The sequence below is a fragment of the Amblyomma maculatum genome, chromosome 2 (genome assembly GCF_055883805.1).
Source record: "Amblyomma maculatum isolate TAMU_Amacu chromosome 2, ASM5588380v1, whole genome shotgun sequence".
NCBI classification, from domain to species: Eukaryota; Metazoa; Arthropoda; class Arachnida; order Ixodida; family Ixodidae; genus Amblyomma; species Amblyomma maculatum.
Window position 1 is genome coordinate 173,210,316 of NC_139345.1, and position 72,089 is coordinate 173,282,404.

At 47.5% G+C, this 72,089-nt stretch overlaps 1 pseudogene; it reads left to right on the top strand.

Moving 5' to 3' along the window:
* The first annotated feature begins 9,676 nt into the window (after positions 1–9,676).
* On the top strand, positions 9,677–14,648 carry LOC146200452 (uncharacterized; annotated as a pseudogene).
* Positions 14,649–72,089: the final 57,441 nt, after the last annotated feature.

Here is a 72,089-nt window from a genome sequence, read left to right on the forward strand (position 1 = left end):
CTCTCAGATGTTACGTACGAGGTTATCCCAGACGGAACTGTACCGAGTTCTAGTCGTCAGTGCTCATCTGATTTAGTGCATGTGCTTCGCATGAAGCCGTATTTCACCCGCTGAAAGTCGTATTTACCATCCGGATCAGTTTTTGCTGCGAGCTTGCTGTTTTTTTTTCGCAGAGGGGATGGGGGGAATAAAGCCACCTCACGGTTTGAGGTAGCGCTTGAAAGACGAAGAAGTTGGAGACTCTCGCGCGCTCCGGCTAGCCAGGACTGGGGGGGGGGGGGGGGGCTGTGTCTGTGTTGCCGTTTCCCGTAAACCTCAGTCTTGAGTGTGTGTCTCTGCCCCTGTTGCCGATTCCCATAAACCCCTGTCTTCGTGACAATATGTATACTTACATAAAAAGAAACTGATAAGTCGATGTCGAACACAAAATGGCAACAAGCTCAGGAGAAATGAACATAGGGAAGACATCAAAGTTAGGATTATAGATCCGTAATGTAACTTTTATGAAATAAAGGGGGAATACTAAATTTATTTTAAGGGTAATGTATAGATCGCAGACAGCAGTTGCTGTGATATCATTATATTAGATGCATTTACCCATCGGGGCATTCCTCCGTGTGTGATCCAAGTCCACTTGTAAAAGCTTAAGAATAGAACACGGGTTTTGCCATGTGACTAAAAGCCATATCTGGTTCTTGCCATTATTATAGCTACTCGGACCTGCAATATAGTGCAGAAGACGTCGCCAGAAGAGCTGGCACACGGGCAGCCTGCCATTGCGCATGGAGCGCATTTTACGTTTGGGTCCTTGATCGGTCTGGAACACTGAGAAAGGGGTGTGCGACCCAGTGCAGAGTACAACATGCCTTATGAGAGGACATCTTTGTGCACTAGAAGTGCACGATTATACTACGCAAACAACGTACACAAAGGCACATGAAGATCCTCGTGGAGTTCAACTGAGGTCCAGCCGATCGGTACCCTACGTGCGGCGCGAAGTAGGGAGAAGGCTGGAGGGTAGACCTCAATTATGTGCACCCGCTGCCCACAGCGCTGAGTAAAAGAAAGTCTGCCCTTGCAGGTTTCAGGCTCCAGACATAATCCGGGGTTTCTATGGTTGAAGACGGCCAACAAATCCTCCGGGAGGACGGCCGGGTCAACACCAGACAGCCGAAAGTGCGGGTACCGCCTGGAGGGAACCCAGACCTTAATTGAGGCATTTGTGACCACAATGCGGCAATGGCTGCCCACAAGGGCTCATGATTTCTCGGCTTCATGGAAGAAACTACAAGGCACGGTGTGTGTGCCTGAGGTTAAGGGCGTCAATGCGCTCAGATTTGGAGTCTAGTGATGCCTTCACCAGCATTGCAACCTGCTGTCCCACTTGAGTCGTAGCAGCCGCAGACTTAAGACAATCTGATGAGGCTCTTGGAGCAGACGAGAGTTCTGATATTCGTGGTGCCTTGGAATGTCCTGATTATCGTCCAAGGATCTGGGAATTGTCTCACGAGGAGGTGCCACGGAATTTAGAGCGTTCTACAAAGTTGCCAAGAAGGCTCGAAAATCATTAGGTCCAGTCTTCAGCGGATTAGCTTCGCAAGCAGATGTCCTAGTAGAAAGCTCCTCGCGCATTGTTGGCCTTAGTGCCGCGGAGGCAATGAAAAACCGACATCTGGAGGACTATGAACCGCCGACAGTTGCTTTTTAACTGCGGTGAACATAATTACATATACCGCCGCTGCCCGTACTGAGGGCTCGGCCTGCGAGGATTCAGCCGGGCACTCGGCTCACTCGTAACTGTGAACAACCCTGATATCAAGAAATATCTTTGACGCTCTTCATCACGGATGCAAACCTACGGTCGTGCACAATATCGCTCGCACTCACGACGCCACCCTCCCACGCCTCCGCATGGCTCTCGCCGTGATAGCTTGTCTCATTTTGATTGTCGAGAATACTAAGAAGCCTGGAGGTGGCGTTGCTGGATTCGGTCGAAAGAAAGAGCTCCATGTGCGTTAACATCTTACACCATGAATAATCCCACGCTTTGAAGCGAAAACAGTTTTGTGGCATCTACCAATGTCGGCATTGTGTTCTGATGAAGAAGAATATAGGAATTGCAATGAGAGACGACGACGCTGATGTCCGCCTCTAAGTCGCTCGTCATCCCCGCAATCCCGTCGCTCCCGCTCTCCTGTTTCTCACTGCAGCTCATCACCCTCCTACACCGGCCCATTAGCGGGAAACTAGGACATGAAGCTCCCGAAGGATGCAGAAAACCATTTCGAATTAATGAAACCACCAGTTAACCGAGCTAAATTGATCTAACGCGCTTTAAAAACACAACGGAAACAATAAAGGAGACCTTATATAATGTCCCGGTTAGCAGCCCGTAAGAAGACTTAAATGCTCCCGCGTTTTTTTCTCGTTCAGATCCCTGAACGAGGTAAGCGGGAAGTCGCTACCAGTTGTTGCCTTCTTTTTGAGCATAAGAATCGAATCGCAGAAGATAGATGTTAGAAAATTACCGTACGCTAGCAGTTTGATTATCTTGTAACTTGCCAAGAATCACTCTACGGTATGGCAGCAGTTACGGCGCACTGCATCAGTGAGCTAGTGCATAGTTTCTCACGCGGCAGTAGTTTTGAGCCTGGCGCTTCGTCTTCGTCTTCACGTTTTAGAGCACTGCACTTCGGCGCCCGTCCCTGCGTTTCGCATCGTCGGCGCCATCGGCCTCGTAGCAAGCTCCGCCCCTCTCTCAGCAACGCAGTGCAGCCCACGCGCGTGTTCTCCAATTGCTGCGCGCTCCCCCCCCCCCCCTTCTTCCTGCGTGGCGGCGACGGTCCTCTCCGGTTGCCGAAGCACAGGCTCGATATCAGCTGATAATATTAATAATAATATTGCTTTCTTTTTTTCATCCAAACTGATGAAGTAAGGTAGGGAGAAAAAGCTGGAAGGCAAACTTAACTAGCTCCCTCCCCCCTTGTAAAATGAACAAAGATTTCTTGAAAGCTCGCAATGCAGCGCAGTGTGCACGCAACATGCAATAAACTACAAAAAAAGGAGATGGCCTCATAAAATACAGGGATCATAACATGTTCAATAAAGATGTAAACATAGAGCAGTACAACAGTTTACATAAATTTGGTGGGAATCGGCAATGATACGACAAAGGTGCAATAATACACAGGGGGATGACAGAGTTAATCAAGACTCCGGTTAACAAAACAATCACGCAAATTAGCTTTAAATATGGTGTGCAGCTGCATATCACAGATCTTTCAGTAGTTTAACTCCTCGGAAAATTTGCGTTGCATGGTTTGTTCCCCATAAGTAGTCCTTCAAAGAAACACTTTCCAATTTTCAAGTTGGAGTGTTGTGTATACCACCACATGTTCAGTTAAAGAGGCTAGACAGGAAAGGAAGTTAGTTTTGCTCTTGCTTTTCTCCTAAAATCTACACACAAGCGGTACATATCCATGTTGAGCATGATAATTATGTTGTATTTGCAAAAACAATGGGGCAAAAGGTTCATAGTATGAAGAGTTTGCTATGCTTCTATTTTTTTTTCTGTAAATTATGTATTTTCTGAGATGAGATGTGATGAGTTTTACGGCACATATGCGACTCAGGCCATCATGCGCCAAGAGCAAGGTTTGAAATTAAACAGTTAAGAGATTTTACAGTTGGTTTAAAAGCTTTGCTACTTTAAGGAATAAAAAAACGTGGGAAAAATTAATGAGTGACTTTTCTCCTATTAGTAAGCTTAGGTGCAGTGGGGTGTGTTCTGTATAAATTAATGGGAAGGGTTTCTGCCGTCTTCAAGTTTTGTACATGTAATTAAAATGTGGTTAGTTGTGAAACTTCTCCGCAGAGTTCGCATGTAGGTACATCTCGTTTTGTGAGTATGAAGTTTTTAAATGAGTGTGACTGATTCGGAGGCGACATAACACTACTTTGATGAAACGCCCTTGGTGAGCACATGATTTCCATTCCTCTCACTGGCTTCACTAAGTGTAATTTGTTGCTTACTTCCTTGTCCCATGAATCCTGCCATTTCTCTTTCAGCTTTCCTTGTATGAATTTTAGAATATCTTTATGCGGCATGCTTACCTTTTCAATGTTAGCGTTCCTAGCTGCTGAGGCACATACATCAGCACGCTCATTACCACTGATGCTACATGACTGGGCACCCAGCAGATCTTCACTTCTCGTCCCTTGTGTTGTTACTGTTTTTATGCAAAGTATTATTTTTCCTATCAAGGGTTGCGTTGCATTTCTGGAGTGTAGCAACTTTCGGCAGTAAACATTGATGCGCACTGAGGTAACCTGACTGTTTTTTCGTGTTTGTCTTGTGCTACACCAATACCGAAATAGAAAGCTGTTTTAGATCCGTCTGTACAGAATGTTTCATAATTTTCATATTTTTCATCCAAGGCCAGGAACTCTTGTATTATGTGTTCAGGTGGAGTCTGCGTTTTACGAAATTGTATTACTGTAAGGTGACATACAGAAGGCAAACGATAGCAAGAGTGTAAGGGTTCCTAGCGGCAAGCAATATTTGGAATAAAATATTCATTTCTTGGCATTTCTGTTCATAACGAAGGATTAGTGGCTTTATTGCATGGGGCTTGTTGTTAAACAGTGTTCTAGATATGCATTTTGTGACAATCGGGTAACACAGATGTTTTGGTAGGGATCTAATTCTGCTTTATTGCTTATGCGAAAGCGTTTGACTGCGTAGATCACAGCAGATTGTGGCAAGCTCTCCAAGCGATGGGAGTTCCCATTCACCCAATCTGTCTCCTCAGCAACCTGTATCAAGGGCAAGAAGCCACAGTCAGAACTGGGCATGGTCTTACCGATTGGTTTCTGATTTAGAAAGGAGTGAGACAAGGCTACATACTGTCGCCCTGCCTCTTTAACCTATAAGCTGAGTGCATCATGAAGAACGCCGGCCTGGACGAGTATTCAGCTGGAGTGAAGATTGCTGGAAAACGTATCAACAACCTTAGATATGCGGATGATACCACTTTAATGACAGAAAGTGAAAATGAACTCAAGAGACTTCTGATGCGCGTACAAGAAAAGAGTGAGACGTTTGGGCTTAAACTGAACATTAAAAATACAAAGATCATGGCGTCTGCCCTATCAAGTCCTGGAGCATCAAGGGACAAGAAGTGGAAGCTGTGACAGAGTTTCTCTTTTTAGGCTCCAAGATTACCCCGGAAGGAGACTGCAGCCATGAAATTAGGAGACGCCTGCTTCTGGGAAAGAGAGCCATGGCTACCCTTGACCGCCTAGTAAAGAGCAGAGACATTAGTCTGCCAACCAAGATCTAACTCGTGCTATGGTGTTTCCAGTTGTGATGTATGGATGTGAGAGCTGGACTGTGAAGACGGCGAATGCCGAAGAATTGACGCGTTTGAATTGTGGTGCTGGCGGCGACTCTTGAGAGTTTCTTGGACTGCCAGAACATCACATCAGTCAATATTGTCGACCATAAACCCTGACTGCTCATTGGAGGGTCAAATTCTAAACTTAAAGCTCAGCTACTTTGGTCATCTGATGAGAAGAGAGGAGTCACTGGAGAAAGATTTGATTTTGGGAAAGGTTGATGGTCACCGAAGAAGGGGTAGGCAGCGAAGCGATGGTTAAATGGCATCCTCGAGCGGCTGCAGATGAAGTTATGTGATGTTAGGAAGATAGTGAGAGACCGGAAAGCGTGGCGTGATATGGTCAATAGGGTCACGAAGAGTCGGACACGACTGAACGACTGAACTGAACTGAATTGTTAGCACGTAAGTACACAGAAGCATTGTGCTTCTGTCTTCGAGGTGTTTCATTGGTTTCGACATGGAGGTTATTTATAGGAGATGTTCTGTACGCACCTGTCGAGAGTCGTAGACCGAGGTTTTGCACTGGGTCAAAACGTTTTAGGTAGGACGGTCTTGCTGACCCACACACCACGCGCCCATAATCTAAGGAAGAACGTACTACAGAGTGATAGATGCGCATAAGGCAGATTCTGTCGGAGCCCCAGTGCTTTCGTGACATCCTCGGAAATGAGCGCGTTCATGCGCTTGCCCGAGAACTAAGCTTCCGGGCGCCGGTGGATGTCCTACCCAAACCTTCACTGTACATCCCCATCGAACCGCTTGACCACAATACAATTGTTGACTACTATCGTCGTTGCCGTGCCACGTACCCGCCACCACATCACACGCTTTCTCACATCGACAGCACGTACTGGCGACAACTCCAGACACATTCGTTTCCATCTCCTCAATTTGCCCACATATTTCAACCCGCGGAATTCTCGCCATACTGCACTACATGCAACGCCAACCCACCCACCCTCTACAATTACTTATGGGAATGCCCACATCTCATCCGCGTTCCTCCCGTCAAACACCCCACCCCCTCCTCTTGGGAGGCTGCCCTTCTAGCCATGCAACCTGCAGATCAATTGCGGCTGGTCGAGCGAGTTAAGCTAGAAGAAACAGCCAGAGGGCTCCTGGACTAAGAGGTCCTCCTGAAAGTGTTTACATTTGTTTAAATAACGTTTTTTCCTCCTCCTCCGCCTGCTCCTCCTCCTCCTGAGGACTGTGTGATAGCTATGTGTGCTGCTGTAATAATGCAAGCCATACACCTTTCATTCAGATCATCTATGGTGAGGTCATCTGAAAAACTTTTTCAATGTTGACTTTTGATTTAAATAGTTCCCAGTCAGCAAGGTGAATTTTACACCTGCGTGGCTCGTTTAGGGTCACAGATGCATGTGAAGATGTTAAGCTAACCAAAACAGGCAGATGATCGCTTTAGTGGGTGTTGTCAAGGACGTCCGATGTAAAATCCGTAAAAACTGATGGTGAGCTAAACGAAAACTCTAAGCAGCTCCTTTTTCCCGTGCTTCGGGAGCAGTATGTGAACTTTCTTGTGTTTAGCAGGCAGGTATCATTGCATAAAATAAAATCTAAAGTTTTGCCTCTCCTCGCTTCCCCAGAAAGTGGAATGAGCATTAAAATCCCTCACTAAAATATATGGTTCTGGTACTTGTTCTAAAAGTTCTTCTAAATCATGAAGTGTGACCGTTAGTCATGGCGCAAGGTATATGGAACATATTGTTATTGTTTTAAAATCAATTACAGTGACTGCAACGGCTTCAAACGTGGTTTTTAAATCAATCTTCCGCGTTGCAATATTACTCTGAAGCACGATAGTCAGAGAGCTTACTTGAATGTTCCCTGTCACACCGGAAGACTTTGCAGTTTTTAGAATGTGTTGTAGTTTTTGTTGTGGTCCTAAGTTTGTCTCCTGTAGGCACAGTGCTACAGGGGCAATTGAATTTAAAATGTCTTTTACGTCTGTGTAGTTTTTTAAAAGTCCTCAGAGTTCCAATGAACTAAAAACGCCATAATTATAAGCTTCAAGAAGTAAGGTAAAAGCCTAGTGTAGTGGGTCTTTTGAACCCGTTATTGGGATTTTCTTTTTTTTCAAGGGCGGCTTGCCGCCCCTGAAGGGGAGGTGGACTGGTGCCCATCGCCTGGCTAGAGACGCTGAAGGTCCGCAAAGCCGCGGGCCGCCCCTCCAGCGGAGGTGGACTGGTGTCCATCGCCTGGCTAGAGGCGCTGGAGGTCCGCGAAGCCGCTTGTGTGTGGGTTTGAGGCCTTTCTCGGTGTGGGGAAGCCTTGGGGTGTGTTGATTCAAAAAGGCCTGCGGGCCTTTTTTTCATAGATGGCAGGGCAGCTGGCGCTCCGTCTGCCTGGGGCGGTGATGGCCCTGCCTGAGCAGAGGCCTTATCCTCGTGTGGTGTGCCGCCCTTGCGCATCACATCGGATAAGTCCGAAAAGTCTGTTCTCGCTGTGAACGAAAAAGTAGTCTTTTGTACTCGTTTTCATGACTGTGGATACGTTAAGTTCTCTTTTGTTTTGACAGTTATGATTTCTGTTTGTCTTTTCCATGAAGACAACTTTGTATTTTCTCTAAGTTCTTGTAGGTTGTGGTAATCCACACCAAACAACAATAGTTCAAATAGGACAAATATATAAAGGCGCAAGTAAGATGCTTCACCTTTGGCGGCAGAAAGTGTCTGTTCCTATAAGTTACTCCTACAACACTTGAAAGTTTGGACACCATGTAATTTATGGGGTCGTTCTATGTTGGCTGTTGTGAATATGTCACCCCAAGGATCTTGAAGGCGTTAGCTATCTCTATGTTACTATTTTTCAGCATGATATTGCGATCAGCGTATATAATTTTGGGCAGAAACATATTGCCTTTTTTTATTGAGGTTATTTATCTAGCCCGTTACATATTAACCATAATCCTAGATGAACCGGCAATGGCACCGATCTTTTCATTCTTTCTTTCCTTATTTCCTTCACCCCTCTGACTATATAATACCCCTTGATCCGAAAATAAAACGGCATTCTTTGGCCTGGCTACGCTGTCTGATGCATCACCTGGGAGCGGCGTGCCCATTGACCACGCCTTCATAACATTTGTTTAACCGGTTTAATAGTTATTCCATTTTGCGTCTGCACTTCCACGGTTAGTTATATCTATAAGAATTCAAAGTTTACCTCATCGATAACAGGCTGCAGAAAAAGTGATTTATCATTACTAACAGTGACAAACTTTAAAGCGTTGGTATTAACAAAGCGCAAGGGCATTTCCACAAAATATTTGTTAAATTCATTCCAGGCAGCCCCCTGACAGCTCCTCGTTATTTGCAGCGATGTTCAATACAGGAAAATTCTGAAAATATTTACTCAACACTATATTTATTTTTTTCCAACGCTACCTGTGTTCTTTTTAGAACATGCAGAAAAATTATCTCTCAGTTAGTTCGCTTTCGCTTGTCTTATTTCAGCTGTTAGTTCCGATAAGATTTAAGCCGTTTGAGCACATCAAGTTCACGTTATTTTAAAAAATTCTGGTATAGTTTTTTTTTTCACCTTTATCCTTCCAAGTATATCCGGAGTAAAGCAAGGTTTTCAAATTTCGCTTGAGCGTCTTAATTATTTTACTGGAAAGCATTCTTTATGCATCATCACAGACTTATTTATAAATGAGGCGTATGCCGCCTCGGCATCATTACTTTGCAGTACATCCTCACGGTGAATGCATCCCAAGCCGAAACGCTGAGCCACGTTGTCTTGACTAGCTAGTGGCGGCAGCGGTGTCAGTCAGTCGCTGCTATCTCTTCGCAACGCAACGCTCCTATGGGCCCACGCTCTCTCTCTGGCGACACCTCCTCCCCCCCCCCCCCCCCCGCTCGTGTTCTACGGTTGCTGCGTACGCCCTTGCCGCCATCCTTTTCCGCTGGGTGTACACCATCCCCCACCACCCATCACCCCGCTTGCCGAAGCGCCGACTCGAACTTAATTGCTCTCTTCGCTCCTCCTCCAATGCCACCTCTGTGCGGTGGCAATCAGAGAGCCAGATCGGTGGCGGCTGATCTCGATGTGTGCCCCGCTCGAGCCGAAATAGCCGCCGCCGTCCGCCTCTGCGAACCAGCAGCCTATTATCTGCCAGTTCTTTCTGAGCCATGAGTGCGACAACCGGTGTAAGTCCTTCGTCCGAACTGCCAGAGCAGAGGCCCAGCGCCGTCGCCGCCAGAATTCGCAGGTGCGCGTCGCCCAAGTAGAAGCTTACCTTCGCCGCCATCGACATGATCCAGGAGTGCGCGTCGCTGAAGCAGAGGCTAAGCGCCGCCGCCGAGAAGACCCTTCCGTTCGCGCCGTCGAAGCGGAGGATCATCGCCGCCGCCGAGAGCAACCAGCAGTAAGCGACGCTGAAGCAGAAGCTAGGCTTTCCTAGGCTTTCCTAGGCAGAAGCTTTCCTAGCAGAAGCTAGGAAAGATAATAAGAAGTCCATGTCACAAGGTGGTGCACGCTGGCTTAAAGAAGAATAAAAAAAAACAGAAGGTAGCAACCAGGCCTGCAAATGAAACAAAAACAGGAACCAGAACCGGAAAAGAAGAACAGCAGCAAAACAACAGACATACAAAAATGACAGCGAACGTCCGGAGAGAGAGGCAGACATACAAAACCAAAAACATGAGAAAAACGGGAGACTGAGGTAGAATAGTAATCAGGACAGTTTCGGACAAAAGAAATAAAAAATCGGGTGGGCAAGATAAAATTGCAATTCCCTACGGCATTGTAATCGTTGAACCTCGAATCCACAGAGAAAGAAAACTGAATTAAGGAGCAGAAGAATTAACCAAAATTGAGAAAGTGCTACCGCCAAAGGCGCGAAGTAGAGGATGAGAAAGAAATGTAGGACTTAGACAAAACAAAAGAGAAAAAAAAACAATAAATCTAATCTGATGCGGAAGATGTCCGTCACTATACCAGATTATATTAAACGCAAATTCTCAGTAAAAGAAACGATGGAGGAAAATACATAAAAAACAACAACTCCACTATACCGGACTCGTCCGACAACTCGTCCGAGGAAAAAAATATAATTACTCCACTCATTTCATATCAGTATGCACGCTACCCATGCGGACCTGGCTCTGTAGGCAAGAAGTCACGTGCAGATCCAGAAAAACTGAAAGGCATGCCTACAGCACTCTGCTCAACACAGGAGCACGAAGCCCTCTCCTGTGCAGAGTGTGGCAGGGGGTCTGCAGGACCCTCTGACGAGACCCTCGTCCCCCCCCCCCCCCCTGTCAGGCTCAAGCGCAGGATCAGCAGGTCATCTGCTGATGCTTGTAAAAACAAAGATAGAGAGTTGGCGGCATCGAAGGGCACGCCAGGACGAAATACACATGGGCACGTTTAGCATGATCCAGTAGGCTGATTTAATTGACCTGGGCACTACAGCCATATGCGCCTTCATGCAAGCAAGTGGGCGTGTCCGAATCAGACAGGCTGAAATAAAGAGCATTCTTCCTCCTCTGTACAGAGCGTGGTTGGCAGGACACTCCGATGAGTTCATCTCCAGACTCAAGTACATAATCTAAAGGAAATCCACTGGTGATTGTAAAGCCACGGATGGACTGTTGACAGAGGCAGCGTGCACGCCACAACAAGAAGCAGGTCGAAAATGCACCCAGGTATTAAGGCAGCCAGGAAAAAAAAAAGAGAAAGAAAGGGCACCTGCGGAGAAAAACAATGGACTCACAGAAAATATTAGAGAGAAAAGAAAAGGAAATCGCCGCAAATGATTACGTGCATAATGTTGAATATTCCTGATGCCGCCTCCGCTACTGCGGGTCTTCACGGCAAGACATCTGGGCCATCCCACTGACTCCGGGGGAGGGACGTATACGGACTGGAATTGCCTATTCTTCCCCGCGTGGTACGGATGTGTGCGCGTGTGTTGTGGGGTGTGGTCGGTGAGTGGCGCGCGGGAGGAGCGCTCCCATCAAGTGGAAGAGAGAGACTCAGTTTCCGGAGCAGTGCGGTTGTTGATTGAGACGCTCCCCAACCAGTGTCATAGTCAGTGTAGTTTGGACAATTAAAAGTCATGTTGTTGTTGTTTTAAAAGTTCTCCCTAACGTCATTGAATAACGAACCTATAATTGCAAAGCAAGTTTAAAAAGATATACAATGGATTAGCGCAGAAATAGAGAAAAAAAAACATAACCTTTCAGAAGAGATATGTGGGAAAAAAAACCTGCGGCATATAATTTAAAGAATGCGAAATATCATGCAAATAGTTCACATTAAAGAAGAATGTCAGCGACAGTAGTCAGGTATAGTACTGCTTATGCGTTGAACTACTTCAATTAATATTGCACAAGGGAGAGGATTCCTAGGAAGCGTCGGCTATTGAGACGTTTAATATCTGATGAGCAAAAAGAGTTTAGGCGAGAAACAAAGGAATCAGTAAGGAATCGGTCTTGGAAGTAGTAACGGACGTCATTACACATCTTGCCACAGAAACAAAGTGAAGAGGAGGATAGACGTACCTTTTTTTAGAATAAAAAGCAAATCTGCAACGCCCTGTAACTACAGTTGTAATCGCATTACGGGGTGTACACTTTCATGGTATATTGAGTGCATCAGATATCTATTTAAATAATTCTGTGCCACATTATTTTCGCGCCAATATGTGCTCCACAAAACAAGGAAAGAAAGATGTAAGCGTGAACGGACATAACGTCTTGAAAGGGTACAAGGGTGTAAACGGCCGTACTGGCCTGCGCTACCAGTTGCTTGGTCAGCCACCTCATTGCCATAAACGCCAGAGTGGCCCCGGATATGGAATAACATGAATGGAGCAAGAGACGATAAGCGCGACAGGTTATTTTTAATGGGAATAATTGTGGGTTTAAACGAATTTACTGAAGAGATCATAATAGAGCAGCAAGGTTCGTCTTAGGGAGGGACGGGCGAGGGGATAGTTGTAAAGCAATGAAAGACGAATTGTAGTGGGAACCACTCGCTTCTCGTAGAAGAACGTTGAGGCTAAAATTGGTGTACTTAATAATTCACGGAAAAACGGGGATTGCTTTTAAAGTTATTTAAAAGAGCCGTTTTACATTTCTAAACGACATGACCACTCTTTCAAAATTAGAGAGTATACCGTACCAGGACGAACCACTTTGCAAATTCAATTTTCGTTAAAACAGTGCAAGAGTGGAACCGGCTTTCCGAAATACAAGTGTGTTCTGCAAGCGAAGATGTATTTTTTGCCAACCTGTAACCCCCCTGCTATAACGCCTTCGGGCAGTGCGGGGTAACTCTTGAATAAAAAGAATAAAGATGCCAGAAAGCAGAGACAGAGAAGCTGTATTGGAGTTAATAGGCGTAGTGAGACAGTTATTAGGTGCATAATCAACAGCACAATTATAAGCTAAAAGTTCCTCTTCATACGCACTGGAAGGTATCTCCAAAGAAAGGCGATGAACAGATAATATATTCTGGGCTGAGTTAAGCACTACAAAAGCTGCGCCCGCGGAGTGAAGTGTGAACGACCCATCACTATAGATATGTAGTGCGCGTTGAGGAAAACAGAACATGGTTTCCTGTTAGGTGAGCTTAATAAAATGAAATCTAATTAAGGTTCATTGAGGGAGGATCAGTTCAGAGATTGAACAATGGCTGTATTTCAGAAGGGTTGTATGTAACGTTGACATGTAATATAGGTTGCCGGAGCTTGAATTAGGCACATAACTGGTCGAGATGAATAGGCAATGGAACATTTGCGAGAACACTAGGTGCAGCCGTTCGCGTTGTTCCGTAGCCGCCAGTAAGAGCGAGGACTGGTATCCGTTTAGTGATAGGACGCGATGTCTTAGTGAAGAAAGAGGACAGTGATACCACCATGCTGGGTCAGCATATGTGATCGAGGGGAGAATGACTTGGTGATAAATTTGACGCAAATGAAAAGGTGGAACACGGAATAGTAATATAAACCAATTAAGGCACTTAGTGGTAGAGGCCAAAGTTTGTTTGCAAGAACCTTACACGGGAATTAAAGGTAGGCTAGGTACGAATCAAAAACGACCCCCCCTAACGTGAAGTTGGCTCGCGCCTAAGGCTGTGAGATCCAAGACGGATGGTGGGTTTACGCTCATGTAATGCTGGTAGTCCATCATGAAATAAAGCATAAGAACACTTTTGTGCGTTTAACTGAACACGATTTGCGGTGCACCGTTGCTGAAAATGAAGACCCTGCCGTTCGCCCCACCGAAGCGCAGGCTCATCGTCTCTGCCGAGAGCAACCAGGAGTAAGCGGGGCTGAAGCAGAAGCTCTCGCCGCCGCCGAGAGGACTCTGCTGTTCGCGCTGTCGAAGCGCAGACTCATCACCTCCGCCGAGAGCAACCAGGTAGGTGTAAGCGAGGCGGAACCAGAAGCTCTCGCCGCCGCCGCCGAGAGGACCCTGCCGTTCACGCCACCAAACCGCAGGCTCATCGCCTCCGCCGAGAGCAACCAGCAGTAAGCGAGGCTGAAGCAGAAGCTCTCGCCTCCGCCGAGAGGACCCTGCCGTTCGCGTCGTAGAAGCGCAGGCTCATCGCCTCTGCCGAGAGCAACCAGGAGTAAGCGAGGATGAAGCAGAAGCTCTCGCCGCCGCCGACAGGACCCTGCTGTTTGCGCCGCCGAAGCGCGGGCTCATCGCCTCCGCCGAGAGCAACCAGGAGTCAGCGAGGCTGAAGCAGAAGCTCTCGCCGCCGCCGAGAGGACCCTGCCGTTCGCGCCGCCGAAGCGCGGGCTTATCGCCTCCGCCGAGAGCAACCAGGAGTAAGCGAGGCCGAACCAGAAGCTAGGCGTAGCCTCTGAGAGGACCCTGCCATTCGCGCCGCTGAAGGGGAGGCTCATCACCGCCGCCGAGGGGAAACCACCAGTTAGCGAGGCTGAAGCTGTCGTTCCCGCGGCTGAGAACGAGGCCAAACGCAAAGGCTCGCAAACACTAAGGGTGCAACAAATGTTTTCCGGCGGCAGTTTAGATACATTCCGTTTTGAAGTGTGTGCCAAGTGTGTGCTCGGCTATGGTTTCAAAATGATGTGAAACCGCTTCCGGATACGTACCTTGAGAGCCTCCTGTGGGAATTTCCTAACTCGGACTTGTGTCAATGCATATTTTCTACGTGCATGCAATCTGTGCGGAAGGGTGATATACCTCATCTTTCAACAACCAACGGTTACAAATTTCCCTCGAGGCCAGCGCTCCTCCCACAACTTAAAGCGATGAGTGTGAGACTTATATCTCCGTGAATCCCATTCATGCATGTGCGCCGACTGATGCACGGCGGAGGCCAATACGGCATTAAGGGTGTCGTTGTGAACGTTTCCGTTCACGTGGACCAGGTGGTTACATCGTTGCCTCGTGCCATCAAACAAGACCGCGCCCTCAATGTGCATCTGAAGCGGCATATCCTAGCGAAGACGACGTACTTGGCGGGGCAGAAAATGTGATTTGGTTTTGTGGCTCAAGGTGCTTTGCGATAGCACACAACATCAAGCGCTACAACATCAAGTGGGACCTTGCCCGTTTGGGTGATATCATCGAAGTGGACAAGGAGGATGAAACTGAGTTGCTCCCGGAATGCGCGGACCTGAACGATCTCCTCCAGACGGCCACAGCCATGACAAGTTTCTCGTCATCGCTCTCGGGGAAGGAAAGAAGCCCCTCAGTATTCTCTACGACAAACATCCAGAGGAGCTCTCATTCCCGCAGATTTACATCGGTGAACCACGCCGCGTGGACGCCAGTGCCAAACAAACCGTCTTCACGCACGCCATGAGCGAGATCGGCAGCTTCGACCGTCAAGGTGCCAACCCACAACACAACACGTACTGTACATGGCCACGAAAGTGTTTAGGCACCGAGCAGCCAGCGACATGTCTGTGGCCTTGCGCAACGTCAGAGGGGTGGAAACCCTAACGAAGCAACAGTTTCTCGGCAAGGCTTTTGTGCAGGAAGCGGTAGATCATGGCATGGCTTTTATGGATGACATACCCAATACCGTGCAGTACTGGGCGAGGAGCAAGAAAGGCCTCTTTGCCATGATCGGCTAATTGGGTACGCCTACGGCGTTCCTCACACTGTCCCCCTCGGAAATGCACTGGCCCGAGCTGTTAGTGTTGCTTCAGCGCCTGCGTGTCTAATCTGATAAGATTGCAGTTGGCGTAGAGAAAATTAACAATATTTATCGTGCCCAGCTGGCAAATGACGATCCCGTAGTCGATGGCGTCTACTTCGACAGCCTGGTATGCGTCATTCTAAACATTCTCCGGAATACACGGATATCCCCCTTCAGGTCATACGTAGTGGTCGACTACTTTGACGCATCGGAATTCAGCACCGCGTTCGGCAAACGAGCACATTCTCTGGCTTGATATTACCCCCCATAAGGAACTCTCCATGCACATGCCCCTAACTCTGGAAATGGCCACAACTCTGCTTTCGCTGGAGACTATTTGCTTGAAGCGGGAGCGCACGCAGGTGCACCAACACACCCACACCTGATACAAGCGCAACAGCACCAAGTGCCGCTTTAACGCCCCCTTCATGCCCACTGATGAAACCCATGGCCGTAGTATCTTTCCCGAGTGTGGAGAGTCAGGCTCGGAAGAACCACATAGAGAACCTCTCAATCAAGACCCAAGCCATGCACCAGGCCTTGGAAACGACCAACTTTGATTCACTAGTGCAGTTCTGGTAACATCCCGGCATCACGTGCAGGGAGGAGTACATTTCGGTTCTCCCACCATGTACACCTCGTCCCACCGTCATGCCACCCTCTACCGTGCAGCAAAAGTGGGTTCATTACTTTAATCCATGGGTGGCGTCCGTTTTGGATTGAAACATGGATTTTAAGATCGTGCTCGACACTTACGCGTGCGGCGCCTACGTGGCAGACTATATAATAAGGCCAAGCGAGGTATGTCTAATCTGAACCATAAGCAGATCAATCAAGGTTCGTGTACAGACAACATAAATACCCAAGAAAGTAGCAGGGGGGACAGCGGCCGATGTAGCTCAGTTGGAAGAGCACCGGACGCGTTATTCGGAGGTCGTGGGTTCGGATCCCACCATCGGCACGTTGTTTTTTCTTCTACTTTGTGTTTAATTATCTTTCCCCTAAACAGATTACACTACTAATTTCTGTGATTATCCAAGTAAACATTAAAAAAAAAGACATAAAGTACCATCCCCAACGCTTTCCTTGGCCTCGCCGACTGTTGGCTTCTTTCCTTCAATCTGAACCGTGAAGTGCAAGAAATTCTAAAGAATAAGCGGGACATTGATTACACGCAGGCACTGAACACTTGGGCGTGAAGATGTTTAATGCGATCGAGCTCTCAACACAGGAGGCTGCCTGGTGTACGCTCAAGCAGGACATGCAGGATGCCAGTCGCAGCATTGTCTTTGTAAACACTACCTGGCCTGAGGAAAGGACGCGCATCCAGAAGTCTAAGGCTCAATTAGAGGAGGAATGCTTGCACGTATCTAGCACGGACGTTTGGAAAAAGACTCTGATCGAGCGCTATGAAGACCGTGCGCATGAAATGGAACCCATCACTCTGGCAAAGTTCACTACAGACTACAACATCTACGCCTGCAAGAAGAGATTTCATCGAGTGATACTTCGCTACCACCGTTACTCCATCGACGATCCAGTTAACTTCAAGAGAGAACGTCTCCTCCTCTTCTTTACGTTTAATAAGGAGCTGGATTTCATAGACCAAATTTGTTTCAAGCGGCTATGCAAGGAAATAATTGACGTCATTCTGGAGCATAAAGCACGCTAAAAGAGTGATGTAAATATTGATGACCTCAGTGCTTTTCGTATTCCCTGATACGACCCAATAAGGAGGAACGGGAGACGGCTTCCCAGATTTCCGATGTGAGAGTGGACCCAGCAGCCATGGAGATGAGACTCTGATCTCCTAGACATTGGTGCAGTCGAGTCAATGTCCCGTCGTGTTCACGGGTCAAGATGTCATGAGCAGAGATCAGTGCCTGGACATCATGCGAAAGACAAATGTAGAGCAGTGGGAGATCTTCCGAGGGGTCGTACACCGACTGACAGCTCCGGACTCCATCACTGCAAATATATTTCACAGGAGTGGCTGGATGCGGCAAAACATTTGTACTCGCCTGATCATGCACCTCTTCCACAGGTACTGAAATGCTGCTGGCTCATACAATTAAACGCATATGTGTCCTGCGCTACAAAAGGAAAGGCGGCGGTAGCAGAAGGTGGAGTAACTGGGCACGCAGTGTTCAAGCTTAGGCTCAAGACAGACGGTGGACTCCGGGACATGAGTTGAAGACCTTCCGCTATGCTTTCAGGAACGTCAGATGCGTAATTATCGACAAAGCAAGATATCTGCTGACATACTTCACAGAATCGACTCGCGGCTCCACTCCAGCACCTGCAAGCATCTGCAACCCTTCGGAGGGATGGACGTCATTCTCTACGGGGACCTGCGTCAGCTTCCCCCCCCCCCCCATTCGTGCAGCAGAGGTGTTCAAACGCGTCAGAACAGACTATGTGTTTAACACAGAAATCGCGGGGCACCACCTCGTCTACTTTGCACTCATGAGGGTGGTACGCCAAAACAATCTCAGGCTCTCCACGTTGCTTTCGAAAATTGGAGATGGTGTTGAATAAGACCCCGAGGACGCCACCGACGGACCTCTGCAACTTTCGCCCTATTTCTCTAACGCCAACACTGTGCAAGCTGACAGAAAACGTTTTAGCCACACGATTGTCCTCGTGGCTGGAGCACCGCGGTTTCTACCACCCCGCACAAATTGGCTTCCGTCCATCCATAGGCGCTGAAGATGGGCGGGCTGTTTTGGGCTCGCAAGTTCTGTTGTCAACCCGCTGCCGCAATGTGCGTACCATTCTCGCGATGAATATCTAAAAGGCATATAATAACATTAGGCAAGCCGCCATTTTGAATTATATTGACACGTTGCATTTCCCTCTTAAGGTACGCAGTTTCGTATAACCCTTCCTTGAAAACAGAAGATTTGCAATACGGCTTAATGACAATTCTATCGGATCATTTGCCCCTGTTCGCTATGTACCCCAGGGCTCGTTACTGTCGCCAACGCTGTTTAACATTGCCTTCATTCCCTTTGCATGGCGCTTACATAATGTCCCTGAAGTCTTTTTGCTCTATGCTCATGATATTAGTGTGTGTAGTACAAACCATGTCCTGTTTACTCAAGAGGCAGCCTCGCAGTCAGCCTTAGTTATTACTGCCAACTACGTTAAATCTGTCGGCCTAGAGCTTTGCAAAAGAAAAACTATGTTCACGTCGGTCGCCAACCGCTGCGGTCGCCGTAAACTCGCGGCGACGCCGATCTGTCTCCAACTATCGGAATCCCCCTTCATGAAAGTTAGACAATAAAAATTCTGGGATGGTCTATTATCAGTCGGGAACTAAAACCGCCTGGCTTTCTCAAGCTAAAAGGCAGGCGATGCAGATCTTGAGCCTAATAAGACGTATTGCTCCTAAATCCGGTGGCGCTCGCTCCCACCGCACAGCATTTGGTGACAGCGGTTCTGCAGCCACGCCTCATTATCAAGTACAGTTTCAGCACTTGACAAGAGCTCTTGGGATCGTCTAGAAGCAATAAATAGAGAAGCTATGAGAAGCATCACTTGTCACCTCCGCATCACACAGGTCGTGGCAGTACAAGAGAACGCTCAGCTCAACACAATAAATGAACTGGTGCAGCAGCGGCGTGATGCTCGTAGCCTTAAGACGACCCTTTTGCACTCACCGCAAGCACTCCAGGGCTATGCTACATCGCAGGTGTTGGTGCTTGGTGCCACCACGGACCCTGAGCCCCCATACCGAAGCTGTAATCCGTACCGTGGCGATAGGTTGAGAGGTGAAGGGAAGAAACCTTGAACGGTGGCGGTCGAGGCCATGGTCAAGCCTCGGCCGATGGGCTCCTCGCCTGTCCACCAGGCGAGGGGCTCCGGGACCTACCTCTGCGTATAAGGGTGAACCAGAGGCGACATATATTAGGACCCCTTAAAACAACCCATACTGCATGGAAAAACTACCTTTAAAAAAACCTGATCGACCCCCGAAAAGGAGTCGCACCGAAGTGACGCAAAAAATCAGTACACCAACTGAGAACTTTCCAAAATTTCTTGTCTTGCACTCTGTAACCGAATCTCAACCAGTAAATGAACTGTCAGTCTTTCTGACTGCCAACTCTCTGAAGGCCATCATTGGGGCAAACTACAAAGCGAAAAAACTAGGATCTGGTGACCTGCTAATAGAGGTATCAGACAAAAGTCAATCTGACAACCTTCTTATAACAAAAACGTTTGCTCACCTTGACGTTCAGGTATCACCCCACCGCAGTCTTAACAGCTGCCAGGGAGTTGGGCTTCGAAGGCGCGGGCTCCTTTTCCAAGCCACGAGCCCTGGTAAGCCGAGCACCAGGCCGGGCCGTAGCTTGTACCCATTTGAGAAAACCGGTGGGTGTCCAGCCGGCAATGGGAGTCGAACCCACTACCTCCCGTAGCCGAGGCGGGTTCGACCTCCTAAACGAAACAGAATCAGATCTCCTTGAGGGCCTACAGAACCAAGGTGTAACAGCAGTACGAAGAATAACAATCAGGCGAAAGAACGAAGAAATAAAAACGAAACATATTGTTCTCACCTTCAACCAGAGCACACTTCCTGAATTTGTCAATGTGGAATTTATCCGATGCAAAGTTAGCCCGTACAAACCAAGCCCCCGCAGGTGCTTCAAGTGTCAGCGGTACGGGCATGGTAGCCAGACATGTCGAGGACGCCTTACCTGTGCAAAATGCAGCGCGCATGACCATGCAACCGATAAATGCAGTGCAACTGACTACAAATGTGTGAACTGTGAGGGCACCCACCCTGCATACTCACGGTCCTGTGCAGCCTTTCAGGCCGAAAAAGAAGTAATCAATATACAGATAACTGAGAAAATAACATACGGAGAGGCCCGAAAAAACACAGAATGCTTTCCTCCGCTCCCTATGCTAACGCAGCCCGCAGAGGGGCCAGGCCGCGTCTAGTAACGGTGGGCACGCAGTGCAATGCTGCTGACGTGCTCCCACCACGGCTCCTCACAAAGCAGCCACCGGTTGCACCAATCTTTGCAATCCCGGAGGTCACTTTCCCCCAGACGTCCGGGACACCGAAGACTTCTGAGAGGGACTTTGTTCCTCTTGAAAAACCTCCTGCCTCCATGCCTTCACCAGAGGCGATGGAGGTGAGCACGGACTCCGCAGCGTCAGCGGCGCCTAGGGAGTCCGCCAATGAGAGGCGGGGCCTGCTGGACCGTCTCAAATCAAAAAAACATACACCAGTTAAGCCCCCTGATAAGGGCGGCGAGTCCTAACCCTACTCTATATCCCCTCCACACCTACCATAATGGATACCGAGAGTATCATTTATTGGAACTGTCGAGGACTCCTAAAAAATCTGGATGACGTATATGAAATCCTCGCCGAACACCAACCAAACATAGTTTGTCTGCAAGAAACGCATCTGAAACCAACAGACACAAGTTTTCTCAAGCAGTATCGTATATTCAGGAAAGATAGGCAAGGCAGTACTCACCCCTCCGGTGGCGTTGCCATTATTACACAAAAGTCAATCGCTTGTCGAAACATCTCGATTAACACAGACTTAGAGGCAGTGGCAATACAAGCCTTAATATTCGGTAAAATAACAACGGTATGTTCGCTGTATATTCCGCCAGATCATAGGCTATGCAGAAAAATTTTGAAAAGCTGATTGACCAACTCCCAGAACCATGGCTGCTGGTCGGAGACTTTAATGCCCACCACCCATTATGGGGATGTACAAGAACGGACTTCCGAGGTGCACAAATTGAAAAGTTCTTGTTGTCCTCAGGATCATGTTTACTCAACTCAAAACAGCCAACATACTACAGCTCAGCTCATAATACGTACACAGCCATTGACTTAGCCATTGGCTCTCCGATGCTCTTGGCAGCTACAGAGTGGGTTGTTATTGACAATCTATACGGAAGCGACCATTTTCCCATCTCTGTGAAGTACACAGGCAATAAAAATGTAAATGCATCTAGTCCCAGGAAATTTAAAGAATATGCGGCCAACTGGGAGATGTTCAGGGAACACTCAGCTCTGCCCTGTTCATCAGTTACTGGCTTAGGTGTTGACGAATCGCAACTCTTGATCACGCTGCACATTATAGATGCTGCAGAAAAACACATTCCACAAACATCAAGTAAGCCACGAAACAAACGAAGGCCGTGGTGGAATGCAGAATGTAAAACTGCCCGTGAAACACAAAACAAGGCATGGTCGAAGTTACGCCGATACCCCACGGCTGAAAACCTAATAGAATTTAAGCGCGCAAAGGCAAATGGCAAACGTGTTCGACGCATCTCCAAGCGAGAAAGCTGGTCATCATTCCTTTCTTCTGTGAACTCTTATTCTGATTCTCACAAAGTATACAACAGAATAAGAGCACTCAAAGGAAATAACACTCTCCCAACACCCCTTGTCAGCACTAGTGGTGACTCTCTTGAACACCAAGCAGACACACTAGGGCAACACTTCGAATATGTATTCAGCTCAGCGCACTATACAGATTCTTTTTTGCGGCACAAGGTAACTGAGGAGAGGAAGCCTATATGTGATAAAAGACCGTGCACAGGAGGGTACAATAGCCCTTTCACCATGCAGGAGCTGAAGATTGCACTTGGCACATGTGGGAACACAGCACCAGGTCCTGACAGGGTCACATATGGAATGCTCAAACACCTGCATACGGGCACGCTTGAAACCCTACTTTGCCTGTATAATAAAATATGGGCCACAGGACGCTTTCCTAAAGCATGGAAGGAAGCGTTCATCATCCCAATATTAAAACCCGGAAAAGAACCCACACTTGCTGCTAGTTATCGGCCTATCGCACTAACCAGCTGTCTATGCAAGCTTTTTGAGAAAATGGTAAATCGTCGCCTTCTTCATTTCCTTGAATACAATGGTCTTCTTCATCAAAACCAAGCTGGTTTTAGAGCTGGGCGATCAACAGCTGATCAGCTCATTGCCTTTGAGTCTTATGCAAGGGATGCTTTTGTACATAAACAACATTGTTTATCTGTCTTTTTCGATCTTGAAAACGCATATGATACCACTTGGCGCTATGGTATCATCCGCGACCTCTTCTCTCTTGGCATCACAGGAAACATGTTGAACACAATTCGAAGTTACTTGTCTGAACGGACCTTCAAAGTTCGTGTTGGCAATGCATATTCAAAGCAGTACATTCAGGAAAATGGTGTCCCTCAAGGTGTTCTCAGTTGCACACTTTTCCTAGTCAAAATGAACTCTTTAAAAAGCGTTTTGCCCAAAACTATTTATTGTTCTGTATATGTTGATGACGTCCAGATAAGCGTCAAATCTTGCAACTTGGCCATCTGTGAACGACATATTCAGCTAGGTGTAAACAAATTGTCCAGGTGGGCTGATGACAATGGGTTTAAATTTAACTCTGGAAAGAGTGTTTGTGTACTTTTCTCTAAGCAGCGTGGCATCAGGCCTGACCTCAACATTACACTGAATGGTCAGAGCCTTGCCTTTAAAAAAGAACATAAATTTCTTGGCGTAGTTGTTGACGAAAAACTTTCCTTCATTCCCCACATAAAACAGTTGCGACTTAAGTGTCTGAAAGCAATGAATTTGCTAAAAATTCTCTCTCACCGGTCATGGGGCACAGACCGCGACTGCCTTCTAAACCTTCTGAATAGTGTAGTTCTATCACGCATTGACTATTGCTCGATGGTTTATGAGTCAGCATCATCCTCTGCGCTAAAATTGCTCGATCCCGTGCACCACTTCGGCCTTCGCCTCGCTACGGGCGCTTTCCGAACTAGCCCAATTGCTAGCCTCTATGTCGAGGCGAACCGATGGTCACTGCAACGACGGAGACAATTTACTTCTCTAACTTATGCTATGAAGGTACTATGCCAACTGGACCATCCATGTCGTCGGCTCCTGCTTGACAAAACTGGCACAGCACTTTTCTCAAAAAAAAACCAGCTGTAACACCACCATATCCAATCAGAGTTGCCACGCATATTGAATATCTGAATGTTTCGGTTACCAGTCTTCATACAACTTCCATAAAAGACCTAATTGCTCCTTGGAAAATGCACGGTGTTAATTGTGACCTGTCGTTTCTTGAAGTGGGCAAACATGCATCCCCTATTGCCATACAGCAGCACTTCATGTCACTTCAGGAGAAGTACACTTGTGATGAATATTACACTGATGCTTCGAAGTCTGCTCAAGTCTCCTGTGCAGCACATGGACCACAGTTTTCACAGTCAAAAACCCTGAACAGTTATACTAGTATATTTACCGCTGAATGCCATGGTATCATTTTAGCTGTGAGACACATTATAGAAAATAAAATACAGACATCAGTCATCTACACAGACTCCTTCAGTGTTGTAACGTCCCTATCCTTTTGGAAATTGCATAATAAGAATCCAGTCCTGAACTCTCTTTATAACACCCTTATGTTTGCCCATGAACTAGAAATTAAAATTACACTGTGTTGGGTGCCAGGCCACCGCTGTATACCGGGTAATGAGGCAGCTGATAGGCTAGCTGCGTCAGCTGCCCTTCGAAATGGCACAGACATTGATAAGATAACTTATCATGACCTCAAACCACACATAAAAAAACATGATTCGACAACAATGGCAAGAGGAATGGGACGCAGCATCAGAAAATAAACTACACACAATAAAGCCAAGGATAGGCAGATACACCACAGAAAAACAAGACAGATTTAAAGAAGTAGCCCTGTGCAGGCTGAGAATTGGTCACACATACATAACCCATACATATCTTCTAACCAACTCTCCAGCACCGCACTGCTCGAGATGTGGTGATCGGCTGACTGTTATTCATGTTTTAATCATATGTGTACAACTGGAGCAAGAAAGAAGACGTCATTTTCCCTCCTTGTTCACTCATCAAATACCTGCACACCCATCGATTTTTATTGGCGACAACTCAATGTTTCCTTTAAAACAGGTGCTTAAATTTTTATCACAAGTAGGCTTTTTACATGAAATTTCTTGTCGACGTGGGTCTCAGCCCGCTCCTCCTTGAGAGGACGGATGAGATCCTTTAAAACATCTACTTATAAATTGCACATCCATTATATATCGCAAATGAATTTTAGGCCCTATACACCATTGTTTTTAGCAATTTTACTGAGCGAATACATTTTTAGGCCCTATACACCACTGTTTTTTATTCCTTCATGAAAAATCACAACTATTCCATTATATAAACTTGAGTACACCGGTAACCTTGAGTCTGGCGCTCTTTGGCCTGAGTCGCCCTTGCGCCATTAAAATCCATCATCATCATCATCTATGCTACATCGCACACCATATTGCCGCCGCCATTGCCAGTTCTTCCTGCATAGAATTTTTTGCAGCCGAGCGAAAAAAAACCTACTGACCTTCATAGATCAACCACATCTTATGCGGCATCGTCCCTTCGTGAAAGGATCGCAGAGCAAGACACCTAGCTGCCCCAAGGCTCGATATTTGTCTATGTAGATGTGAGCATTAACGGATGTGAAACAACTGCAATTCATTGTCCTTGTAAGCCGGCGCTTAATCGCACATACAGATATCAATTTGCAGAGGCTCCTCCTCCTTTCTGTGCTGAGCTGGTTGCCGTCCAAGACGCCCTTCCCTCTCTATCCGTCCCAATCTTGCTTCCTACAGCAAAACTGTGATCCGCACTGACGCCCTACAAGCACTACGTCTGCTCCGACGCGTCAGTCGCTGCCCAGACATCTGCCAGAATATACGTCTGGCGGCTCGCATCTCGCTGAGTGGGTCCCACGTGACCAACTCAGTTCGCAAACCTCTGCAGATTCTGCAACCCGCCAGGGGACTCTACCTTCATCAATGGCACACTTCTTCACTATAGATGATGCCACTCTGCTTCTCACAAGAAAGGAGCACCGCCACTACGCATAGCGCATGCGTAGTGAGGCGCACAGCTAAGTGATGACGTCACAGGCTGAGCTGCGTAGAGGCCGGTGATGTGACGGCGCGCGGTTCGGAGCACAGCGCAAGCATAGTGAGGCGCATAGCTAAGTGACAGGTCAAGTGACGCGCTGCGCGGAGACCGCCGAGGCGACGGCAGGCGGCGCACAAGTGCGACTCAGCGCAGCTGGTTACCATGGTTACAGCGCATGCGCATAAGCAACTAGAGCGGACAATCTTAAATGCGCTTCTGAATAGCCTAGTGGAGCTTTCGCTGCATGTTTTTTTAAACCATAGTGGTAACTAGATTGCAGAGATACGTAAGCATCCTGATCACTAATTTTATTATAATTTCGTTTCCACTGCTTTTATTTTCTCGAATATCCTTTTCACAAGTCACCTTATCACTAATTTGCTTATCGCTATTTTCTTATTAACCATTTCATTAAATATAATTTGTTCGCCGCTAAACATCTTATCAAACATGTTTTCATTACAGACACATGTTATCCTTTGGTATCGGCGACACAACATTGTCTATAAAGGCTTGCGCCTAAAGGTAATGAACTCTAAATCCTACGCTTCTTAGAAGCCCTTCAGTGTATGTTCCGCACAGAGGTGCATGCGGCGAAAAGAGCGCATTAACAGACACCGTTACGTATGCTGAAGTTACGTTTCCAGAGGACCGGTTACCACCAATAGATACAACAGATCAGTGGTCACGAGCAGAGCCTTATGCAGACAGCTGATGGCAGGTTACCATCGCTTGGAGTTAGCCGTCCCAGAGCTGCCTGCGGTATTGGCATCTCAGAAGACATTTCCACGTGACGCTGCAGGCACTTTATAATAAAGCCCACCAGACCTCCTTCTGCACGAAAAAGACATGAACTAGTGAAACGACATACACAAAGGCGCTATACCTCCCTGATCAGCATTTTTGTTAGAGCTATCTAAATATTAAAGGGACCAACAGCCCAAGCGTCTACATTTTCGTAAAATACTGTGTTACTGAAGCAACCATAAATACGCGCAAGCGGCGTATCAACGGGAATGGACGTTTTTCCAAGTTTTTTGAATAACATTTTTTCCCACAGTTACAAAACAATACCCTACCAACAGAGACACGCGGTTAGTATTTCTTGTTTCCCCTCACCACGGGTTAAGGGATGATCACCGAACTACGGGCACTAAAGCCGAGGCGGCGCAAGGTTTGCGAGCTAGTTATTCCTCATGCGCTAAAGCATTGCGTGTCATCAACCAAGCACACGTGACCTATGCCCGAATACCTAATTGCCTAATTTTCTTTGTTTATAGCATTAGTCTTCTTCATTTATCTTTCCCGTATTGCGTAGAGCTACTCTAAATTAGTGCTAGATCGAGTTACTGTATTTTCTTGCCATCCAAACGTAGAGGCAGCAGCGCGCTACTGCCCTTTTGGACAATGTTATTTACACAACTTTACCTAACGCATTTTTCTTTAGCACCGTTTTATCATAAGCCACCATTACAGGCAGCGAATACCTGTCGAAAGCGGTATAATTTGTGGAAACGCCAAGGCGAGCCAGCGAGAAACGCCTGTCAATGCTGAAGAGGCGAAGAGAAGACATCGTGTCGCTGCCACAGCGGCACGTAGAGGCGCCTCATGGCAAACCGACCAGTCCCAGCTGCGAGCGAGAGGAACACCATGATTTCAGGTAAGGAATGCACATGCTCAAAGCGGCGGGTGCGTCCACAGGCGCGTCACTGCGCGGCGACGTGCTCCTAGCTGACTCCCGAGTAGGTAGCCTATATACTGCGCCGACGGCGGCACAACATACAACATGTAGACTCCAGAGTCCCTACTCTCTGCATTTCTACCAACCTGTCAGAGTGCTCCAGTGACATTTGTCGCCTATAGTGTGCACCATCCACGCATCTTACGTGATGGGAATCCGGCCGCGCGGTGAGAAATCCTGTTTACAGCGGCTTGCTTTCATTGGGGGTCGCGGAAACTCACACAACTGCAACCCCGACAATGTACGCAGTGGCTCGCGTAAAATTGCGATAATGCAAATTTTATTCGCCGTCATTTTCTAACTGCGAACTGCCGGTCACGAAAAAACGTAGCGCTCAAATGCCTCCACATCACTTGACATCGCTCTGAGCCCCGGTTCTTCGCGCACAAGCGATTCTTGAAGCTTCTTGACGCTTAGAGTCCCGGCACTACCAAAGTACTGGGGTGGTATTGCGAGTCTGTTGTCCAGAATTCTTCAGCGAGTGAGGATTGAAGAACTAAAATACAACACACCATTCGAATCCCCAATCTATGCACTACAAATACAGCGAGATGCGTTTTTTCACGCAGTCATGTAGTCACACCATGAAAAAGGAACCGGCGGGTCGGAGACGTCGTGCTTTTATGTAAACCTACTTGGCTGGAGTGGTTCACCTTTGTCCTAAATAAAATTTTGCAGCCAGAAAAACGTTTGCGAATATTTTCCTTTGAGCCTCTTAATATTTGGGCATCGAAGGGGAACCGATTATGGACTCCCCAGGACTAACGCCAGCAAAAATAAACGGAGCCATGATCACGTCACTGCATAGAACGTTAACCACAAACAAAAGGCTGGCGAGAAGCGATAACCGATACCTTGCATAAAAGTTTAAAAAATTTGATGCCGTCTTTATTTATTTATTTTATTTATTTACAATATACTGCAGGCCCTTTGGTGGGCCCAAGCAAGAGTGGCAACAATAATATTACATTATATATAAAGAAAAAATTATACACAGCTAGAACACAATAATGGTGCCTATAACCAAGGGCACCCTCATATGTTTACTATTTGCGATGCCACACAACCAAGGATAGAAGGCGTGGCAAGAACATCCATGTCGGAATGTCCCACGACCTGCCATTTAATTGTCGTGGAAGAAGTCGTTATTGCTGCCATGAAGGCAGCGCTCTAAGCCACAAGAATTGTGACCGACTTCAAACATGCAATACAACTATATCAGAGAAAGTTACCTAGCATTGCTGAATATACCCCTCCGCTTAGACCCTACTGATCTAGGAGACGTCGACGAGATTTGAGTGCTAGCACACGCAAGAAACCCCTGCAACGGGGCAGCCCGCATTTCATTTTTTCTTTATTTTTCTTTCTTTTTTGTTCTTTCGTGATGTACATTCAAACAATCTAGCAGAAGCCGGCTGAGGTGTGGACATCGCATCGGACCTGGAGCCCTTGAGAGAGCTCTTCACCTCATACCAAATTTACACGATACGCTGCAGACCCACGAGAACATATTCGGACACCTCACTGTACACAGCGTAACATGTGCTGTAGAGAAAACTTCAAAATGACACATTCCTACATTATAATTTTTATTTCAAACATTAGCTCGACATCTCGCTTCTGCGGTAAAATAACATTATTAAAGGAAATAATTGTTGATTGTTGGGCCCAACAACCTTCCAAAGAACTGATGAATGATCCCTCCTTTGAGGAGGAATGAAGTAAAGGCCAGCGACAAACCGGACATCCAATCTTGGGGCGTAAAGAGCCTTTTTAGGCCGAGATCTTCATCGTCTTAGAGACACATGGTGACCACTTCTTACCCTCACCTTTTCTTTTTACAATAAACGTGACTTGACTGGCCTGTGACCTCGAATCATCTGATTTATGGAAACGGCGTAACCACATGTCACAGTGGTAGCCATCACTTCCACTTTCACTGTTTTCATCAATCAGATGAGTGCGATAACGGCATTTGCCATTGTTTGCACGGTAATCTGTTTACTCGCCATATAAGAAGCAATTTGTTAACGTTTTTCGTTTTTTATAAATGCTATGAAGAAATAAGTAATGGTTTATTGTTTGAAGAAAAGGAATTCGTGTTCAAGACAAAAAAATCAAGGAGAAGCTACAGTTTCTCGCTTTGGCGGTCTGATTGGTAAATAAAAGCCATAAAAATTCGCGGCTTTTAGTAAAAGGGTTGATTCCACAGTTAGTGCCTTCATTTTATGCGTTGTGTGAAACCAGGGTACTGTGTGGTGGTCCCGAATTTGCGGAGAAACCTGGTCGAAGACACTGTAATCAGAATTCTTTTATTTTTCTTCAGGAAAAAAAATAGCACATTGCCATGAAGTACATTCGGTTGGGTAAATCAACTTTAATTGTCGGATGAATCATGTAACAAATGAGACGCGCTGCCTTTGGTCGCTATAACAACAAAATGAGGCCACACTTCGTGCCGCCTCGCGTGAGCCGAATGTCCTGATGTGATGCTCTTCGCGCAACGGGCTCCGGTTGCCCCGCAGCAAAGTGTCCCTGGCAGGCGAATACACAACGCACCCTCCATATACCGTTCAAAAAGCTGTCTCCTTTGCTGAGCGTGTACAAAGAACAACCCAAACAACAGAAACGGTGATCGCTTCAGTTAATTACACCAAGAAAGCTACAACTGCGGTACTATCGGCAGCACTTAATGATTGGTGGATTTTTTTCCTTTTACCGGTAACGCACACGGTAAATTTGTGACCCAGCCCAGGCTGTCAAACCAGAAGTACCACATGGCTAACACCACCACCATATCCCTGCCAAGCAATCGGCATCTGAGCTGCCGCTGCGTTCACCGCAGCCCCGCAAAATTAGTAGAGTTCCTACCGTGCTTTAATTCTAATGTTATGGCACTTCAAGAGACCTATGTACGTGCAGAGGAGCTGACACTACCCAGTTTTGTTTGATATAGCAGGCACGCCACCTTTGCCGACAAGGCATGCCGTTCTGCCCCTTGTTGGACACGTTGCACCCTCATGGTCATTAACGCACCAGAATATACATCCAGAACAACCTCTAGCAAGGAGTAATGTTTCGGACCACGTAATCACATCTCTATTGTGGGTAGTCATAATTGTGTGTGTTTCCGAGAATGATAGCGGTATTGCCAGTGTATAGGTGCGACCCAACATGCTTTCGGGCCCACTTTTTTTGTTATAACAGGGCTAGTAGAACGCAATGGTCACGCCTCGGTAATATGTGGCTATTTTTATACACACCATACCCATAGGGCACACAAGCACCGCAGAGTAGCACTGCGGGCGCTACGGTGGTGCCATCCTTTGATTGGTCCCAAGCCGCCTCTTTCGCGCTGCGACGGCACGTTGAATAACGGCGGGCGCTCAAAGCGGCCGCAGTTCCGTGGAGTGAGGAGTTAAGCTAGCGTTGTTCGAGGCTTTGGATGGCTCGCTGGTGGTTGCACTTATTTCAGAGTGTTAGACCACGTGACTTACGAGCTTGCGAGGTTCACAAAGCGAGCATTACAAGTATTTGTGTGTACTGATGTGCGCTGTGTAAACTCGTAAAGGACTAGATTGTTTTCATTTCCTCAGGGGCTTAAAGGGAAGATAGAAGTAGGATCGACGGAAAGCAACGCAGAACTTATATACCGGCCAGGTAAACTGCCGGACAGTTTTGACCTATAATTCGTTTTGAAGATTGTATTTGTGCGCGCGCATACTGTTCTAGTTGATGTAGAGTCGAGTGAAGATGGTTTTTGGTAGCGATATCTCACGGATCTCAAGTCAAGACTCCTAGCGCATTTCTTTATATTGCCACACTGCTGCCCATCTTCTGGCGCCACCAAGTGGCCGAATGTCTTGGCGCATGGCTGAGCGTCGTCCTCGTCTGTCTCGGGCTTCGCTGTCTGGGGCTTCGCGATCGAACTCTGCTGGTGTGCTGGTGCGTTGTGCTGTCTTCTCCTGACTGCTGGATCCTGTCCTGTCTGCAAGCCTGACCGTTCTCTCCGGTGAGGCCATTTCACGTCGGGGGATTGGTCAGTAGTTGTTTTAAACCGGTATTAGGGTTCATGTACAAGTAGGCCTATAATGTCTGTAGCTTCCCCAGGTTGCGGGTCGGCATCCTCGTTTGCCAGTATGCCGGCCCAAAGCTTGTAGTTGGAATCTTTTGGAAGGAATGGAATAAGCATAATACCGGTGGCATTTGTACCAGTTGAGGATGGAACCGTGAAGTTAAAGAATCAAAAAAAAAATCCAGGAGCAGGTAAAGGCGGTCACCCCCTCCCCTACCTAGAGATCTCTCAGGTACTCCGTTTGGCAGGAGAGGTATCCTCTGTAAATCCTCGAATATACAGTGTGTGTCGGCCATGCTGCGATGCACATCGTTTGCATCAGGGCCAGTAAAGCCTTTTATACCTCAACAGCTGTCATGTGCGAAAGGCACTACACGCGGCGTGGATTCGTCGGTCTCTCCGCAAGGAATGATCGAGGAATTTAATGAGGCTGCCATTGGCATCTTACCACTATTCCGTTGCAGCAGGGATGCTGGTGGCTCCATGGTTGCCGACAAAATCGATGATAGCGACGTTTGCCGGGCCAACTGTCCAACAAAGATTAAGGTATGGCCCATTGTGTACCGTGTAGTTCCCCTGCAGCCTCGCCCTTTGCAGTGCAAAAACAGCTGGCGATTCGGACACAGCACAAGGGATGCAAATCCGCAACACGCTGCAGATTGTGCGGAGACAACCATTCATCTGACATGTGCACGTCTGCTGTGGTAATTTGTACATTATGTCACGCATACCACCCTGCTGATGATGATGCATGCCCGAAACGAGCAGATGAGCAAACTATTTTCGACACTATCCAGCATAAAAAGTGTTCTACAGGAGATGCCTATGCATAGCTAGACCATAAGAGGAATTTCTATGCAGCTTGTGCAAAAACACTAGCTTCGGATGTGGAAACAGGCATGAAGAATTCGCTTGTCTCAGCTGTAGAGAAATCACTTGCAGGTTTTTTCGAGCGTATGTTGACCACTTTTACAGAAGCTGCGTCACAGATCATAGCTACAAACATTGGTTCTACCGAAATTGCAGCTTTGCAAGTTGGCAACCCTTGGTATAGCTGAATGCCATGCTCCTATGGTTGCTAGGGCCTCTGTTGATGGAGATTCTACCCAGACGACGCCTACTCGTTTTTCTTCAATGAACGTACAGGGTCAGGGTCCTGTGGATACCCACGTGTCCACCATTTACCCATTGGATGCAGAGATGACATGTTCATCCCAGAAGCGCCGCGCTTCTTCCTCTCCCTACAAATCCGCCAATTCTAACACTAAAAGTAAAACGTTCCCCTAGATTTCAGAGTAACACTGATGTTTTAAACGAGGCTGTTACAGTCTCCCGGATTCTACAATAATCATGACGGGGTTAAACGTGCTACAGTGGAATTGTCGTTCAGTTGCATCTTCTTTTCACGATTTACAGAATCTTATCTCAAATTTCAACTCAGACATAATTTTATTACAAGAAACTCAGCTTTTGTCTAATCGGCCATTTTCTCAAATATTTTAGAACTTTTAAATCAGATCACACTAGGGGCCCGGGTGGCGGCTTGCTAGCATTAATTTCGTCAAAAACACTTCATCGGGCGAAGGTGTCACAAAACATTCTACGACAAGACTGCAAACTGCTTGCAGTTGATACCGCAATTCCACAGTATGCTCCGCTCACTATTGCAAATGTCTACTTCCCAACAGGTGTCCGTACAACAGATTAAGTGATCTATTCAGTTCAGCCAACAGACTGCTTATTGCTGGCGATTTTAATTCACACTATGTTATTTGGGGTTACCGTTCAGATATATGTGGGCAGCGGCTTTGGAACTGGATGTCTATAAATGATGTGCGTTGCTGTAATAGTCCAGACATAACCTACATGCGAGCAGCAGCAAATGGATTAAGGGTCTCATCATGGGCTATGGTGGATTGTGGTACATCTAGCGACCACTTCCCAGTTACGTTTAATATAGTATCTGCTCTCCTTAGAGTAATTACTTGTGAACAAATATTTGTCAACCATGAACTCTTTAAAAAGTTTGTGAATTCCTCTTTTTCCTCCATAGCATCATCTGAGCAATCTGAACGTGCTCAACAAGCACTCTCTTCTCCGTTACATGCCACTGAACGTTCAGTGTTGACTGTGGAATCGTCTGTCCCTAACAAAATGCCGTGCCAATGGTGGAAGAAAGAATGTGAAAAAGCATTCCGTCGTAAAAAAGCTGCATGGAAGAGCCTTTCCCATAATCAGTATCCCCGAAATTGGATAAATTATAAATTTTATGCGGCTTCATTTAAAAAAAAAACTATTCGTATAGCAAAGGCTGAGTATAATGCTAATATGAATATTTATCTCTCCAATCCAATTAATCGGAAGGTATTGTATAGGTTCATGGAATGCAACCAAAGTTCATCGCCACCACATGTAACCAAGTCAGAGGTGTTATCACCCAGTGAAGCAAAAGACAAACTTGAACAAAGTGCGAATGCTCTTGCTATTCGCTTTCAAGCGCAAACGATGGTTCCGTTACTTCTACCGGGTGCAGCGGTGGCGTAGCGGTAGAACATCCGCCTCGCATGCAAGAGGACCGGGGTTCAAATCCCGGTGCCGCGCAATTCTCCACCGGATGAAAGAAAAAAAAAAATCCGCGTGTTGATGGAATTGCATAAACAGGTTTGGGGTGCGACCTGATGCCGGTGAACACCTCCGGCAATGCACTCCCTCACCAGAACAGGAGTTGGCCACCCTGGTGCAGTAATTGGCCGCAACCTCCTATGATAAGCTCCATAAAACCCCGGCCCTCAGTCACCAGCGGCTGCCGAACAACTGACCACGGCGGCGGTCAGACCTGTGACGCAGCAGGGGGTGCTAAGAAAGTCTGGCTCCGCTGGACAGGCCGCCATTGGAAACTGACCCTGGCAACGTTTAATGCTAGAACCCTAGCTAGTGAAGCTAGCTTAGCAGTGCTGTTAGAGGAACTAGAGGGCATGCAATGGGATGTCATAGGGCTTAGTGAGGTTAGGAGGCCGAATGAGGCATATACTGTGCTGAAAGATGGGCATGTACTGTGTTATCGAGGCTTACCAGAGAGGCGACAACTAGGAGTAGGTTTCCTTGTCAATAAGTATATAGCGGGTAATATAGATGAATTCTATAGTATTAATGAGAGGGTTGCAGGCATCGTAATTCGGCTTAATAAGCGGTATAAACTGAAGGTTGTACAGGCCTATGCACCTACATGTAGTTATGATGACCAGGCAGTTGAAAGCTTCTACGAAGATGTAGAATCGGCAATGCGAAAAGTAAAGACGCAGTATACTGTACTAATGGGCGATTTCAATGCCAAGGTAGGGAAAAAACAGGCAGGAGACAAGGTAGTAGGTGACTATGGCATTGGTTCTAGGAATAGCAGGGGGGAGTTACTAGTTGAGTTTGCAGAGCGCAATAACTTACGAATCATGAATACCTTCTTCAGCAAACGGAAGAACCGGAAATGGACATGGAAAAGTCCTAACGGAGAGACTAAAAATGAAATCGACTTCATAATGTGTTCAACCCCCGCCATTATGCAGGATGTAGAGGTAATCGGGAAAGTGCGATGCAGTGACCACAGGATGGTGAGGTCCCGAATTAGCCTAAATCTGAAGAAGGAACGCAACAGATTAGTAAGAAAGAAACCCATCAACGAATTAGCGGTGAGGGGGAGGGCAGAAGAGTTCAGGATCTCGCTACAGAATAGGTTTTCAGCTCTAACTGAGGATGGCGACATTACCCTAGAGGCAAGGAACAATAATTTCAGAGATATCATTACTGAGTGCGCGGTAGAAGTAGGCGGTAGGATAGTTAGAGAGGATACCGGTAAGCTGTCTAAGGAGACGAAAGATTTGATTAAGAAACGCCAGAGTATGAAAGCTTCCAATCCAACAGACCAGATCGAATTGGCCGAGATATCAAAGCTAATCAGTAAGCGCAAGGTGGCTGATATTAGGAAGTATAACATGGAGAAAATTGAGCATGCTGTAAAGAACGGGGGAAGCCTTAAAGCGGTAAAGAAGAAATTGGGCATAGGCAAAAACCAGATGCATGCGATAAGGGACAAGGCGGGCAACGTCATCACTAATATGGAAAAGATAGTCAAAGTAGCCGAGGAGTTCTATACAGATCTCTACAGTAGCCAAAGTAGTCAGGACCGTAATGAGATTGGCGGTAGGGAAAAACAGTCAGACATTCCACCAGTGACGAAGGACGAGGTCAAGAAAGCACTAGAAACTATGAAAAGGGGGAAATCAGCTGGAGAGGATCAGATAACTACAGATTTGCTGAAGGACGGGGGGGATATCGTGCTAGAAAACCTGGCCACCCTGTATACGCAGTGCCTGGTGTCATCGACGGTACCGGAACCATGGAAGAATGCAAACATTATCCTCATTCACAAGAAAGGGGACTCTAAGGACCTTAAAAATTACAGACCAATCAGCTTACTGTCTGTTACGTATAAGGTATTTACTAAGGTAATCGCTAATAGAATCAGGACAACCTTAGACTGCAATCAAGCAAAGGATCAAGCAGGGTTTCGGAAACGGTACTCTACTATCGATCATATCCATACCATCAATCAGGTGATAGAAAAATGCTCGGAATATAACCAGCCCTTATACATAGCATTCATTGATTACGAAAAAGCATTTGACTCAGTTGAAACCTCGGCGGTGATGCAGGCATTGCGAAATCAGGGGGTAGACGAGCCATACGTGAAAGTGCTGGAAGATATATATAGCGGCTGCACAGCAACCATAGTTCTGCATAAGGAAAGTAACAAAATTCCCATAAAGAGAGGTGTTAGGCAAGGAGACACAATCTCCCCAGTACTATTCACAGCTTGTTTAGAGGAAGTATTCAGAGACTTGGAATGGGAGCAGTTAGGGATAAGGGTAGACGGAGAATACCTCAGTAATCTGCGATTCACAGCTTGTTTAGAGGAAGTATTCAGAGACTTGGAATGGGAGCAGTTAGGGATAAGGGTAGACGGAGAATACCTCAGTAATCTGCGATTTGCTGATGACATTGCCTTGCTAAGCAACTCGGGGGATGAACTGCAAATAATGATTGATGACCTAGACAGGAAAAGTAGAAAGGTAGGCTTGAAAATCAATATGCAGAAGACTAAGGTAATGTTCAACAGCCTCGGGAAAGAACAGCAGTTTACGTTAGGTAGCGAAATACTGGAAGTAGTAGGCGAATATGTCTACTTAGGACAGGTAGTAACCGCAGACCCGGACCACGAAAAGGAAATAACAAGAAGAATACGATTGGGATGGAGCGCATTTGGCAAGCACTCGCAGATTATGACTAGCAGCTTACCGGTATCGCTCAAGAGGAAAGTATACAACAGTTGCATCTTGCCTGTACTCACCTATGGGGCTGAAACGTGGAGGCTAACCAAGAGAGTTCTACTTAAGTTGAGGACAACCCAGAGGGCTATGGAACGAAAAATGGTAGGGGTAACATTAAGAGATAGAAAGCGTGCAGAGTGGGTCAGAGAAATAACTCAAGTTACCGACATTCTAGTAGAAATTAAGAAGAAGAAATGGACATGGGCAGGACATGTAGTGCGAAGAGAGGATAACCGATGGTCGCTGAGGGTAACAAACTGGATTCCAAGGGAAGGAAAGCGTAGCAGGGGGCGGCAGAAAGTTAGGTGGGCAGATGAGATTAAGAAGTTCGCAGGGGTCAAGTGGATGCAGCTAGCACAGAACCGGGTTAAGTGGAGAAATATGGGAGAGGCCTTCGCCCTGCAGTGGGTATAATCAGGCTGATGATGATGATGATGATGATGATGATTTCCTTGCAGTTGTGCCATCAGAATTGCACTGTATAGAGGCTGCTCTGAAACCTGTAGCTCCTGGGTGTGACAGTATTACAGTCGCTATACTGAAAGCTTTAGTGCAAGATTACAGTTCAGAAGTGTTGAATATTGTCAATTTTTCCCTGGAAACTGCTTGGTTACCTGAAAACTATTATTATACTAATCCTCAAAGATCCGAAAAAGCTTTTAATTTGGATAATATGGGGCCGATTTTTCTCATTTTAAATCTAGTGAAACTTGTTGAACGCATAGTCCACCTGCGCCTCACAAACCATGTGATGACCCTGAATGCATTTAGTGATGCATAAATTGGGTTTCGTTAAGGGTGCTCAATTTGGACGGCTCATACAGATTTGGAAAGTAGAATTAGGTTAGCAATGAAGAAGGACGTGTCGGCATTGGTCATTTTGGATATCGCCAAACCATATGACAGTGTAGAACACTCTATACTGTTGAATAAGGTAAACGAAATTTGGCCACCTTTTTATATTTTTGCATGGCTAAATGAATTCTTAAGCAATAGGACATTTTTCTGCACTAGAGGTTCTATAACTTCTTAAACTTATTGTCAAACTAGAAGCGTGCCTCAAGGATCGGTGCTATCTCCATTGCTATTTAATATATTAATGAGGGATATTCCTGTTCATCCAAATATAAAAGTGTACACGTACGCGGATGATATTGCCTTTTTCTCTTCTGCACGAGGTGTTCATTCTTTATACCAGTTATTGCAAGACTACTTGAATGCCCTTGAAGTTTGGCTGGGTAAAGTAAAATTAATTCTTAACGTGAAGAAATCCTCAGTACTCGTTTCCCCACGGGCACAACCTCTTTATATCTCCCTTGCGTACTGCGGTTCACAAATCCCACAGGTTGAATCCTCAAAGTACTTGGGTGTATTATACCACTCCCATTTAGACTGGCAGCCTCGTATCAAAAGTAATTGCCTGAAAGGTGAGCGAGCCCTTGGTCGCCTGATTCGAATTAGCCATAAAATATTCGGTATGCGTAGAGGTACTCTTTTGTTTCTCTACAAAACTTATTTAACACCAATTCTGGAGTTCGGCTGTATTCTTTACTCGGGAAGTTCTAAACACAAACTACGACCGTTGTTGCTTCTGTCCATGTTTAGGCAACAGCGCAAAAGGACAGAGACGAGTGGAAGGAGGTACACGACGACGGCGCCGTCGTTGTGTACCTCCTTCCACTCGTCTCTGTCCTTTTGCGCTTTCGCTTAAACATGGATGATCACCAACTAGCCCAAACCTCCGTTCTACAGTTGCTACTGGACAGGCACGCTTTACGACTATTTTTGGGGTTGCCGAAATCAGTTTCATATGCAGTCCTCTATTTAAAGGCCCGTGTACGAGCAAACTCTCGATTTGAACTCCTCACTGTGCGAACCTTTTTACGAGCACTGGAATCCCTGTTTGCAGTGGCTTCTCCCATTTTTATTACACATCAAGCTCAGTTTCTAGATTATCATTGGCCACAATATAAGCAAAAACAATTTGTACTTACTCAGTCCTTGCTGTCCAAAACTGCAGTTTCGCTTACGTCAGTAAGACGTGTTGGCAATGTTCAAGCTACTTCCGCAGTGTGTTTTGACCAGTCGTTGCCATCTAATGCAAAACACTTGCCTACCACTGTTATAAAACGGCACCTTGAAGATTAGCTATTACAGCATCCACGACACGCATCTATTTTCACAGATGGCTCACAACGGAATGAAAAAGCAGCAATAGCGATTTATTCGCAAGCACTTGGTTGGAGTTTTCATCTACCTATCGCTGATTACACACCAATATTTAATGCTTAACTGTTTGCAACTGGTTTAGCCCTTCAAAACGTTCCCGGTAATGTTACTCACGTAATCATAATCTCTGACTGTCTGTCAGTCTTAGCAGCATCAGAGAGCCCGAAAATGCGTCCTTTGAAACACACCCAGATGCTTTTCCTTTCCTTACATTTACAGGAAGTACGTTTTGAGTGGGTTCCGGGACACCGCGGCATCGCTTCTAATACAATGGCGGATTATTTAGCAAATTCAGCCCTCAATGCGCCTGTTGCCGATGTTGAACACAATATTATTTTGCTAAATATATACCGTTTTGAACGGTTTCAAACGTTTAATTCCTTGCGTTATGAGCCGCTCCCTGCGACTAGGGATTTTAACCATTTAAATTTTTTTTTTGGAATGTCCGATGTTGTACCTCGAGGCAACGTGAGGTCTTCATGACGCTCATGCGTTGTAGCATTCCTTCCCTCAATATTTATGTCGCTCTGAATTCACGCCGTCGAATCTTTGTGCGCCATGTGATGACGTGGAAACAATTGAACATTACATCCTCTCCTGCCGCAGGTATGCTACTCAGAGAAGAAATTATTTAGAAATACCTCTTGCTCGCCTAGGATTGCCATTTACAGTTCCTGTCCTCCTCCCCTTTGGTCCAACCGTCAAAGGATATGCCCTAAACCCGGCATGTGAGTCACTTCATAATTATAATATTGCTACTGGAAGATTTGTTTGTTAGCGCAAATCTGTCTGAATTGAAGTTTTTTTTTCTTTTTATTATTATTTATGTTATTTTACAATTTTAATCCTTTTAACGTTGTTCTCTATGACTTTCGCCACAAAATTTCTGAAATATTTCAGCAAAACTAACTCCTAATTATTAGTTTATCTATCATCGACATTATCAATTATATTATGTCAATCCCGAACTGTGGGTATGTTGCCATTATAACGAGAGAGAAGGACCAGCTCGGTTGTTCTTCTGTTTGCTACGTGTGTTGGTGACATTTGGTGGATTGTGCAGGATTATATCCCATGTACGTTGCCTCCGAAGACAGACGTCAGTGACACTGCCCATTGACGCTCGGACGCTACTCCCGTCCATAAAGCGAGCCGTCGCCTCCGAGGCCTACAACCCGAGTTCGAACCAGTGACCACCCCGCTGCGAGCCGTGACATCTATAACGGGCAGACAGACAAGTCAGCATTCCAGGAACGCCCCACCGTACGTTCTTCTCGCACCTCGATCACCGCCATCATTCCACGGTGACCGGTTCGAGGATGTCGAAGACTGGTTGGTCAGTTTTGACCGTGTGGCCGCATTCAACCAATGGGCGACAAGCGGAAGCTAATGAAAGTGTACTTCGCGCTGCAGGACTCGGCCAAGACGTGGTTTCAGAACCACGAGGCGTCTTTTGTCAACTGCGCAGTCTTTCGCCGTGCGTTGCTCAGAACATTCAGCTCGGGTGCTCACAAAGAAAACGCAGAGATTGCAATTCGTTCGAGGTCTCAGCAGTCAAATAAGAGCGCGGCCATGTTTGTCGAGGACATGACGCGGCATTTTAATTGGGCCGACTCTTATGCCCGAGGCAACGAAAGTACGCCACCTCATGCGCGGGGTGAAGGAACAGTTGTTCGCTGGCCTCATTCGCGACCCTCCAAGAACTGTCGCAGATTTCGCGAGAGACGCTACCAGCATGGAACGGTCACTGTAGGAACTTTGTACCCAATACGGCGATCAGGCAAGCGTAGCGGCCACAGCCTACTGCGCCTCCGTGCCAGCAGCCAGGGATGAGGCATTGCGGGAGCTTGTTAGGAGCATTCCCCGCGAAGAGCTGCAGAACCTCGGCTTGGATGCACCACTTGCAGTGAATTATTCTACCGGGAACGTCATTCGTGATGACATCCGGCGAGTGGTGCAGCCACCACCAGCACCACAACCGGAGCCATGCATTATGACGTATAGTCATGTCCTATGATGACCTGCCCCCTAGCCACATTCATTCCGCCCCGTTGCCGGACCACCGCCTCGCTACCGGCGCCCCGTCGAGCAGCAACAAGGTCTGCGCCCTGTCGAGCCGCAGCAAGACCAGCATCCCGCTATCATCAAGGCGCACTTGTGGCGCACGCCCAATAGACGGGTGCTCTGTTATCACTGCGGCGAGCCTGGCCACATTTTTCGCAATTGTCCATACTGGAGAACAGGTTTAAGAGCATTTCCATCAAACGCGCCTCGACCTCGCTATGGCGAAAGACCACAGGAGATTGAGGAAACCCTGGCTGCTAACGAGATACACCCGACGTTACCGCAACGGCAGTCGCGATCGTCATCCCCGAGGCGTTTTGCGTCACCCAGTCTATACTCCTCCTCTGGGCAATTTAGAGGCACGACCCCTCGTCGGGAAAACTAAACACGGCGACCTCCAGCGGTGAGGCCGCCGCTACGTTCAGATTAAACAGGTTCCACCCGACGATTTGAAGTGACGGCCCGAGCGGCGACGACCCGATACGATGAACTTACCGACGTGGTACGGACGCATTGTTTCCGGGAAAATTTTTGTAACCGCCGACAGTTGTGATGTGACGGCACTTGTGGATACCGGCTCCGATTTTTCTGTCATGAGCAGCCAGCTAGCAGCGGCACTCTGTAAGCTTCTGCTGCCTTGGTCTGGGCCAATGATGCGCACTACCGATGGGCATGTGATGACGCCGATTGGCATGTGCACTTGCCGCATAGAGATCTGCGGTTTTACTTTCACTGGCACCTTTCCCGTATTACAAGCATGCTGCAAAGATCTGATTCTAGGCATGGATTTTCTTCAAGAGTATGGTGCTGTCATAGATTTTCGGGCGCAGCTCATGGTATCATTTTCGACCAAGCAAGCCGTTGATAGCAACACTGACTTCCGGAAAACGATGTTGTGTGTCTCTGACGACCACATAATCCCTCCGCTGGCGAGCAAGTTCTTCACAGTCGAATGTGATCACAGCACCGGGACGCATGGCATTGCCGAAGCTAACATGTCACTGCTTCTCACTCGACAAGTTTGTGTAGCTCGGAGCCTTCTCCAACTTGTCCGTGGGTAAGCCGAAGTGCTAATGACAAGCTTCGCGTGTGAACCCCAATATTTGACGGCGAACACGACGGACGCTTATTTTGAAGACCTTGGAGAATGTACAGGCCAGTACGCTTTATCCAACACATCAGACCTCGACAATGCGACGTCTGTCCATTCAGACCGATGTGAACCCACACCTCTTGCCCAGGCAGAAACGCTGCATAGAGAATCTTGTCAATTCGTTCCGCGATCATTTTGCATCAACATCCAAGGTCCGACAGACGCCACTAACGAAGCACCGAATTATAGTTACCGACGACCAACGTCCACTTATATCCGCTACAACCTGCGACACCGAGAGGTGACACACACCCGGCGACCAGGTCTGGGTATGCAGCCCAATACGGTTGCGAAGGCACTCTGAAAAGCTTCTGCGCCGTTACTTTGGACCCTACGAGGTGCTCCGCCGCCTCAGCGCGGTGAACTACGAGGTGCTACCACAAGACACTGTCCGCTCCTCTCGGCACCCGAAGTCTGAAATAGTTCACGTCACCAGAATGAAGCCATATTACAATCGCTCAACCGTTTTAGGGTCCAAATCAGAGCCAGAGACTCCCGTTTAACTTGCCCCGCTTTTCTGTTGTTCCCCTACGCTTGCTGCATGGGGTTGATGCCTCTTGGAAGTGGGGCAATGCCACACTGCTTCATTTCATTTCATTTCATTTTTATTTCTTAAACACCCCTTTTGGAGGGGCGTTACAAGTGGTACAAGTTTTGGATAAGATGGTACAAAGACATGTGTTATGATGATAAATAGCTGTAGGCTTTTCGTGCGAAGATTTTTGGACAGGTTGTTGTTACAATCTCTTCGGGAAGGCCATTCCAGTCCGCAGCAGCGCGTGAAAAAAATGAGTTTGCGAAGGTGACGGTTTGTGCACGTGGACGGCTGATCTGGAGATAGTGGAGAGTGTGGTGAGATATGCGTGCCGGTGGGACCATATAGGGTGTAGTTTGTAGATGGCTGTAAAACAACTTGTGAAATAGTGAAAGACTGGCTATGCGGCGGCGTATCTCGAGTGGCTGTAAACATGAAAGGGCGCCACCAAGTGGCCGAATGGCTTAGCGCGTGGCTGAGCGTCGTCGTCGTCTGTCTCGGGCTTCACTTCATTAAAAAGGGCCAGCTCGGTTGTTCTTCTGTTTTCTACATTTGTTGGTGACAATATTAGTATATATTGCACCATTTTAATCGCAAGCGATTTAGCCAGCGTTATGTTTGCTGCTACATGTTCGCAACCCAATAAATGTGACGTACAATCCCGACCATGCTCCCTATTATGTTTGGGAGCTAAATGCCTAAGAATGATGTGCCACATGTAAACACGCCGTCAACACGCATTATGTTGGTCAAATTTCTCCTTTTTTTTCTAGATCGGTATCTGTCGCAGTCGGCGCATTGTTTATAGACATGCGAGGATCGGTAATGTGAAGCAACATTTTTCAGCACTTTGGATAATTTTCTTCAAAGTATTTCTTTGTATCACAATTAGCTTCAGTAATCACTTTGGCGTTTTATCTTTCCTTAGTACCACTCTGATGACAAAGAGCTCGAGAGAAATCGACAGGATGGACGCCGCCTTTTAGATGTAGTACTTGTACTGGCTTGTATTATTTCTTCGATTTCCAGTGATTCGAAACAATATAACACTTGTTTTTTTTATTATTCATTCAGCTCAACAGAAGCCGAGTAAACTCCCTTCGAGACGGCCTACTAAGTGTACGTCTGCTGGAGAGGAAGACAGAAACTCCTCCTCAGCTGCTGCTGCAGAGGCTGGCTAAGCGAGCCTTATGGTTCTGACGACCATTATGGCAGATACACTGTGGCTGAAGTCAACTTGCTGTGGAGTGCTTTGTCTGAACTGTTATATCCCACTCCACACATCAACTTTACCAGTATTCCTTGCTCGTTATTTCATGATCGACACCTCTTTTTTTGTTTTCATTTTTGTTCCGAATGCTACTTCACACTGCTGACATCAAAAATTTTCCTTTAAATTTGTCACATAAATTGCGCTTTGCATCTCTTTTAACGCGTTGCTTTCATATCTAATCTATAAAAGTTACAACCGACTGTACATACTCGATATATATGTCCTTCTGGTTTGGTAATTTATATTAGTTTGCTATTTTTTCCATGTTTGACTGCAGCCAGCATTACAATTTTCATTGTACGTGAAAAGAAAATCCAGCGGAATTACAACGCGTTCATAGGAGGAGTACGGGGGCGGCGTTGGACGCACACAATAGAATTTCAAGAAACAGAAACTTTCAGTGGGGTTTCCAGCTTCGTCCGGAGTACTTCTTTTCGTTATTAATGCGTCGGTTTGACTGCTTTTTTTTTTTTTCACGTACCATGCATCAACTAGATCAACAAGCTACGTTTTTTTCAAATTCTCATCTTCTGTTTTGCTGTCTTTACTGTCTATTAGGGTGAGATTGGTAAACTTCGTTACATACTTGTCTGCAGCAGCAATAAATCTCAATCTTTAGGTGTCTTGCATTTATTTTTACCACAGTCTTACTGTGCATTGCATGCGAGTGAATGTACGGACTCCCGGCGAATGGGAGTTCATGAGAAAAACGAAACAAGTGAAAAGCTTGTGCTATCAACAACTAGAGAAGTCTGTTTTCGCGGGCGCCGAGAAATAATAAAAGGAGCTGCCATACGGCTACAAAGGAAAGCTTTGACCAACACCTTTCCCACTTCGAGTTATAGATCAATTCGCTTTCGCCCTACCGTCTGCTCTGCTAACCGTCCTGGTTAGCTCAGTCGGTAGAGCGACTGCCCCGGAAAGGCGGTGGTGCCGGGTTCGATTCCCGGATCAGGACGAATTTTTCTTTAACTACGAAGTTTCTGAGAAAGCTGTTAGCTTTCCTTTGTAGCCGTATGGCTGCGCTTGGGTGGATGCAATGAGTAATTACTCCCTTATTACAAATCTACTCCACCTTGGGGGATTCCCCTAAATATTTGACCAACACCTTTCCCACTTCGAGTTATAGATCAATTCGCTTTCGCCCTACCGTCTGCTCTGCTAACCGTCCTGGTTAGCTCAGTCGGTAGAGCGACTGCCCCGGAAAGGCGGTGGTGCCGGGTTCGATTCCCGGATCAGGACGAATTTTTCTTTAACTACGAAGTTTCTGAGAAAGCTGTTAGCTTTCCTTTGTAGCCGTATGGCTGCGCTTGGGTGGATGCAATGAGTAATTACTCCCTTATTACAAATCTACTCCACCTTGGGGGATTCCCCTAAATATTTGACCAATAAAAGGAGCTGTGGCAGCGTTCGTACAATTACCTATTCGACAACTGGATTTTAAAATGGCTATTAAGAGTGGAATTACCCGCAGTGCGATACTGATTAAAAAACATTTCAAGTGAAAGTACTCTGAAGCGCCGAAATCAAGAACAGCGCCGTTACGTATGCTAGCGCAGCTGATCCCGTGTGCTTCAATATGGCGGCGTCGGCGAGGTTGCCTCCACGGCGGGCGCTGATACGAGGCACCCTAGCGGGCGCCAATCAACATCACCTTCTCTGGGCAGCGCAGTATACCTTAACAGGCATAGCGAATAGCTCACCTGTAAACTTGTTAGTTTGTTTGGTTTGTGGGGTTTAACTATGGTGGCTAGAATAGCTTAATGTCCCAAAGCGACTCAGGCTATGAGAGACGCCGTAGTGGAGGACTCCGGAGATTTCGACCACCTGGGGTTCTTTATCTTCGACTTTGTCGTTCGGTCGTCTGCACGCGGAGCCAACGCGCTTTGCGCAAGCCCGCGTTCTTTCGCGCTCGCGTTTGTTGAATACTGCTTGCGCGAGTGCACCCTGACCGCAGACTCAACTATCTTTGCGCGCGCTTTTGGTGCTCGCGCTTGGATTTCCGTAGTAAAAGAAAACTGTCTTGAGATCGCGCGCGCTCCTCCTTCTCGCTCTTGCTTTACCGGATAGAGAAAAATCTCGCGTTCGGACGAAGTTGTACTTGAAATGACTGTACAGGGATGTACACTATTCGGTACTGTTTCAAGAGTATTGCCGACAGCAGGGCCTATTTTCGCAGCGCTTAATGTTTAAAAAAAATGCGAACTGTTGGTCACCCTTCTGCCTAGGGGCACTTTTTCCTGTTTGCTAGAGGCCGCTGTGAAGGATTTGATGCACGCGCGCCCCAGTTATTTAGGCAATTGTTTGCGAAACCAATTCTACTCTAGGTTTCGAGCCTTCAGCGTAGCGCAGCGGTAGCTACGTCTTACCCAGCGACGCTGTAACGTCACACCCCACGTGACACGGGTGAGAGCTGGACTACCAACTCAAGCGTTCGGCGTAGCGCGGCGGTAGCCACGTCTTACCCACTTAACGCTGTCACGTCACACCTTACGTGACATAAAAGCGAGGAATGGGCTCCAAACTCAAGCGGTCGGCGTGGCGCGGTTGGTGCCGCGGCTCAGTTGGCAGGAGCAGCCAACGTGAGTCTCTCACATGGGACGGTTATGTCACAACCAGCCTGCTAGGAACCTGGCATTCACGTTACTCCTATGGGCCACTAAGGCACGTTCATACGGCTTGGTTAAAACAGGTATTTATATGTGGGCTAAGGAAGACGAAAAAGAGAAGAGCGCTCGGTCACTCGCAGCTAATGCTTTCGCTCAATATTTGGTTCAGCAGCGTTGAACTCTTGTCATTTTTTTTTTGTTAACGAATAAGCACGTATTCGAAGTGAAAATTAAACAGCTACTCCAAACAAATCTTCGGCACGAATGCGTTTCGCTTTTTCACATTTTAGCATCGTACCTGCTCGGCTTCTAGTGGTTGATTCCGCGCACCCCTTATACATTACGCACATTACGTAAACTTCACCGCAAATTCACTTCTTGGGATACTCTACGTACAAATACCCGCCTCATCTCAGTAACTCCTGATTCAGCACTTTCTACTTTCATGCAAGTTCTAAATCAGCACACTGTGTCTTCAACCATCAACAAAGACCAACCAAATTTTGACCTTCACCTCCTTAATCCCTGGCCACGGCGCAAGCAAATTGACGTACACGCCAGTCAGCATCCGTCCAATAATAATGCCATAGGATAACTTCATAAGCAAACCGCTAAAGCCTGTCGGTATTCTAAGCACCTTCTACACAAACGTTGGTGTTCTCACATAAGTACTCCGATCGGAAACCGCCACCTATGGCGTGTTTATCATTCCATGGAACAAAAACCCTCAGCTAAAGACTACGCCGACAGTATTCGATTAGCCCTGAGTCTTTCACCGCAGGAATTTACCAAGCAAGCAGCTCTTCAGTTCTTCCCGAATTATGACTGCCAACCTCCTACGGTTCCACTCAGTCTCGCCAACCGTCACCGAGAAGATAAGATCACGAGCCCTTTCACCATGGCTAAGCTGATCGCTGCGATTGAAGACATCCTCCCAAACACCACACGCGGTCATGATGGTGTGCCTTATACCCTATTCGGCAATCTAGAAGGTGAATCACTGACCCCATTTCTCAGAATTTTCAATGAAACCTGGATTTCCAGTGAAATGCCAGCAGATGGGAAACATTTTGTCGTAGTTCATATACCAAAGCTTGGAAAATCGCCCACAACTCTTGGTGCTCTACTCCCGATTTCTATTACCCCAAATATCTAAGTTGTACGAAAAGCTGCTTGCCACTCGAATATCCTGGTGACTTGACAATCATCACAAATATTCTTCACAAATTGGCTTTCGGGCTAGGTACGGATCTGAAGATGGTCCACAACTTTTTGCCAGTGAAGTAATACATTGTTCACTTCACAGCCATTCACAGCCAGTCCGCACAGTCACTGCAACAGATATCACGACAGACTACGACAACATCCTCCACACAGCGATCCTCAATACTATGTTATCACCTAGAATGCGCTTGCAGCTTTATCGTGAAATTCACGCTTTCCTCTCCCACCGAACGTTTGCTGTCCGTGTAAATTGCAAACCAACAGGACATTTCATTTCTAATCGTGGATCACCGCAGGGCTCCGTTATAGCCCAAAATATCATTTCCTCACTTCCTAATATTAAAGTGCTAGCCTACTCAGATGGTATTATTATGTGGTCTACAAACCGCTCAGTCCAGGTGCATCAAGCCTCCACGCTAAATGCAAAATCTCCCTCAACAATTTCTCAACAACACTGGCCTATCCCTCACATCACCAAAACATGCTATGTCCATGTGGGCAATAAGGCCGGCCGCTGAAATTTCAAAGCTAATCCATTCGCGCGGTCAATTGGCAATACACCCCTCCCTGAAGTGGAATATACCAAGGTGTTGGGCCTCCATGTACATTCTTCAGGAAAAGGCACAGTTTAGTTATCAGATGTGCGCAAAAGTGTGATGAACGCACTTGGACTAATTCTAAGAATTGCAAATCGTTCTTATGGTGCCCGATCAGATGCCGCTCGCCGACTTGTGTTATCTTTCAACTGCGGCTGCTATACCAGGCACAGTTTCAAAGACTGACAAAACGGCAATGGTCCACACTCGAGGCACTCAACCACGAAGCCATACGAGTCAATACTGGACTGCCTCGATCAACTCCTATCCGTCTACTCCAGGAGTACGCCCATCATAACACGTTGGCGTAATTAACTGCCCAACGACAGACAAACAGAGCAAGGAAAGCTTCCCTTCATCCTGAATTAGAGCACCAGCCACCTCCATGGGGCTACTACCACCTTACTTCTAACAAGCCTCTACTCACCAAGAAGTCGCATTCTCATCATCATTCCCAACAACGTCTTACACAACACCTATGACTGTATTATTTACACAGATGCAGCTGCAACCCTAACAGGTGGTTCAGTTGCTTTTATAATCTCAACTCACCCTCACCTGAAAACTACTCAAACCTACCTTACCGATACCAAATCAACTCTTGCCTTCGAACTGCAAGCTATCTTAAATGTCATAGAAGCGTTACTTGCCGGCTCTGTGTTTAAACAAGTGCACATAATGGCTCACTGCAAAGAAGCCCTAAAGCATTTCTAGAAAGTCCACGGGACTCTTCGGGTCGCACAGACTATACATGCTGCTTGTTACCGTTACCCAGTGACTATAATCATTCATTCACTGGGTTCAAGACAACACAAGTTTGATTACCATTGCAGCAGATGTACTTCGTCATGCAGCAGATGTGTCATAACCTATTCATACTTCCTTGCCACCAGATCCACTTCTGACCCATAATATATCATCAGCATCCCTCAGGCAGCATGCATGTGCTCTAATTCCCCCCTTCCCCACCAATCTAACAAGTGTGGAGGAGGTATCTCTGAGACTGCTGAGAGTTGGAGTGGCGCTTACATCCGCTGTTCGACGCCAGTGGCAAAATCCTACAATTTCAGTTGTCGACAAATGCCCACACTGCGAAGAACCCGCTTGCGACACCACTGTCCGCAATCTCATGTGGACATGCCCAGGATCTTCGCATTTGTGCAACACCATTCTACAAAAGCTGGGCTTTCACCGACAATTGACTGCAATTTCTACTTATGAATACGAATATTTATGCACGCAGTATATGTGACTTCTTGCATATGGCTGCACTCCACACATTTCTGTGACTCCACCACCACCTTTTATGGCGTGTGGCAAACTCAGCGCCATAAATAAATTGTCCTGGTTGCATTTGTCTGCTACTAATGTAATGTTTTTTTTTTTTGTTTGTTTCAGCGGTGCTTTATTCGCTTTGGATTAACGCTGCTAACCCGAACGTCCCTGATTGACACATTGCGATTTTTGATGTGGACGAAATACTGAAAGGCGTTTTGTGATGTCACTTCGATCCTGACCGCCGGCGGCTGCGTTTCGATGGAGGCGAAGCGATGAAGCGTCCGTGTGCTGTACGATGTCCGCGCACGTTAAACATCCCCAGGTGGTCGAAATTACTCCGTAGCCATCCTATACTTTCACCCCACCTTTCTCCCTTCCGCTACGGCACGGCTTAGGTGTCTACAAAAACAAGTATGAAAGATAGCACGTTTTTCTCTTCCTGTGAACTTTTGCACACTGCGAACTGTGGCTTTGACCGCCCGCTTTGCTCCGTCTTGGGTCGTTATTCTCAAAAAGTTACAAGACGACACTGTTTTCGTATATGCTTAATGCAGCACCGCCTTCACGCAGTCACGCAGAAGACTGTAGGTTACAAGAGTAACTTCACGTGTGCGAACGAACATTTCACATAAGATGGCCTCTGCCATTTTCGTCTTTGAAATTGCACGGACTGCTTATCTACAGAGACAGAATAAGTACAAACTGTATTGTCAAGGAAAGGCGGTGTGCTTGTTGTTGCAGATGATGTATCATTCCAATTACTTCTCAGTTACAACAGTTGAGCAGTGGCCTACGTGTTTTGATCTTTCACTCATGTAAGTACTATTCATGCCATCTCCCTAGATATTCACTGTATAACCCGCAAGGCAGTAGACGAATGCGTCAAGGAAAACAAGACGCACCCCAGCCTTTAGGCAGCTGTGACGCCTCTTCAAATGTAAAAAAAAATTGCTGAACGACCAACATAATTGGCGCGCTATGCTGCCGCCGGGCATCTGCATGCACCCGCCATGGTCGATAGGAGACGAACAGAACGGGCGCGAAGAGCACGCGGATAAAAAGCGCGGGCATTTTCGGTTGCATGGTGAGTCAAGGCGCCGCGGCGGCGTCGCGCATAACGAGTGCTTCTCGGTTTCGCCGCTTAGGGAGGAGCGCACTGCTGTCCCGCAGGCAAACTTCTGGTTGGGTTCCCAATTGGCTAGTAGGGTGGAGACAATCTACGAAGGGGTAAGTGGCTCCTTTTGACCGGTGGCCGCCATCGCGCTGCCCACGCTTCAGCGCGGCTCGTTGAGTGAGATACGGGCGTGGCGTTTTCTTAGGAAAATGCCCGAGTGTTGCGTGCCCCTGTGCACGAGCCAGTCAAGAAATGACAGGAAGATAGATAACCGAGAAGGCGACTTCTCAGGCTGGTAAAAATCAAACGCGATAAGTGGGAACCCACAAACTGTTTGTGCGTGTACAGGGTCCGTCGTTTCTGCATGGATTCGCGTAGCATATAAGTCTTGTATCCTTGACACCTGACACGTTTGCTTGCGTGTTTACCTCGTTAATTTGTGGATACCACAAAATGCTTAGTTCTTGCTATCTTATTTTACACGGGCGGCTAGTGCGTGAAGATATGATGAATACTTTGTAATCTATTTCCTTGCACCAGCACCCTGTACAATTTGTTTTTATGCGCAGTGGAAACAGAATTTTTAATCCGCAGTAAAACGTATGCTGAAAATTAAGATCGATTTCATGTGATAACATACGGAGATCGTTCAGGCCGTTTCCACGCATTCTTATTCTTGTGCCGCTGACCAATTCTGGCAGTATGCGCGTGCATGTTTATGCATGTTTGAGATGAGGCGTGTGACCAAGCATGACGCTTGGCTGGCTACACTGTAAACATATATAACCTCAAAAAAGAGCATAACTGGTTGACGTGGCCTTTATACTCCTTACTGGGAAACTGTGAAACTCGTTATAAGAAGTAAACATAGGGACATCCCCTTTTTTACTACGGTCACAAAACTAAGAAGTAAAATTGAGTATTGAGATGATTATGCTCCTTCTACAACAGCAATTTGTCAGCATGAACACTCTTCTAGACCTTAAAAACTCCTTCCTCAGCGTTTGGGTGCTCGGCCGCAGCAAGGTGGCAGCTCACTTTTCGCCGTGCTAGCAGCTGCACACCCTCCTCGTTTGGCGCATCTGCTTATTGTTTTCACGCGTGCTTACATCTTACAACACACCGGGTTACCGTCACCTGCTTCAAAATAATGTTGCTGAGACTGCGTCTGAAGACGTCAGCTAGTACTATGAGCGCTTCATGAGACTTCTCTGGCGCAGCCGGCCAGCGAGAGGCCTAGCCAGGCCTAGCTTCGCTGAGCCAACATGGCGATGTGCGACGCATTGGCATTCATGATCCCCGCCATCGCCTGCTCTTCGACCGCTTTATTTTTTTTTTTGTGCGCACTTGCCATGATACAAAGACTGTTCCACCGACCTGTGCAACAAAATGCTCAAAGAAATTGTGGGTTGAAGCAACGCCTGAAAACTGCCGCTTCAACGGGTTGAAAAGGCTGTTCCTGAGACGAATGTTTCTGCGGTGCCGATGGCCTCTCGTTCGTTCGTTGATACTTTACGTGCAGCGGCCGAGACAACCAGCATAACCAGCATTTTCATTGGCTGAAAAAGCAGTGAAAATGCTCTTCATGCTTGTTAGGCCATTGAGCATATGCAATTATGCCAGTTGTGCAGCGATAGGCTGCGATCTCCGCAAGGAATGTGGAGTTGCTGAGACACAATGGCTTCCTTTGTCATCGCCCCGTGTAGCCAACGTATCCAGTGGTGACTAAAGTACCTTGAAAAATTATGTTAGCTTTTCGTAGAAGTAATGCAAGGGCAGTACAATCGTGCCTTTTTGCGTTATTATGTCCGGCTGTATCAACGGTTCTCCTGTGATGTAAACTTCATCACTGTTATTTATTTTATTTATTTATTCAGGTTACCCCTAAAGGCCCTCCAAAGGAGGGTATTACATAGGGGGGATAGAATTGTAAAAAATACGATGCAATTAGTAACAATTACAATAAGAACCATTAAATAAAACATAAAAACAGGAAAGAAAAACAACACCAAAATATTTTACACATTTCATTTGTCCTACGGTTAGGTAACGCTGTCCAGGCTATGATCGCGGTGCGAATTTATGACGGGTCTTGTGTATTGTGATGAAGTTATGTACGGCTACATGTAAAGTATTACCTATAATAAATAATGCGTTTTTTTCTTTTTTTATTATTACGTCTTTATTTCTGCTTATGGTAGGCGTTTACCTTGCGGCAGAACTAAGTTACTTCATGGATGTAGGGGTGGGGGAGCGGTTAAGGGTGGGGGTGAGGGTGGGGGTGAAGGTTGGGATAGATATGAGGGACCGGTGTTCACTTCTTCCTCGAGGTAGGGTCGTCCCGAGGTCGGCTCCGCGAAGTAATGGCCTGGTCCTTCTTCTTCCTTGAAGTAGGAAAGAAAAGTTCGCCAGAGCCGGGTTGCGTCTGATGGCCCGATGTGCGATGGGGGATCGACCCATGCCTGCAGGGTTGCAGGTCAAAGCCCACCCAGGGTATAAAAATACCCAGCGACGCAAGAGAAACGTGTAGTGTTTATTCTTAGTATTCGTAACATGATAAATGGTGTGTTCCTTACAAAGTTGGACATTTGACTCACAGGCTATGAAAATGTTCCCTTCGTGCTTGGTGGTGTAAACACGTAACGTGCAATTTCGTCAGCGGACATGAGGTGTGTGAAGTTCGCTGAACTGCTCAGTGCGCACGTGTTCCCGGTCACGGCGATTACCAAATTGGTAGAACCGCGGACGCACAACAGAGGCTCGGTATCTGCTCTATTGTTGCCGGCGGCACCTGCCGCTACAAAGCGCTCGTTTCGTCCCCGTCTTGCCTTCTTACAATAGATGTGATTCCGGAGCGTGGCTTTTTACAGTGTTCACAGTACTGAAGGTCATTCCGGTGGCCAAGTGCGCTTATTTTTTATGCCCTCTTGTTTCACTACGGGTGGGTCATTCCCTCTGCACATGTGCATATAGCTTATTGTGAGGAAGCAGGTGTATGGTGGTTGAGCAGTGCGCAATGTGGCGCCAATGTGTCGTTTGAGCTTTGGGTACTCAAGGCGCCTGGTTAAGCTGTAGTCGCCACCGGGCGTTTGACCCCTCAGCGGCAGCTTTTCGTCATATTGCCACCTGACGGTTCGAGGTAGCGCTTGAAAGACGAAGAAGTTGGAGACTCGCGCGCTTCGGATAGCTAGGACCGTGGACTCTTGAGCTTGTGTCTTCGTGTTACCGTTTCCCGGGAACCTCTGTCTCGACTGTGTGTATCTGCTCCTGTTGCCGATACCCATAAATCCCTGTCTTCGTGACAGTTTTGGTGGAGCCGCTGGGTAATTGCCCTTTCAATGTCGCACACCCCTCCGCGAACCAACGACATCGAGCTTTTGCCTGTGGACACGCCAGTTCATCGCGTCACCGGAGGAACCTGGGCCTTCCTCCCGAACACGGGCCCTTGGAGTCCACTTGAACAACGAGCCTCCAGCCAGCCACGCAAAGCACTACGTCGGTCATTCAAGGTACTCCTGTTTACTTTCAAAACCCCCGAGTGACGAAATCGTTCCATGGAACTGCGCATGAAGACGTTCAGGATTGGCTAACTCAGTACGAACGAGTCGCATCCTTTATTCGGTGGGACGACAACTTAAAGCTACGGAACGCCATTTTCTGCCTAGAAGACCATGCTTTGACATGGTATGAGAACCGAGAAGGCACATTAACATCATGGCCTCAGTTCCGCCGTCTTATCATAGAGGCGTATGTCAGCCTGGATAGGCGCGAACGAGCAGATCGTGCTCTACAATCTCGGAAACAGATGCCAAACGAGTCAGTCATGATGTATGTTGAGGACATGAAACTATTTCGACGTGCGGATACCAACATGTCTGAATACAGAAAGCTGCGCCACCTGATGCATGGGGTTAAAGAACAGCTTTTTGCTGGTCTTGTACGTAGCCCACTAACTACAGTTAACTCATTTTTAACAGAGGCGGTCACCATGGAAAAGATCCTACACCAGCGGCGCTCGGCGGTCTACGACAGCCCAATCCTCGCTATGACTGCTGCCGAGCCTCTTACAGCTGCTGTAAGCAATACTGAAAACCTCCGAGATCTTATTCGTGCAATTGTACACGAGGAACTACAGAAGGTTTGTGGCACGTTCCAACCCAGGGGTGATTCTCTCGCATATATGATCCGCGAAGAAATTCAGCAAGTCACGCAGCCATCTCTGTATGTTGCTGAAGCTCAAAGTACCCCTGTTCCTGATTATTCTCGTCCGACTTACGCTGACATTCTCCGACGCCCAGTTCCCATCCAAGCTCCGTTGTCTACGTTACCACCAACCCAGTGCATGCCCGTCCAGAAGCCAACGCAATACATTCCTGTACAGCAACCAACGCGGTACGTGCGGCCACCGCGGTCAAACATTCGACGAACGGACGTCTGGCGGGCCCCTCAGAGCCGCCGCGTTTGCTACCACTGTGGGGAACCTGGTCACATTTTCCGGGGGTGCCCTTATCGGGAACTCGGACCGGAGGGTTTTACACCAACGTACCTAGACGCACGTTCCGTCAACTGCCTCGTGACATTGGAGACAACCTCGCACAAGAGAGCCTCCGGATGGCGCACCGACAATCCAGGTCTCCAACCCCACGTTGGCAATCCCCTTCAACAACTGGTGACTTCCCGCGAGCACCGCCTGCTCGCTCGCCAAGCTCCCACCGGGAAAACTGACTACAGCGACCTCCGGGGGTGGGGCCGCTAAATGTCAGCACAAAGAAGTCCCGCCAATTAGAACAGATATGCATTTTGGAGCAGAAACGACCGCATTTGGTTCACGAGACCGGCTATCGCTTTACATCCCTGTGTGCATCGATGGTCATAATGTCAGCGCTTTAGTGGATACCGGAGCAGACTTTTCGATTTTGAGTGGGAAACTGGCAGCGAACCTTAGGAAGGATATGACACCATGGTGTAGCACCCAAATACGCATGGCTGGGGGGCATGTAATTACTCCTATTGGACAGTGCACGGCTAAAATCCAGATTCGTACGTCAACGTTCGTTGTCAGCTGCGTCGTTCTCCGGGAATGTTATCGTAATTTGATTCTCGGTGTGGATTTCTTCCGGGAATATGGCGCCATCATAGATCTCCGACAGCGAACGGTCTCGTTCTCAACGGAGAAAGCGGCTGCCAGCCCCACCGATATCCAACGTACGTGCGCCCTACGGGTTTCAGCCGAGTGTGTTTCAGTGCGTCCCCGCTCCAGCGTGTTTGGGAGTGTTTTGTGCGACGGGCTTCGCGACGGGCCGATAATAGCTGAAGGCAACCGTTCGCTTTTATTTTCTCATGGCATCTGCGCAGCTCGAAGCTTAATTATTCTCCGCAATGGTCAATCTGAGCTTGTCGTCACGAACTTCACGAATGAATCTCGCCACCTCTATCGCTTTACTGCCATCGCTTTGGGCGAACTGTTAAAGGAAGTTTCTGAATGTTTTGAGTCTGACATTATTGATACTCCCAGTGTTCTAGACCACATCGATGTTAGCAGTGACCTTTCTGTCTGTCAACAACGCGACCTGCGTGCCTTACTGCTGGAGTACGCCCCGTGCTTTGCCTCATCATCGAAAGTCCGGCAAACTTCTATCACCGAGCATCGCATCTTAACGTCTGACGATGCCTGACCTATTCGACAGCAGCCGTACCGTATTTCGGCCAAAGAACCTAAGGCAATTCGGACACAAGTCCAGGAAATGCTTAATGATGATGGTATTCAGCCGTCTAAAAGTCCATGATCGTCGCCAGTCGTGTTGGTTAAGAAAAAATATGGCACGCTGCGTTTTTGCGTTGATTACAGGGAACTTAATGACATCACAAACAAAGATGTATATCCGTTGCCCCGTATCGACGATTCACTCGATCGACTTTGCAACGCCAAGTTCTTTTCCTCCATTGATTTAAAAAGTGGTTATTGGCAGATAGAATTGGATGAGCGCGATCGGGAATAGACTGCCTTTGTGACACCCGATGGCTTATATGAATTTAAAGTATTGCCTTTCGGTCTGAGTTCAGCGCCAGCGACGTTCCAGAGAATGATGGACACCGTACTTGCTGGTCTTGCGTCTCTCATAGCCTGAGTCGCTTTGGGACGTTAAACCCCACAAACCAACCAACTTGCTGGTCTTAAATGGCAAACCTGTTTGGTTTGTTTGGACGACGTCATCGTGTTTTCAGAAACGTTTGACGAACATCTTAAGCGGCTGCGAACGGTATTGGACGCTCTTCGCTCGGCCGATTTGACACTCAAACCGGAAAAATGTCACTTTGGATATCAGCAAACTTTCTCGGTCATGTGGTTAGCGCTGACGGTGTCCGGCCTGATCCTGATAAAACAGCCGCTGTAGCCAATTTTCCAATCCCTACCACGAAGAACGCAGTCCGACGTTTCTTGGGCCTGTGCGCGTGCTATCGCCGTTTCATTGCCGATTTTGCCAAGATTGCAGAACCTTTGACGCGCCTGACACGTGATGACGTCCCGTATGTCTGGTCTTCCGAGCAGCAGGAGGCATTCACCGAGCTGCGCCAACGGCTGCACAACCCTCCCGTTCTTGCACACTTCGATGAGGACGCTGCCACCGAAATTCACACCGACGCCAGCAACGTCGGTCTGGGTGCTGTTCTGGTCCAGCACCAGCAAGGCGAGGAAAAAGTGATCGCTTATGCAGCCGCATCCTTTCTCGGGCAGAATCAAACTATTCAACTTCTGAAAAGTAGTGTCTCGCCGTCGTTTGGGCCACAATGAAATTCCGACCTTACCTCTACGGCCGTAAATTTAAAGTTGTGACTGACCATCATGCTTTGTGTTGGTTGGCTAGTCTTCGAGATCCATCAGGACGTCTTGCACGGTGGAGCCTTCGTATGCAGGAATTTGATTACTCTATCGTTTATAAATCCGGACGTAAACATGAAGATGCTGACACACTGTCTCGATCACCCGCGGAGTTGGCCCAAGACAGTACGGATGCTGGCACATTTATTTAATCATTTATTCATTCTTCATATCATACCCTACTGATGTCCCAAGACAATAAATATCGATAAAAAAAACGGTGCAGGCAATTTTTCATTTTGCAATTCTAATATACTAAGTATTGCTTTCAAATAGATGTGATTTGCAAAGTTGAGGACTCTCGATCACCCGCGGAGTTGGCCCAAGACAGTACGGATGAAGACGCCCATTTTCTTGGCATTATCAGTTCCTCTGATTTAAAGGCCCGGCAACGGGCTAATCCAGACCTCAAAACTGAGATCGATCATCTGGAGGGTTTCGATTCCCCAGTATCTCGACTGTTTGCTAGGAACTTGTCATCCTTCTGTACGCGCGACGGAATCCTCTACAAGAAAAGCGGCGGCAACAGTGACCGAGCCTATCTTCTAGTCATCCCTGCACATCTCCGCGACGAAATTCTTCATGCTTGCCATGATGAACCCACCGCTGGACACTTGGGCTTTGCACGCACTCTTACCAGTGTGCGCCAGGCCGCCTACTACTGGCCCAAACTTGCCGCCACCGTTCATCGATATGTTAGAGGTTGCCGCGAGTGCCAGCGACGCAAGACACCGCCATTGAAGCCAGCGGATATCCTGCAGCCTATTCCCCCACCGCTAGTACCATTCGACCAAATTGGTATGGAATTTCTTGGCCCTTTTCCTCTATCGTCAGCTGGCAATAAGTGGATTATCGTGGCTACAGATTATCTGACACGTTACGCGGAAACTATGGCGGTGCCACGTGCAACATCCTCTGAAGTGGCACAATTTTGCATGACGCAGATTGTTTTCCGCCATGGCGCCCCTTCATACGTCATCACTGATCATGGCAAGGCATTTACAGCGCGTCTTCTTGAAGAAGTTTTGCAACTAAGCCAGACACATCACCGAAAGACTACTGCTTACCATCCTCAATCTAATGGCCTTACTGAGCGACTAAACAAGACAATAGCGGACATGCTCGCCATGTATGTGGATGTGCGGCATAAAACATGGGACGAGATATTGCCTTATGTCACATTTGCATATTGCACGGCCGTCCAAAATACAACTCGATTCACTCCGTTTCGCCTAGTATACGGACGCGATGTACAGACCATGCTCGACGCTATGCTGCCATGTGCGGCTGACGACCAGCTGCTTACCGCTGACGCAGAAGAATTCACCAACTACGCTGAGGAAGCTCGCCAACTCGCCCGTAATCACATTACAAAACAGCAAGCAACAGATGCACGCAGATATAATGACCGCCATCACTATGTCGTGCTCCAGCCTGGTGACAAAGTCTGGGTGTGGACACCTGTCCGGCGCCCAGGCCTGTCAGAAAAACTTCTCAATCGTTACTTCGAACCCTACAGAGTGTTGCGTCACCTCTCAGAAGTTACGTACGAGGTTATTCCAGACGGAACTGTGCCGAGTTCTAGTCGTCAGTGCTCGTCTGACCTTGTGCATGTGCTTCGCATGAAGCCGTATTTTACCCGTTGAAAGTCGTATTTGCCATCCGGGTCGTTTTTTTTTTTTTTTTCTGAGAGTTTGCGGGGTTTTTTCGAGGGGGGGAATAATGCCACCAGACGGTTCGAGGTAGCGCTTGAAAGACGAAGTTGGAGACTCTCGCGCGCTTCGGATAGCTAAGACTGTGGACTCTTGAGCTTGTGTCTTCGTGTTACCATTTCCCGGGAACCTCTGTCTTGACTGTGTTATCTGCTCCTGTTGCCGATACCCATAAATCCCCGTCTTCGTGACAATATATATAAAGAACCTTAGCGATTGTTCCCGCAGAATCTGTCCCATATGCACGTGTGCAGAAGATGAAACTTAAGGGAAGGCAGAGGTTCGATTGCCGTCGCTTCAATGCTGTTTGTATGCTCTCCTTTTCCAATTATTTGATTAGCCGATTTCATTTCCCCAAGCTTTGGATAGCTGACGGAAACTTTTTCCTTTCACTAACCATCGATTGACGAGAAGTGTCGCCTAATGTTTTACTGGGTGCCGTCCCGCCACGGGCGGAGACAGAGGGCTTAAATCTGAGCGCCATGGATTGAACCAAGACTGATTTCGTCTAATGAATGGTTCAGTCTTAATTACGTGTAAATAAATAGTTACTCTTCCTTCCTTCCCATCGAGTAACGTGAATGTTTGCGAGTACGAACCATCAATCCATCAAGAAACCCCGATTTCTTCATCAGCAGATGTTTTCCCAACATCACCACGAGAAGAGGACACTCAGCTATGTGGAAAAGATTGCGCTCTGTCTCTTTGGTTGGTTGGGCGTCCTGTTCAAAAATGTGCCAAATATAAGCGTTGTAAGCTTATTGCATCGCAAAAGGGGGAAAATGAGCGTATTCCGCTCGGCTTCTTCGTTTCCGGTTTGCGCGATTTTTTATGCTGCTATTGAAACTTCCAATACCGAGAAGTCCACAAAGAAAAAGATAAAAACGACTCCAAAGACTCCGACCGCGAACGCGAAAGCACCAGCAGAATAGAAGGCGGGCTAGAAATCAGGATATGATGGCCGTATTGTACACAGAATGGATTACAATGTACAATGAACCTTGCTCCGCCTAGTTGTCCCCGCGACGCATACGCGGAACGACGGCGCCCGTACAGTGATGCACTGCCGTGGGTTGCCCAATCTCTCACTGCCTGTGCAAGACGCAATTCTTCATTCACATGCTATAATTTCAGTTGAAATATAAACGTTCGTATAGAATGCATGAGAAACGCATTAACTGAAATAAACTGCAGTACCAGAACAGTCACACTGCTCCTTTCTGTGTAGGAAACCAGCCAAAGGCAATGCGAAAGTACCACTGCATCTGCAACAACTTTTTTTTTTCATTATTCACAAGTAAAACATCCGCAAGCGACGCTAGTTTCAATTCACCATATAGCATCAGTGGGCATGGAAGAGACTGTTCAGATGCTAATATCGTAAAAAAAGTGTCAGCAGCTCTCAGCCGACTAGTATTAAAACTGGTTTGCAGTACTTGCGCTAATAGCCCATCGTAAAAAAGAATAAATTCAACAACGGCGGGTTAACTACAAATGTGTTCCTAATTGGTTTATTTGCACTTCACTAAAACTGAACTTGAACCATGTAATATTATGTGAGCTTATGTGGGCAAATAATTTAGGGTGGTTTTCTTTCTTTCTTGCAGAAGGAGCCTCCTTTGACGTCATCTCCTGTAAGCAGCGATAAAAAGAGATGCCAGAATGACGACAAGCAATGACTCAAAAGGTGTCATACACGGTTAAAATCTGCCATCTCTGTTTTTACTTTTCATGAATTTCAGACAAGATACTCAAGAGCGTCAGTCAACTCATTCCACCTCTGTTTCTCTGCATATCTCCAAAGCCGGTTGCCAAAAACTGGGCTGAAACGTTCCGTAGCAATAAAAGCATTAATTGAAATCAGTGTTTGTAATTCCAGTGATACATCCACTCTGGAACACAGAAATCTACAATTAGGCTTGTGCGGATATGCTGCATTTAAAGTGAGCTACCTAATGAAGGGAACAGTACTTCTTTGAAATCCTGAATACCACATTATAGCAGTGAAAATAACTCCTGAAATTACTTGTTTAAACTACTTCTACGGAAAAAGCCAAAATACTCCTCAAAGGAGTATTTAACAGTGCTATTAGATGCCATGATAGCTTCTTAATGACCGACATATGCTCCAAAAAGAACCCCTGCCCTGAGAGAAGTAAAATGTTTACTCCTTTGAACACCTTAAATACTTCTCGTACGCGAGAGTAAAGCCGATACTCATGAACAGAAGCCGGGCCGATCGATAAAGCTCAACCAGAATTACCATACCAGACACGCCAGCGCACTAAATAAGCATGAAACCAACAATGTTGTACAACTATTCTGAACATAAAGAGCACACGTCGTTTCCCAAATACCTCGAAAATACGAAGCCGTCGAAGTGTGCGCTCGCAAGTTAATACGCGCATTGCGTCGCTTTTGCGCGTGCAACAGTCGCTGCTACTCGTACGATCTTCATATCTGCGACTGAAGATCTGCCGCGTTCAACGCACAAGTGCACGCACGAACGTATCGTTTTGCTAGCGAGAACAAAACTGTGCTCGTGAAAAAGTAAACTTCGCTGACCATCGAAAGATGAACAGACAGCCGCACACGGGGCGAAGCTTTCTTGAATGTTTACAAATTGAAACCACTCAATCGGAAGTGTATTCATTGATGTCGCTGCTCCGCTGGTAGCACGTGAAGCTAAAACGCGCAGTATTACAAGTATTACTCTGCCGGATATCTCTGTATGTAGGAAAACTTACAAGTGTTCGTAGACGATGACAAAACACATCAGCACTAGCAAATTATGATATCTCGAGGTTTGCCTGAAATAAAGCAATACATTATTGATACGGGACATTTCTGTGATAGCCTGGAAAAGGATTCAGCGTGTTTAAAGGGCGATTGGTGAAGTGCGGTCACAAATTCTGCAGCCAAGGAAAATATAAAAGTATGAAGGAGCACAATTTGCTACATATACTGAATTATAACCACTAAACCATAAACCGCCGTGGAAACAGCGCTTCGGCCAGTCGCCGAGGTCTTTCGGCTTCTCAGGATACTACAGACACGTACAAATTTGTCCTTCCACGCCTGCCCACCGGTAACGGTGTCCTTAATACCGTTTTCTTGCTTGCCGACATTAAGGGTCGCCCGTACCGAGCACCTGTCTTTCGAGAGGCACTCACACAGATTTTGGACCTCCGGGACATTTTGTGCATTGGTCAATACCAAATGAGCCACGTGTGGATGATTACCTGTGAGAGTAGTTCTTTAAAGCGGAACCTAGCTAGCAAAGCAGAGTTCCCTGTCAAGGGACTTAAGTGCATGGTGTTCGACCCGGACACAATGAATGTCAAGGTGAAGCTACTTTGTCTTCCCCGCTATATGGAGTACCGGAGGATTGTGGAGAATTGTAGCAGGCCAGTTTTGAATCATTCCGGCCAACTTCTCTTCCTTTTCCTTTAATAAATCCATCTCTCTATTAGAGCTTTATTAACTATTCAACATGTGGAGCGTGTTGTGTTGCCCAGGGATGGAGTGTATGGAAACGGCGAACCGTGAAATCTCCCTCACGCTCAAGTACGGTGTGTCCGCAAGCACAATTCCTTAAACTCTTAATGTTTATAGGGTGCAGGCATTAGTTCTTATCACAAAAAGAGCTCCACTGTATCTTCGATGCAGCCAGGTTGGATATGTACGGCATCAGTGCCGGACGCCTAGATGCCCCAGTGCCGGCGCTTTGGCCATACTGTGGAGAACTGTGTCGAGTTATGCTGATGGGCTGCGTCAAGGCCAGTGCTCACGAAAAGATGAAGTCGCGTCGGAATATATTGTTACAGTGCGCAATATCGAGAAGACGACGACGCGGTGGTGTGGTGTTGTGAAGAAGACGACGCTCAGGCTAAGCTGGGTTGGTTCTGGTGGTGTGTGCTTCTGACAGTTATCTAGCCTTTACCGCTGTGTATTCTCTTAACATTTGGTGGAGTATTGCTGGAAGTGCGCCCACAGCAAACGTGGATCTCCGTAGTGGCCGCCAGATTGGTACCATTATTATGATTATGACATCCAATGCGACATCATCTTCAGCGGCACCACCAGCTTCCACAGTCGTCATGACGCAGCCTCGTGACCCGGGCACCTTTTGCGACACCGACCATGTCGACGTAGAAGACTGGATTGGTTTGTACGAGCGCGTAAGCAAGCACAATCATAGGGACGCGACCCTCATGCTCGCCAACGTCATCTTCTATCTGGCGGGTACGGCGCGCGTCTGGTTTTGAGACGCATGAAGATATTACATCCTTGGATACGTGCAAGGAGAAGCTCCGCGATCTATTCGGCAAGCCGATCGAACGCAAGCTCGACGCTCAAAAAAACCTCGCATCCCGTGCCCAGTCTTCGACAGAATCATATTAGTCTTATATTCAAAATATTCTAGCCTTATGCCGAAAAGTGGACAGCGCCATGTCCGAGTCAGACAAAGTGGGCCACATATTAAAGGGAATTGCAAACTATGTTTACAGTCTGCTGCTTCGCAAAGACTGTCCGACGGCCGACTCAGTCATCCAAGTTTGTCGGCAGTTTGAGCAAGCAAACCACCGTCGCATTACTCCCCGCTTCGACCGCTTGCCAAACACAGCTGCTACGTCTTCGTGCGAAGATAGTCCAACACTGCAGCATCTATCTCATCCCTCCAAATTGACCAGGATTGTTCGCCAAGAGATAGAAGCTATGGCGCCCGTTGCGTTCGCTCATCAGCCGGCAGATGTTACTATATATAGCCTTAATACAATCTGTCGTTCACCAGGAGTTGGCAAATGTGGGCCTCAACGCGGACATGGGCTTCGCTGGCCAGTCTTCCGCACAGCCTCGTTCCAACCTAACGCACCGCCGTCTGTCCAGCCCACCGTTCCGGTGGTAGCAGCTGCGGCTCCGACTGCGTCCTTGCGGACGCGATACCGCTACCGCAACCCAGACGAATGGCGAACCTCGGATCACCCACCAATCTGCTTCAACTTATCACGTGTTGGCCAATTTCTCGTCATTGCCGCAGCCGTTGGATTCCGCCACTTCGACCCCGCTATTTTCCTGATCGCAGCGCCGAATATCGTCCACATCCAAACCATTTCCGTGATACACGCTCTCGTGACTTTTACTCGCCAGCCCCGCGCATGTCCAGCCGCGCAACGTCGCCTCAGACCCGGAGGTCCCGCTCGCCCCTACCTCGCCGTGCATCGATCGTCTCCCCACCTCTCTGGCTCTCTTCCGGAAAACTAACCAATGCAGCTTCCCGAGGTGATGCTGCATTGACGACCCGGCCCGATAATCCTCTGCTGACCCTCGTTCATCGCCGCAACCTTCTAGACATTTGTGTGGATGGTGCCCCTGTTACTGCCCTCATTGACATTGGCACCCAAATTTCAGTCCTCAGCTCATCCTTTAGCCGCCGTCTCAAAACGGTTGTCACATCCGCCGCTTCATCCGCCGTTCCTGTCGCCGATGGCAGCGTCGCTGCCGTCGTAGGACTGTGCTCTGCGCGCGTGAGTATTTCCGATCGCACTACCCGTCCTTTTCACTGTTATCGACCGCTGCCCTCACGACGTGATCCTCGGCATCGACGTTTTAACGACCCATTCTGCCCTGATTGATTGCTCAACTGACCTTCTTCACTTAGACCTGCCCTACTGCTCCGAAAACACCGATGTCAAGCCCCGCCTCCGATCCGCCGAATCTGTTCGTCTACCACCCGAAGCTGCTATTTATGTTCCACTGGCCCCGTTTCCCACAGTTCCTAACGGCTCATACGGCACTTGCCCAATTAACGATGTTGTTCTCCGTCGCAACATTACACTCCCTCATACCGTTGTGACTGTCACTGCTAACCGCACCCAACTTCCCGTGCTTAACTTCAGCCGCTCGACCAAAGTTTTACCCCATGGCATCGCACTTGCTTATCTGTTTCCTTTGGCGGACTGCGAAGTTGCTGCTCTAACGCTTCAGCATCTGTCGGCGCAGCATATATCAGCTTCTTCCCATTCGAACATCTTTTCAAGCATGATATCTGCGGATCTGCCAGATGACCAAGCCAGAGCTCTTTCCGACCTTTTGTGTCGTACACTGATATATTTGATTTCGGGGACCGACCATTGGACTAAACACCCGTTGAGACCCATCGAATTAATACGGGTAACGCCAGCCCCATCCACAGACGGCCTTATCGTGTTTCCCTTACTGAGCGGCATGCTATACAGAAAGAAGTTGACAAGATGCTGGCGCAAAACATTATTGAGCCTTCCTGCAGTCCCTGGGCGCTCCTTGTCGTATTGTTCAAAAAGAAAGACCAAAGTTGGAACTTTTGTGTCGACTATCGCCACCTTAATCAAATAACAAAAAAAAAAGATGTTTACCCTCTACACCGAATTGACGCGCTTGACTGCTTGCATGGAGCCAGCTCGACATGCGTTCAGGCTACTGGCAAATTGCTGTCGACGAACGTGTTCGCGAAAAAACCGCATTTGTCACCCCCGACGGACTCTATCAATTCAAAGCGATGCCATTTGACTCTAATGCTCCTGCGACATTTGAGCGCATGATAGACTCGTTCCTCCGTGGCTCCTCGTAGAAAACATGTTTATGCTGCTTAGATGACGTCGTAGTTTTCTCTTCCACGTTCGCAACTCAACTTGAACGACTTTCTACAGTCCTGGCCGTTTTCCGCCACGCCGGTCTTCAACAGAACGCCATAAAATACAGCTTAGGTCGGCGCCAAATCAGAGTCCTGGGTCATTTGGTTGATGCAAATGGTGTGCAGCCCGACCCTGACAAAATTCGAGCCGTGCGCGAGTTCCCTACACCGCGTAGCTCAAGTGACCTGCGAAGCTTCCTTGGCCTTTGCTCCTACTTCCGCCGCTTCATACGGAACTCCGCAGACATCGCTCGTCCGCTTACCTCTCTACTGAAAAAAAAAACGTACCTTTCACATGGGGTTGTGGCCAAGCCTATGCCTTCACTACGCTTATTTCCGCCCTCACTACACTACCTGTTCTGGCGCACTTCCACTTCGATCCTTCTGCACCTACCGAACTGCGCACCGACGCTAGCGGCCATAGTATTGGTGCTATCCTTGCCCAGTCCCAGCGTGTGTTTTCCCGCGTCATTGCTTATGCCAGCCGCCTGCTTTCGTCCTCTGCGCGAAATTATTCAATTACAGAGCGGGAATGCCTTGCACTTGTTTGGGCGCTGACCAAATTCCGCCCCTTATTTGCTTGGGCGGTCCTTCTGTGTAGTGACAGACCATTATGCTTTGTGTTGGCTGTCCTCACTTAAGGACCCCACTGGCCGTTTAGGTCGCTGGGCCTTGCGAGTAGAAGAGCACGAATTTACTGTGGTGTACAAGTCCGACCACTTACACCAAGACGCTGACTGCTTGTCCGGCCATCCCGTAGATCCTCCCGATTAGTCGACCATACTGCTGACGACTACATTTTGTCCATCTCGGACTTTATAAATATCGCCCCCGAACAGCGTCGTGATCCTGCCCTGCAACCAATTATAGACCAGCTGCGCAACAACCCCGATTCTTCCGCCAGCGTGCTTGTGCTCCATAACGAGACATTATACAGACGCAATATGCGCCCAGATGGCGCGGACCTTTAACTGGTTGTTCCGGCTCATCTGCGCTCTACTGTCCTCGCCCAACTTCACGACGCCCCCACAGCAGGACACTTGGGCGTATCACGCACGTACGACCGTGTGCGACATCGATTTTTCTGGGTTGGTCTCTACCGCTCTATCCGTCGCTACGTGGCCGCTTGTGAGCTATCTCAGCGCCGTAAGACAACCTCGCTTCAAACTAGTGGGCCCCTGCAACCAATCTCGGTGCCGACTGAGCCGTTTTCTCGTGTGGGCCTCGATCTTCTTGGGCCTTTTCCGACGTCGACTTCTGGAAGCAAATGGATGTTGTGGCGACTGATTATGCCACCCGATATGCTGTAACGAGGGCCATCCCCACCAGCTGCGCCTCCGAGGTGGCCGACTTCCTTTTGCATGACGTAATCTTGATTCATGGCGCTCCGCGTCAACTGCTCACAGATCGTGGCCGCTGTTTCCTTTCTAAAGTGGTTCATGACCTTCTCCGCTCATGCGCTACTCGTCACCATTAAACCACGGCCTACCATCCGCAAACGAATGGCCTTACTGAGCGCCTTAATCGCACACTGACCGACATGCTATCTATGTAAATGTCCGATCACCATCGTGACTGGGACATCTTACGATTCATCACGATCGCCTATAACTCCTCACGCCATGATACCGAAGGATACTCTCCCTTTTCGCCCCGACCCTTTACTCCACTTCGACACCTTGCTGCCTCTTGGCGACTCTTCCTGTAGTTACGCTTCGGATGCCATCGCCCGCGCTGATTCCACCCGCCACATTGCTCGAAACCGGCTTGGCGCGTCTCAGTGCTCACAAAAGCGTCGTTATGACCTACATCACCGAGATGTCCACTACCCTACTGGTTCCCTCATGCTTTTTTGGTTTCCCGCCCGCCGTGTAGGGATGTGCGAGAAACTTCTGCCTCGTTACGTTGGTCCTCACTGCGTCCTGCGACAAGTCACCTATGTCACCTATGAGAGCGCCCCTCTACAGCCGAAGTATCCTTCAACAACCCCTCATCCAGACAGCATGCACGTCGCCCGTCTAAAACCATTCAAGTTCTCCTGTGTGGGCAGCACTGGGACGGTGCTTCTCCCGCGCGGGCAGTACTGTTACGGTGCACAATGTCGAGATGGCGACGACGCGCTGGTGTGGTGTGAAGACGACGACGCTCAGGCTAAGCTGGGTTCGCTCTGGTGGTGTGTGCTTCTGACAGGTATCTAGCGTTTACCGCTGTGTACGTTTACCTTCACAATATCATGTATATGTAAGACCCGTTTCACGTGCTGCGACTGAGGAGAAAATTTTCGGTGCAGTCGGTGATGCCGCAGTACGATTTCGCACAGCGCTTTCACATGCAGCGAACCCGCGTGCGAATTCGGTTAGAGACGCCCTCAGGGTTGTTTGATGCTTTGTAGAAAACGGATACGCAGAGCGTGTTTGTTTATATTGAGATGAATTTTTTAGACTCTGAGCGATAACGCATACGTATTTATGAAAACGGGCAGTCTTTCAGCATACAAAAAGCGCGTTGCAACGCCGAAGGAAACCACTCGGACGTGAAAATAGGGGTGTCTCATGGGGGCCGCGCTCTCCTTCGATACTGGGCGTGCCAACCCGTTGGACGTCACCATATGTCACATGACGTCGCGACGCTTCTCGGCTCCTCACTAGTCTGTCGCAAAGCGACTTCGCCGACGCTGCGACTGAATTCCAACCTCTTCAAAACGCCTCCGCGGCTGGAGCGACGCTCGCTCTGCGGCTAGACCGACGAGAATCGCAGAGTCGCAGTGCATCACATCGACTGAAACTGGTCTCAGAGGTTGTCGATGTGACCGGTGAGCTAAGTCATGAACCCCAAATTGATGGGGACCAGAGGGCTTCTGCACCTCATATCAACACAGAAGAATCTGCAGTGATTGGCCATCTAGAATCAGCGTCTTCAGAGCCAAAACCGCTGGTCCGGGCCCGCCTGTGAGTGCCGCTTCGAGTGCTGTGCTTGCTACACAGGAACCACCTGTCACTGAAGGACGTCTGGATATGCCTCCTGTGGAGCCAGTGGAGAATATACTGCCAGTGGATGCTCGCCTTAATTTCTTCGTCTTTGTTTCTCCTTCGTCGTTGAAGGGTAATGGTGAGCAGTGTTTGGCGCCAATCTCTGGCGCATCCGGTTTTCTGTCGGCTGTCAGTGTGGCAGCGAGCGATATGCTTCATTAAGGTTCGTGATTTTAGTGTCTCAGTGGAGGACATGGACAGCACAACGCCTCTGAAGCGTCTCGCAGATAATGAGGTATGTATCGATGGTGCTGGCCAGAAGGCACACCGTGTAGAGCCCACGAGAAGGCTGACTTTAAAGAGGAGAGCGATGTCTGCCCGAAATGCCACCAATTTGCATGTGAGCCTCCCCATTCCAAGGGATGATGTTTAATGGGACTGGTACCAAACATGGCTAGCGTCGCAGCGTATCAAGTCGCAACCCTTAACGTCAAGGCTATGCGTAATCGTCGGAGGCAGCAGCAGTTAGGGCAACTGTTAAACAAATGGAGCGTGTCTGTGGCAGCAATTCAGGAAACAAAGTTGCCCTCCGATGAAGAGAAGGAAGCTGCTCTCGAGCTGTTTTTGTCAAAATATAACATTATTGTTCGCCACGCTAGACACTTGTCCGGGAGGTGTATGCTATTCCTGGCTACAACGCTAGAGGTGACAGCAAGGAATTATTTCACAGATGGCAAGGGGCGACTTATATGCTGTGACCACACACTTTCAGGGGCGCAATGGCGAATTATTTGTGTTTACGCCCCCGTAAAGCAGCGAGATAGAAGGCTTCTTTTTCTGTCGTTAACCATTTGTGCACAGATCGCAAAATTCTTTTGATGGGAGATTTTAATTGTGTTTGTAGGGATGAGGACCGATCAATTTATGTAAGAGATATCACCCTAGCGCTGCATTACTTAACGATTTGGCTGATGAATATAACCTTGTGGATGTGGGGCAGGAAAAAGGAGACAATATTAAATTCACTGATTTTAGTTTTTCTCTAATGCTAGCCTTAACAGAATTTATGTTTATGCAGACAAGTTAGCATATGTGTTTGGTTACAGGGTGCGACCTTTCTTCAGTGACCACTGCATGGTGCCTCTTCAGGTAGGAATGTACAGTCGGCACATACTTCACCCTCAGTGGGAGCTGTGAAAGATTAATAACTGTCTGCTCTCAGAAAGTCTTTAAGCGTGCTGCACCTACTTGATTTAAAGACATATGGTCACGCAATGATCTCTCAGTTTTCAAAAATGGAACTTCTTTAAACAGAAGACCAAAACCTTTACAATTGAAGCCCACTGCAAGAATCTCGTTCCCAAAGAGACACCACCTTCAGGAACGTGGGCGTATTCTAACTCAGCTGTATGAGCTAGAGAGGGTTAGCCCTGGAGCCTATGCTGAAACAATAACGTGAAGGCAGAGCTTTACCAGTTTCCGACTGAAAGATACAAGGTGGCTCTGATAAGATCTAGGACCCGAAGGTTTCTTGACGCGCAACCTTCGCGTCGTGCCGTGAATGATGAAAGAGAGAAGGCTCTTACGAAGGAAATATTGGAAATTCAGCATGATGATTGGACATACAGTGATGATCCTGGTATTCTTGCTGCTTTCTATGACTATAATTGAAAGTTGTTCGGCGGTTGTGACGATCCAAATCTGGGTTCCGATTATAATTCCTTACTTCTGAACTTTCCTCGACTAGACGATAAGAAATGTGATGTAGTGGAGGGAGCCATCCCTTGGGACGAAATTAAGTTACCAATTCCAGGCCTTCAGAGCCAGAAATCTCCTGGCCCAGATGGTATTACTAGCGAATTCTATAAAACATTTTCCCCTTGCCTCAAGCTTGTTCTGACGGAAGGTTTCCAAGCATCTTATGATGTGAGTTTCCTGCCTCCCACTTTCTATTCCGGTCATACAATATTAATTTCCAGAAGCTAAGATACTAATCGGTTGAAAACTGTTGAAGGCTATCGTCCAATTTTCCTCTGTAATGTTGATTACAAAATTTTTGCGAAGGTCCTTTGTTGTCGTCTGCAGCAGGTCATTATGGACTTGATAGGTGCGCATCAGGTGTGTGGTATCATAGGGCACAGTATTCAAACACGCATCTATATTGCACGTTCAGTAATGGAGACAGCATCAGAGGAGATGGGCCAAGTAGCTCTGATTCAAAATGACCTGGCAAAGGCGTTTGATAAATTTCGGCACGATTTCTTGTTCGCGCTCCTGGAGCATGCAAACATTGGTGACGTCTTGATCAAAGGCTGTGCTATATGAACTCGTACACAACATTAATTGTTAATCAGGAGCTAACGAAACCAATACAACGGCAATCATCTATTCGTTCACCGTCCCCATTGTTGTTTGTCTTATATCTGAAACCTCTCTGTCTCGGTATAATTAACAGTGCAGCCATCCGAGGTTTCTGTCTGGCTCAATGCGAAGTTAGGATTTTAGCCTACGCTGACGATATCACCCTGTTTGGTTCAGATAAAAAGAGCCCCCCCCCCCCCACTTGAGGCTTTACACTTGACTAAACAGTTATTCGATGTATCAGGCGCGGTTCCTAATTTAGCTAAATTCAAGGCCTTTTGGTTGGGCCACTGGGGCACTAGATCAAGCCAGTTTGGAGGCATAGGCTGGGACTGTAGTCCTCTTCAGTAGCTGGGGGTTCCGCTGCACCAAGGTCGCAACATCGCAGCCTACTGGGATTCACCAATCGTACTTATGCGGCAGCAAGCACAGGCTTAGATGGGTTGGGAACTCTCAGTGTTTGCTAGGGCACAGGTCTGTAACATATATTAATTTGCAAGGTTTGCGTATATCCTTCAAGCCCTGCAATGTGCGAGGAGGAAGGTACAAGTAATACACAGAATATTTGCAAGGGCGCTCTCAATGGGAGCTCATGCGGCGTGATAACTTGTTCCTTCCCTACGGAATAAGTTATCACGCCCTAATAGTTTGCTTGGGCCTTGTTCACTTGTTTGTGCATCAACTTGTTTTCCG